The 72,089-nt window shown below is 40.6% G+C and overlaps 1 protein-coding gene across 1 annotated transcript; it reads left to right on the top strand.

Moving 5' to 3' along the window:
- The first annotated feature begins 10,078 nt into the window (after nucleotides 1–10,078).
- LOC132651015 (cytochrome P450 3A1-like) lies at nucleotides 10,079–42,290 on the top strand. The gene is made up of 13 exons (XM_060376336.1): nucleotides 10,079–10,218; nucleotides 11,144–11,230; nucleotides 14,814–14,873; nucleotides 21,077–21,176; nucleotides 24,700–24,813; nucleotides 24,899–24,987; nucleotides 25,342–25,488; nucleotides 27,742–27,871; nucleotides 28,718–28,787; nucleotides 31,281–31,441; nucleotides 32,719–32,945; nucleotides 34,350–34,512; nucleotides 37,344–42,290. The coding sequence occupies exons 1-13, from the start codon at nucleotides 10,148–10,150 to the stop codon at nucleotides 37,443–37,445; spliced, it is 1,521 nt and encodes a 506-aa protein (XP_060232319.1). The 5' UTR covers nucleotides 10,079–10,147; the 3' UTR covers nucleotides 37,446–42,290.
- The last annotated feature ends 29,799 nt before the right edge of the window (nucleotides 42,291–72,089 follow it).

Consider the following 72,089-nt stretch of genomic DNA (forward strand, 5'->3'; position numbering starts at 1 on the left):
TACTGACTGCTTACCCTACAGGTATGTTCGCTCATACACCTAGCCTAGAAATTTCAGTTCAGATAACATAGTCTGAAGAAGAAGCCCACTTTTTTGTCACATATCACCAAATAATATTGAAATATTGATGAGAAACAGCAATTGAAGCAGTTGAGGCAGGAACAAGCAGAATGCTGGAACATGCAAGATGCTGGAATAGATATGTTAAGGTCTCAGCATGCTGGAAAGAGGATTCTGTCAGGTTTGATCCAGAATCTCCAGTGCCCAGTCCTTTTGTTCTGAACACATATAATTTCTCACAAACATCATACAGTTCTAAAATTATGAATGTATGAAATGTGCAGGATGAAACTAGACTGTAAGCCAATTTTATTTACGCAAATTTAAATAATGGCATAATGAAATTTTTGAAGATATTATAGCCAAGGATTTATTGGCCATGTATGATTGATGTTTTGACTGGAGACATTATTTTTTATGTCTCAGTCAGGGTGAGAGTTGTTTCCACGTAAAGGGATCAGCAATATAAGTTACCATTATTATTGAACATACAATCATTATCACGTTGAAGTAAAAACAAGGTTGGATAAATCAAAGTATCTTTTTTGGAGTCTTGGGTAAGTGTTGCATTAGGCCAAGCTTCTACCTATCTCCTGAGAGGTCTCCCATTAGAGAGACAAGCTGGTTGCCTTGAGCAACAGAAAAGGCATGTTTTAGATAAACTTTATATAAACTCCTTTTTAGTTTAGAGTTTAAGCAGACCCTAGGCATCTTGTACCTGTTTGAAGGTTTAGGCCTAGATTTTTATATACATTGTAGCGATTTTTCCTGTCCCCCTTTTTTATATAGAATGGGGAGTTATGCCTTAATAGCCAAACTTTATTTAAACTCCCTCTTACCTTTAGCATTTAAGCATACCCTAGGCATCTCGTACTTTGCTTTTACATTGGTTGTGGCTATTTTTTGGCTTGCCTTTTTTTTTTTTTTAAAAGGGATGGGCCTTTGTATCCAAACTTTATATAAACTCCCTTTCACCTTTAGCATTTAAGGATATGCTAGGCATCTTGTACCTGGATTTTTGCATTTGTTTGGGCTACCTTTGGCCTGCCCCTTTTTGATAAGGAAGGAAGGAAGGAGGGAGGAAGGAAGGAAGGAAGGAAGGAAGGAGGGAGGGAGGGAGGGAAGGAAGGAAGGAAGGAGGGAGGGAAGGAAGGGAGGAGGGAGGGAATGAAGAAGGAGAGGAGTGAGGGAGGAAGGAAAGAAGAAGGAAGGGAAGGAAAGTGGGAATGAGGGAGGGAAAGAAGAAGGAAGGGAAAGGGAAGGGAGAGAAAGAAGTTGGGGAGGAAGGAGGGAGAGAAGGAAGGAAAGAAAGAGAGAAAGAATTCCCAGGCTGCCGCATTGCTTGTGAGTTATTTCGAGACAGGGTCTCTCCGTGTGGCCCGGCCAAGTCCCGGATTCGCTCTGTGAACCATCGTTCTGGCTTCCCAGAGCTCCAGAACGCTGCAGGAACCGAATCACCGCCCTCCTCTCCCTTCCCCTCTCCTCCCTCCCCTAGCCGGCAGCCCCCACCGGGTTTGGACTCACTTGGAGGTGTAGACGCATTCGAAGGCCAGCGTCCCGGTCCTCTGGAAGCTCCTGCCTTTGTGGGTCTTACTCTCGTGTTCCACCTTGTGGGTGAAGAACGCTGTGAGGGGGGCAGGGAGGTGAGGAGAGGGTCACAGTCAGACACTCCAGGGTGGAGGTGAGGACGGGGGCTCGGACCTTTCAACTGTCTCCCCAAGACTTTAAGATGCTTCCTGGATTCTGGAGGCCGAGGAGGAGGAGGAGGAGGAGAAAGAGAAGGAGGAGGAAGAAGGAGAATGAAGAGGAAGGAGGAGAAAGAGGAGGAGGAGGAGAAGGAAAAGGATGAATAGAAGGAGGAGAAGGATGAGAAGGAGGAAGAGGAGGAGAAAGAGGAGGAGGAGATGGAGAAGGAAAAGGAGGAAGAGAAGGAGGAGGGGGAGAAGGAGAAGGAGGAGGAGAAAGAGGAGAAGGAGGAGGAGAATGAAGGAGTGAATGAATGAATGAATGAATTAATGAATGAGTGCACAGAGGGCTGAAGGATTTGCACACAGGGTCAAGTCCATCGGTCATGTGGACGGAGCCCAGAGGGAAGGAGCTGATAACACATCATTATAACACATCATTATAACATACTAATAACATGTTTGCCATCCTCCCCGGCAGCGTCATGTGACCCAGGTCATAGGACAAGGACCCCCGTGTGACCCCTCAGGCAGGTTATCCAGAGGGATAGCACTTACCATCAGACCAACCTCCAGGAGGTGACATCTGAGGAGCTGGGAGGGACTGGCCTGGAAGGACATTCTTTGAGCTCCACAGCTCATTCCAGCACATCGGGTAATGTATTTAAATACATTCAAATTTATTTAAATATATGTGTATTTAAATATAATCAAACACATTCAAATATATTTAAATAAGCTTAAATGCTTGAGGTTCATGGACAATGAGAGACAGAGACAGAGAGACAGTGAGAGACAGAGACAAACAGAGAGAGACAGAGACACAGAGACAGAGACAGGGACAGAGACAGAGAGAGAGACTGACAGAGACCGAAACAGAGACACAGAGACACAGAGACAGAGACAGAGATAGAGAGAGACAGAGACAGACAGAGAGACAGACACACAGAGAGACAGAGACAGAGATAGAGACACAGAGAGTCAGAGACAGACACATACAGAGACAGAGATGGAGACATGCAGAAAGAGAGAGACAGAGATACACACAGAGACACAGATGGAGACAGACAGAGAAAGAGACACAGACACAGATACACAGAGAGAGAGAGACAGACACAGAGATACAGAGATAGAGAGACTGAGAGAGATAGAGAGACAGGGACAGAGAGAGACAGAGACAGGGACAGAGAGAGACACAGAGAGAGAAAGACAGAGAGACAGAGAGACAGAGACAGAGACATAGACACAGAGAGACAGAGACAGACATACAGAGAGACAGAGTCAGGGACAGACAGACACAGAGAGACAGAGACAGAGAGAGACAGAGACACACACAGAGACAGAGATGGAGATATACAGAGAGAGACAGAGACAGAGAGACAGAGATACAGAGAGAGACAGAGACAGAGAGAGAGACAGAGACAGAGACAGAGATACAGAGACAGAGATACAGAGAGAGGCAGAGAGACAGGGACAGAGGCAGAGAGACAGAGACAGAGACACAGAGAGACAGAGTCAGAGAGAAAGAGACAGAGAGACAGAGTCAGAGAGAAAGAGACAGAGATACAGAGAGAGGCAGAGAGGGAGACAGAGACAGAGACACAGAGAGACAGAGTCAGAGAGAAAGAGACAGAGAGACAGAGTCAGAGAGAAAGAGACAGAGATACAGAGAGAGGCAGAGAGGGAGACAGAGACAGAGAGACAGAGACATAGAGAGACACAGAGAGAGAGACAGAGACAGAGAGAGACACAGAGAGAGACACAGAGATACAGAGAGAGGCAGAGAGAGAGACAGAGACAGAGAGAGAGACAGAGACAAAGAGAGACACACAGAGAGAGAGAGCCAAAGAGACAGAGATACAGAGAGACAGAGAGACAGGGACAGAGAGAGAGACAGAGACAGAGAGATTGAGACAGAGAGAGACAGAGACAGAGAAAGAGACAGAAACAGAGACACAGAGAGAGAGATAGAGACAGAGAAACAGAGACAAGGACAGACAGACACAGAGAGACAGACACAGAGAGAGACAAAGACAGGGAGGCAGAGACAGAGATAGAGAGAGACAGAGACAGACAGACAGAAAGACAGATACACAGAGAGACAGAGACAGAGATAGAGACAGAGACAGAGACACAGAGAGACAGAGACACAGACAGAGAGACAGAGAAAGACACAGAGAGAGTCAGAGACAGACAGAGACACCGAGAGATAGAGACACACACAGAGACAGAGATGGAGACATTCAGAAAGACAGACAGAGACACACACAGAGACACAGATGGAGACAAAGAGACAGAGACACAGACATAGATACATAGAGAGAGAGAGAGAGACAGAGACAAAGACAGAGAGACAGAGACAGAGACTGAGAGAGATAGAGAGACAGGGACAGAGAGAGACAGAGACAGGGACAGAGACACAGAGAGACACAGAAACAGAAAGACAGAGAGACAGAGACAGAGACAGACAGAGACATAGAGAGACACAGAGAGACAGAGACAGACATACAGAGAGACAGAGACAGGGACAGAGACAGACACAGAGAGATAGAGATAGAGAGAGACAGAGACAGACACAGAGAGACAGAGATAGAGAGAGACAGAGAGAGACAGAGACACACACAGAGACAGAGATGGAGATATACAGAGAGACAGAGACACAGAGAGACAGAGACAGAGAAACAGAGAGAGAAAGAAAGAGACAGAGATACAGAGACAGAGATACAGAGAGAGGCAGAGACAGGGACAGAGACAGAGAAAGACAGAGACAGAGAGAGACAGGGACAGAGACATAGACAGAGATACTGAGAGACAGAGACAGAGACACAGAGAGACAGAGACAGACACATAGTCAGAGAGACAGAGTCAGAGAGAAAGAGACAGAGAGACAGACACAGAGAGAGACAGAGACAGAGAGGCATAGATAGAGATAGAGAGAGACAAAGACATTGACACAGAGAGACAGAGATAGAGACAGACTGAGACCGAAAGAGACAGAGAGATACAGAGACAAATACAGAGACAGGGATGGAGACCGACAGAGAGACAGAGACAGAGAGAGACACACACAGAGAGAGACAGAGACAGAGAGACAGAGACAGAGATACAGAGAGAGACAGAGACAGAGAGAGACACAGAGAGAGACAGACAGAGCCAAAGAGACAGATACAGAGAGAGACAGAGACAGGGACAGAGAGACAGAGACAGAGACAGAGAGACTGAGACAGAGCTATATAAAGACAGAGAAAGAGACAGAGACAGAGAGACACACAGAGAGAGATAGAGACAGAGAAACAGAGACAAGGACAGACAGACACAGAGAGACAGACACAGAGACAGATACAGAGAGAGACAGAGAGAGCATGGTTGGAGGTGTGAGCATGCAGGAAGGTGTGATCATGCAGGGAGGTGTGAGCGTGCTTGTAGGTGTGAGTGTGGTAGGAGGTGTGAGCCTGCAGGGAAGTGTGAGGAACATGCAGGGAACTGTGAGGAGCATGCAGGGAGGTGTGAGCGTGCAGGGAAGTGTGAGCATGGTAGGAGGTATGTGCATGTGCGTGGTAAGAGGTGTGATCCTGGTATGAGTTGTGAGCGTGCAGGTAGGTGTGAGTGTGGTAAAAGGTGAGTGTGGTAGGAGGTGTGGGCGTGCAGGGAGGTGTGAGTGTGCAAGGAGGTGTGAGTGTGCAGGTAGGTGTGAGCATGCAGGTAGGTGTGAACGGTCCAGGAGTTATCATTTACCTCACCCTAAGGAAAGAATCAGCTATTCCACCCGTAGCTATTGGACCCAATCCTGTCCTCACCCCTCCCGCACAGATAGAACCCAAGAAAAATGATTTTCCCGCACGGACAGAGCCTAAGGAAAATGTCCCCGCCTCCCTGACTCCTTCCTTTGCTGATAAGCCTCTTTCCTCCTTGATTGAAGATCATACCTTTTTAGCCCTGAATCATACACACCCTGAACTTACTGAGTCCTGTTGGCTTTGGTATGATTCTGCCCCACCCTTTTATGAAGGCATTGCTGTCACTGAGGAAATCTTCTACTCCTCTGACCATTCTAAATGCAGATGGTCACAACAGGCTGAGGCTAGATTGACGATGACTTATGTTTCTGGCCTTGGGTTATGCATAGGCAATAGTATTCTTCAGAAACACAGACATCTTTGTAATGTAACCATTACACCATCAAACCACTTTCCCAATTATATCCTCCCAGGCAACAACAGCTGGTAGATTTGCAGTAATGTATATATACCCTGCATATATACCCCTCACCTCAAAAGCAATTTTACTACCTTCTGTGTCCTTGTCCAATTAATTCTCCGCCTGATTTATTATTCTGGGGAAGATTTTGCCCGGTTTTGGGACCCCATTAATGACCATGCATTGCTTAGAACAAAAAGAGAGGCCATAACAGCTATTACACTAATTGTCCTCCTCGGCCTCGGAGCTGTGGGTGCTGGGACGGGTATAATCTCTCTCCTTCTCTCCAACAAGCATTACTCTGACCTTTGCTGGACAATTGGCAAGGATGTTGAGAGACTGGAGATTGGCATCACCAACTTGGAGAAATCCCTCGTCTCACTGTCTGAAGTTGTCCTACAAAATAGAAGAGGGCTAGACTTGCTTTTCCTTCAGCAAGGGGGACGCTGTGCTTCACTGAAGGAAGAGTGCTGCTTTTACGCAGATTATACTGGGATTGTAAGGGACAGCATGGATAAGGTTAGGGAAGACCTAGAAGAGAGAAAGAGACAGAGAGAACAAGAGGAGAGTTGGCTTTATAATTGGTTTTCAACCTTTCCCTGGCTCACCACCTTCCTTCCTTCAATTTTGGGACCCATGGTGAGTTTCCTTCTCCTCATATTTTTCGATCCATGGGTCATTAAAAGACTTACTAGCTTTGTAAAACAGCAAATTGACTCCTTGGCATCTAAACCTACACAAGTTCATTATCACCAACTTGATTTGGCTGACAGAGGCTTAGCTGAGCCCAAAGAAGACTGCTGACAGTCTATCATATGGGTCTTGACTACTTGCATTTGGCTCTTGTGAGAACAGCATAAAACTCAGATAAATGCTTGCCTGATGTAGCTTGGGTACCTGTAAGGGGTGCAAGACAAAGTACTGCAGGGGGAGGGCCCAATTGCCCACTTCTGAGCCCCCTGAGAAGCAAACCTGATTGCATAGAGGTTGGTGTCTGATTTCCCCTAACCACAACCTGCTGGGGATGCCCTCAGGTGTTGATGGGGTCTTCCTCTCCTCCCCAAAGAGACACCCGAAAAGGCTGCAAAATGCCTTGGGAGGATCAGGTCACTACTTCCCCCCTCTGGTTAATGCCCACCGTCTGCAAAAGACCTCATGTTCAAAATCTACCTGCTAGCCTCTTAAACTGTTTAAGAAGGCTAGAAGATGCCAGGAGCCAAAGCTATTTACTGAAGCCAAAGCCATTTAGTGGAACCAATGCCATTTAGTAGAAAAGTTAAGAATAGCTGCACTAGGACCCTAGGTCATGGGTTAGTACCTGCTCATTAGTCTTGGAGCATCCTTGAGATATATTAAGGAGACATTCTTGAGGTATCTTGCAGGAGGTATCTCAAACCATAAAGCACTCTTGCTATCTTCTGCAGCAGTAAATTAGCCTTCCCTCTTTCCTGCCTTCTCCCTACATAGTTGTGTAAAATTTTCAAATAAACGAGGCTTTGATCAGACAAACAGGCTTAGCCTAATTCTTTGTGTCTCTTTGTCTTACTTCATTCTTTCCAACCCCGCCCTCCCTTTAGGAACCTGTTGAAGTCCCACAGTTCAGGACACTAAAGAGAAAGATTATTATCATATGTAAACCAATCATCATCTTCATTGTTATATAATTGAAAAATTAAATTCTCATGCCCTTTAAAAATTCTTATTACAAATGATTTTAACCATTGTATTTCCAAACTTGAAGCAACCATATATCTATTATTAGTAAAATGGTTTTAAAACAAGCACCATAGTTGATACACATATACGTCCTTACACAAGTAACTCTTATGTCTGAACCTCAAATACTATGCAACAATATGAAATATTAAGCTAATCTTCAGTTATATTTATTAGAAAAAGTAAAATATGCTGAATATTCCATATATTCCTGAATATATATCTTAAAAACAAAATGAGCAAAGAAACCAAACAAGACAACAAAAAAAGGAGAATTGGAAAATACTATAGTGCCATTAAAAGTGCTCAAAATGGGGTGTCAGTTGGTGTTTCTGTTGAAGAATAATATAAAGGATCTTTATAGTAGTGGGAATGTTTTACTGTTCACTGTATAAAGAGTTATATCCTGGTTCTTTGGTTGGAAATGGCTGGTGCTCGTGAGATAATTTGCTGTAAGGTTAGTCTCAAGTATTGCAGTGATCATAGGTAGTGTCACTTTTTAAGAGACAAGGTCTATATTGAAGATATTCTGTCATTGGAAGCGCTGTCTCCTAGAGAGATTGATGTTTTACTGAAATTATTTGGAATGATTGCATCAAGAGGGTAAGAGAGTAAGGAAATGTCTTTTTCACTGTCTGGATTCTTCTCACATGTGCTTTCTCCTAAAAGTCATATCCATGAGGTCATTTGCTTGTTAGCATGTCCCCAAAAATAAATGGATAAGACTAGGCGATTTGTCCTTACAAAACAGTAAGCAGCATAATATTGTCGTTGGATGTCTGATTTTGATAGTACACTGAAGTTTGGAGGTGCACATTACTGCTGATTTTAATCAATATCTAAAAATCATATGTATCATATTATATAGCTATCATATATATGTAAATGCTATGTAAAAACGTAAATTTAATAAAACACCTTTAGTGCAAAAATTGTTCAAAAGAACTTGTTAAATTTAAAAGTGTTAAGGAAATGAAATACATGTATCACTTTGTCAGTTATGGCCTGAGCCTTGGAATGTTGACATCACAGTGGTTTCTCCCCTGACTACCTCAGGATGTTTACACTTCACTAGTTTGTCTACAAACTGATGAAGCCATTTTTGGTTAGTACCAGGAAAGAAAAGGATAATTTTGTGCCCAGTGAAAGTTCTCTATTCCAGGCTCAACTGTAAAGGTATTTAAAATGACTATTATGATTCCCATGGTAGACTAATGGTTTCAGGAAATGTTCTGTCTTTATTTCTCTAGAACATGTGAACTCATTCTTAATAGTTGCTTCATGAAAAGTTACTTCTGATAACAGTCAATACCATTGTCCCCAAGAAACAAAGTTATCATGTCAGAGAGGTATGCTCTGAACTGTTTAAGAGACTGATATGTGTGTATCTTCAAAACTATCTGCCCAGGTTATGAGAGATTAATTTCTGTTTCATCTAGTTGTTTTACCCACTATGCCAACAAAGATTTCCTGGAAACTGCTCAGATTTTAGGTCAAACCCCAAAAGCTTTCTGGTTTCAAACATATATTTCTCAATATGAAGCATTGATTCAGCTAAAGAAGGTACACAGTTGGTCACTTTCAGAACATTTCATCACTCAAAAAAAAAACAAAAAACAAAACACCTTCTCTACAATATATTAGCAACTGAACAGAATGGTTTATAAGCTTCATATTAGCTTTTTGTAAGTCTTCTGTTGTGACCCGTAGCTGTCAGGAGTCACTTGCAGCCTTGAATCTCATTTCTAACATCCATAAATCATGACCCACACTGAACTGTCCCCACTTACTCATCCATGAGACCTGACCCCACTTGACTAGTGTGTCTGAATGACTATGCTATTTCATAGTGGTGACCACATCCAGAGTAGTCTCACAGTCTGTCAAGGGGGATATACAAGAAGACCCTCACTGTGGTCTAGAGTGAAGGAGATGACCATGTGTGGGAGTTAATTTATTGTTAGGGGTCTAGGTCCAGGCAGACTCAGACAGACTGCCACATTTTCCTGAGTTAAGTTTTGATAAATGACAAAGTATCTGTCATGGGTAGACAAGGACATTCTGTAAAGATCTGTGGTTGACACTACTTTGGCTTTATTTCAGGTATTCTTGGATGAGGAGAGCCTTGGTGAAAAGGCATTTCATATCAATAAATTTGGTTGAATTTTTATGGAAAAGAAGAACTTTTGGGCTCACTTACGTGGCACAGTTGTTTATTGATTACTGCACAGAATATGAACTCAAAGGAGGTCAAAATAGGCTGTGAATAAACTTTTACAAACAGTCAAGTTGGAGAGGATACCAAAGTCCAGATGAAACAAAGCTGAGTCTCTACTGGTTGGAGCCCTGCCCCACCCGTCTTCCCATTATATAACATTGCAGGCTGGGCTCACTACAGCACAGTTGCACAGAAGGGAAGCCCTGCAAAGGGTAGCATGCACAGCAGGAGGGAGACCACATAGGAGTAATTTGCTGACAGACAAGCAAAGATGGATCTGATTTCAGCTTTCTTCCCAGAAACCTGGGTCCTCCTGGTAATCAGTCTCATGCTCCTCTACTGGTGAGTAATCTCCAAAGTTCCTCCCCAGACCATGTTCTAGTAATTGGGGTAATACTCAGACCTATTGTCTGGAAGGTCACAACTGGTTTTGGAAGCTGGGGCTGGAAAGACAATGACTCAGTGACTAAGAGTACTTGCTGCTGTTTTAGAGGACCCAGGTCTGAACATCAACAAGGAGCTGGCTGTCACCAGTAACTGTAGTTCCAGGGTATCCAACACCCTCCACAGGCACTAGAATAAAAATTTAAAAAGTAATAGCAAAAGTTGAAATGAACTCTTATATAAACATTATAAAATTTTGTGTTTTTATTCATTTTGGTTAGGGGCATCACTATTACTGTGTGTGTGTGTGTGTGTGTGTGTGTACGTGCGTAGTTCAGAGGACAACTTTGCAGAATCAGTTCCCTCGTATTGTGTGCGTCCTGGAGATCCAACTCAGATTATCAATACTGGCAGCCAGTGTCTCTCCCTGTGGTGTCATCTTGAAGGTCCCAAATGAAATGACAACGGAATTAATTTTGCATTTTAATTTTTTAGTGGTATGAGGAATCAAGCCAGAGCCTATATCTAGTAGGCAATACCTTTACTACTGAACAATAGCTCCAGTGATACTACATCTCAAAGTTCATACTGATGTTATGCAGATATTCTGGGTATCTCTACCCTTCTTCTATTCCCTCTTGGTGAGGTTTACTGATAAGGTTTACACCTGATACGGCCTGATTGACTTTTGTGTGAACCCTAGATCCACCAGAACTCAGTAGGCACAGAAATGAACAGTGTGATGCCATGCACACAGGTTCCTTCACCATTTCCTAAACTCTCTGGAAACTGGAGGGGCAGCCATGTTGATTTGTTTTATTGTTTTGGTTATGGTCATGTTTCTCTTGTGTGTGGTTACAAGACTCTCTCTTTCTCCTTATAGGTTTGGGACTCATACACATGGAGTTTTTAAGAAACAGGGAATTCCTGGGCCCACACCTCTGCCCTTTTTAGGAACTGTACTGAATTAATTACTACAAGGTGGGTATTGATTGAGCTTTTCATATGGTTTCTCTTGATTGCCAATTATGGCTCATTCTAATAAGTGCTCTTTGAGAGAAAACTTTGAGACTTCAGGCCTTCATACTGTGTGTTCTCATAGTTCTAGAGAATTTCTGTGTGTCTCCTAGGGCTCTATTGCCAAATTAACAATGTGAGTGTGTGTGTGTGTGTGTGTGTGTGTGTGTGAGAGAGAGAGAGAGAGAGAGAGAGAGAGAGAGAGAGAGAGAGAGATGGTTATTATACTGTGTGTGCAGGCATCTTAGTCCTAGGGACAGAACTCAGGTTATCAGGCTTGGTGTCAAGTACTTCTCATTTGGAGCCATCTCTCTGGCCCTATTTATTGAGACTCAAATTCACAGTAAGTGAAGTGTTTAGGCTTAGATTTTTCAACAAACCTACTTTATTTAAGGTTCTTCAACACTTCTGGCTCTCTTCCACCCACTGACCAGAGGTAGGAAAAGAAAAGAAGGTTATTAGTAATAAGGGGTTGTAGACATTTTAGAAGTATTTCCTTGGAACAAGTCCACTCTTCATTGACCTGAACCCAGCAGTCCAGTCCAAAGGCCAACACCAAACTACAACACAGATCAGCATGATTCAGAAGATCATAGCAAGTCAGTGAGAGCTGCAAGCCTCATTTGGATTTCCCCAGGAAGTTCTCTGGAATGTTTGTCTCTGGGAAGTCAAGTGTTGAAGACAGAAGACCAGCAAAGTGCTGTAGAGAATGTTATCTCACTGTCTGTGGGCTTTTATATATCTCCTCTCCTCAGAGTTCACACACAGGTGTTTTCAGGTGGACAGTCATGCCCCTTGCATGAGACAGTTTGTAGCAAGACATCACATGCCCTCTCACAAGACAGCCTGTAGCAAAACATCACATGACACATCTGAATTTTCAAAAAACCCTGAAACTTCTACATCAGAAATGCCAGGATCTCCAGCTCATTCAGTCTTGATATTCTGACTTTGTGAACAATCAAAGAAGAGTTTGTTTTTTACCCAGTGTAGATTCTGAGAAGGTACTATTGCACTTATTTGGAAAAAAATCTTGAAGGGGTTTTCAACTTCTAGGACACAGAAGTATGCACTAGATTTAAAATCTCCTCTTTGTACCAGGCTTATGTTCAACAATTTTTTTCTTTTGGTTGACTATTTCTGAAGCATCCACTTATAACAGGCCAATATACACACTTTTGGGGAATTTTTCATATACTGGAGTTTTCTGCATAGTCATTGAACCTCTGAACTTATTTCTATGGTTCTAGCCCCAGCATTTACTATTCATGGCATGCTTAGGATCTTCTTGAGAACCAAAGTAACTAGAATATTTTGCTTTACTATGGGTTCTGGGTAATGATAGCTTCATATAGTAAGAAGATTTCATTGTGTATCTGTGTTTGGCTGTGTGCAGGTTTGTGCATGTGAGTGTAGTACTTACAGGAGACAGAAAAGGGGGCGGTGTTCCCTGGAGCCAGAGTTAGAGCTGCATGTAAGAATCTGGAAATCAGTACTGGGAACACAGACCCTCTTTTAACTGCTGAGCCATATCTCCAGCTTCCAATGACAAAATTTTAGCTTCTGTTTTGTTTTTGCAGTCCTGAGATGATATCCAGGATTTTAAGTTTGCTAGGCAACATACTCTGCCTCTGAAATATAACTACAGCTGCTTCTCTTTCTTTTTTTTTTAATTTTTTTATTAATTACACTTTATTCATTTTTTATCCCCCCATAGGCCCCTACCTCCTCCCCTCCTGATCCCACCCTCCCTCCTCTTTCTGCATGCATGTCACTCCCCAAGTCCACTGATAGGTAAGGTTCTCCTCTCCTTTCTGATCTTAGTCTATCAGTTCACATCAAAAGTGGCTGCATTGTCCTCTACTGTGGCCTGGTAAGGCTGCTCACCCCTCAGGGGGAGGTGATCAAAAAGCATGCCAGTCATATTATGTCAGAGGCAGTCCCTCTTCCCATTACTATGTAACCCACTTGGACACTGAACTGCCATGGGCTACATCTGTGCAGGGGTTCTAGGTTATCTCCATGAATAATCCTTGGTTGGAGTATGAGTCTCTGGGAAGTTCCCTGTGTTCAAATTTTCTTGCTTCTCTTTCTTTAACAGCAGAATCCTATGCATGAGTCTGAGTTGCGAATATCTGAGACAGGATGATGGCTGTCAGTCACCTCAAATACTTAACTATAAAGTGAAATCTTTTTCTCCTATTCCTTTTAAAGATTCATTAAAGGCAAAACCACTAGAGAAAGAATGATTAAACAAAATTACTGGGAAATTAATGAAAATTCAATGTTCCATGCAGACTTTTATTAATTTTTAATTTATTTTTAATAATTGCAGTTTATTCACTTTATATCCCAGCTGTAGCCCCCTCTCCCATTTCCTCCCAATCCCACCCTCCCTCCCTCTTTTCTCCTATGCCCCTATCCCAGTCCAATAATAGGGGAGGTCCTCCTCTCTTTCCATCTGACCCTATTCTATCAGGTCTCATCAGGACTGGCTTCATTGTCTTCTTCTGTGGCCTCATAAGCTGCCTCCCCCTCAGGAGAAGGTGATCAAAGAGCCAGCCCATGAGTTCATGTCAGAGATACTCTATCTTCTTATTACTGGGGAACCCTCTAGGACACTGAACTGGCATGCGCTACATCTGCACAGGGGTTCTAGGTTATGTCCATGCATGGTCCTTGTTTGGAGTACCAGTCTCACAAAAGACCCCACATTTTTTGGTTCTGTTGCTCTCCTTGTGGAGCTCCTGGCCCCTCCATGTCTTTGTATCTCCCCCTTCTTTCCTAAGATTCCCTGAACTCTGCCCAAAATTTGGCTATGATTCTCAGCATATGCTTTGATATCCTGCTGGGTAGAGTATCTCAGAGGCCCTCTGTGGTAGACTCCTGTCATATTCCCTGTTTCCCCATCTTCTGATGTCTATCCTATTTGCCTTTCTGAATGAAAATTGAGCATCATATACAGGGTCGTCCTCCTTGATTAGCTTCCTTAGTTGTACAGACTTTAGTATGATTGTCCTACATTATATGTGTAATATGCACTTATAAGTGAGTATATACCATGTAGACTTTAATTCTAGGTGGATAATTTGTGACTTACCTGCTCCATGGTCATTGTCCCAGATAGATGTTCCTGAACTCACATCAAAAGGACATGTGGCAAAGCGTGTGTTGCTGTTGGCTCAGGTTTCTTCTTAAGGTTCTACGCTTATCTTGTACATTCTTTAAACAATTTCATTATCATTTTCATCATCATCACCATCAAATTTATGTCCATGTGTGTATTGTATGTATCTTGTGTCTGTGTAGGTAATTGTGTCTATGAGTGTGCATGCAGAGGCTGCAGAAAGATGTGCTGCTCTATCACTGTGTTTTCCCACTGAGACATCTTGCTGGTGATACTTCAATCATCTCTGAAGAAGAACTTTTCTCTGTCAGAGACAATAAACCTGATTTCATGGGATTTGAGGTTTTTGTGCTCTGGCTGCACAAGAGTCAGTGCATACAGGACAATAATGGATTTCATACTGTTTGTCTTTCCAGGGTATTTGGAAATATGATGCAGAATGCTATAAAAAGTATGGAAAAATATGGGGGTGAGTATTCTGGAAAGTTCCATCAAGTCAACTCTTTTTAGGAGAAGGTGCCCTACTTATGCAAGGACAATACCAGCCCAGAACTGTAGTAATGGGCATCTCTTTTGTGAAGGTACTTTCACATGTCAGTCATTAAATGTCACTGCTTATAGTTCTAATTAACTTGAGAACATTGCACACTGTTTTTTAATGGGTTTTGGTGTTTTATCCAGTGTCCTAACCTCTTCTGAAACTTCATTACATTTTCTGAATGTAATGAATTTTCATTACATGAAATACATTCAGTGCTCTGAAAATTTGTAATACTATCTCCTTGCCACATCCACTCACTTCTCTTTAGAAGCCCACACTTTCACTTTATTGTTGACTTTACATGTGCAGAAGTTTTATTTTTTAATGCTAGAGCATAAATCATTTGCCAAGGCCTTAGCTGTGTCATCCCATTATTGCTTTCAAAGACCATGTTAGAGACTTTGTTGTGATTGTTTATATTTTACTTCAAACCAAGGGGGACATATGCCATTGGGCACATATGTAGGTCAGATGACAATTGTGGAAGTAAGTTTTGTACCTTCAGGTGATTTAACTCAGTCCATCTGACTTGGTACAAGTTCTTTTTATCTGCTGAACAATCTCATCAGCACCAGCTAGGATTTTTATGACTGTGCATCATTGTGTCCTGTTGAATTAAACCGACTTTGGGGAGACAATGTATTTAAAAACCACAACTTTCTTCCTCGAATCTCTGGCATTAATGGTTCTTTCTATAAAGCAGCCAAGAGAGTAGCAGCAGTTGTTTTCTGTCATTGATGCTGGAAGTTTAGTGAGAGCCTTGGAGCAAATGTCATCATGCTGTGAGACACAAACATGTGGGAAGAGGCTCTGGCTCTACCTGCCTCTTCATCTCTTCTTATCCATTCTTAGGAACCACAGGTCTGAACAAAGGGCTCTACTAAGTTGATATAGCCCATAAAGACCATATCATTCAATGCAAACTGCAGGCTTTGCTGTCTGTCCAATGGCCCTGTATGAACTTCTCCTTGCAATATTATTGCTTGTTGGCAATTGATAGTGATTTTTCATTTTTCTCTGACCTAATAACTTCTCTCTCTCTCTCTCTCTCTCTCTCTCTCTCTCTCTCTCTCTCTCTCTCTCCAGTGTCTGTTGAGGACTAGTCATGTGTTATGTATTCAAATGCTATTTCAGTGCCTTGAGATCTGGTTACTGCCATGCTATGGATATTGTTATGATGTTTAACTATCTCCTGTAACCATGGGATGTGGAGGAATATTTTTCAATTATCTATTACTAGATGATTAGTATACCTATACCCAGGCAGGGCAGAAGGAGGTAGATGGGACTATCGTTCTTGGGCTTTGGGCACAGAAGAATGTTGGGTAGAAAGACAGGTACTGGAAGAGGTAGAGGAAGAAAGCAGAGAGCTATCACAGCTTAGCTTGAAAGAAGCATATGTTGGTATGGATGGAGGAAATTATACATATGAGAGAATATGCAAGTGTTTATGGAATTATGGGTGGAAGGCAGCCTGGGTTGGAAGTAAAGGTTGTTTAGAAGGTTACTATCTACTTTGCCCCAGGTGATATAAGGCTATTCTAAAATCTATCAGTTGTCTGTGTCTTTTATTGACTGTGATAGTGGGTTAATAAATATTTTTAGACTAACCACAACAAAGGTCTCTTCATGTAGCCCTGGCTATCCTGAAACTCACTATGTAGACTAGGCTTTCTTTGAGTTTGGAGACCAGTCAGAGTCTCCCTTCTAAGTGCTGAGATTAGAGACATGTGCCTATATTTGTATAGGGTGCCTAGTTATGCATGGTCTTTCATTGGTGCTTCAGTCTCCACAAGATGCTCTCGACTCTGTTTAGCTGGCTCTCTTGGTCTTCTTGTGGAGTTCCTGTCCACTCCAGATACTTCTATCTCTGCACACAAAGACCCCACTTTTCCACAAGACTCCCTATGCCTTACCCAGGGTTTGGCTGTGAGTCTCAGCATCTGTTTCTATCTGCTGCTGGATGGAGACTCTCAGAGACAGCTATGCTGGGCATTTATTTGTGATCACAGCAAAGTATCATTGATAGTGTCAGGCATTGGTTGTAGATTCCCTCAATCTCTGCTCTATCTTTATCCATGCACATCTTGTAGATAGAGTAAATTTGGAGTCAATGTTTTTGTGGGTTACTTGGTGTTCCCCTTTCAACAAGGGGTCCTATCTAGTAAGAGGATGTCCTCTTCAGTCTCCATAACCCCTGCTACTAGGTGTCTCAGCCAGATCATCCCCATATCCTCCCAGAAGCCTCTAGGTTGTCATAGGTCTCCTGCTTGTCAAAGAGATGTCCCCACTCTGTTTATTTTCTCTCTGTCTTCCTGCTTCTGCTCTCCCAAGGTCTGATCTCCGCTTTCATTTCTCTCTATGCTCCCTCTCCTACCTTGTTCCTTTTCTTTAACCACTTCTGATATCTCTTCTATTTCCTTCTGAGTGTGATTTAAGCACCCTTCTTTGGGTCCTCCCTGTTACTTATCTCCTTTGGGTCTGTGAATTGTGGTATGGTTATGCTGTACTATATGGTTAATATCCACTTATAATTGAGTACACACCATGAGTGTCTTTGTGCTTCTCAGTTACTTCACTCAGGGTGACCTTTTCTAGTTCTACATTTTGCCTGCAAATTCCATAATACTCTTGTTTTTAATAGCCAAACAGTATTCTATTGTGTAAATGTACCACAGTTTCTTTATCCATTCTTCACTTGAGAGATATCTGGGTTGTCTCCAGATTCTGGCTATTAAGAATAAATCTGCTATGATCATAGTTGAACAGATGTCCTGATTAAATGGTAGAGCATGTTTTGGGTATCTACCTAGGAGTGGTATACCTGGATCTTGAGATAGAGCTATTCATGATTTTTTGAGAAACCTCCAGATTACTTTAAAAAATGAATGTACAAGTTTACACTCCCACCAGCAATGGAGGAATATTAATATTAATATTAATATTAATATTATTTTACTATCAATATTTTATCAATTACTTATTAATAATTATCTTCATTAACAACATATTAATAAATAATTAATTATTAGTGTTATTTAGTCATTAATAATTATATTCATTGATATGTTATTAATGTGCAATAAAATAAATAATTATTTATTAATAAATATTGATAAAAGTTATTGATAAAATAAATAATTATTAATAAGAATGTTAATATGCATTAACATGATGCATATTTATATATATTTATATTATATGTTTATATATAAATATATGTTATGAATAAATAATAAAATAAATAATTAATTTTTAAAAATGTTGATAAGAGTTATTAGTAAAAATAAATACTTATTAATAAAAATGTTAATATGCATTAATATAAATATATATTTATATTATATATTTATATTATATATTTATATATATAATATAAATATATGTTATCCATTATTAATAAAATAAAAATTAATTATTAATAAGATTGCCAATGAAAATAATTATTAATAAAAATGAACGTTTATTTATTAATAATTATATTTCTTAATAATGCATGTCAATAAATAATTACTTATTTATTACAAATTTGTTGATGTTAATTTAATAGTAATTTTTTATTTTAAATTATTATTAATTAATATTTTATATTTATTTCTTTTTTTCTTTTTTATTTTTTTCATTGTTTTTATTTTATTATTATTTTTTTTATCAGTTACATTTTATTAACTCTGTATCCAGGCCGTGTCCCGATCTCTCATTCCCTCCCAGTCCCTCCCTCCCTCCCTCATCTCCACCGTGTCCCTTTTCAAGTCCACTGATAGGGGGGACCTCCTCCCCATTCATCTGATCCTGTTTTATCAGGCATCTTCAGGACTGGCTGCAAAGCCCTCCTCTGTGGCCTAAGAGGACTGCTCCTCCCTTCGGGGGTGGGGAGACCAATGAGCCAGTCATTGAGTTCCTGTTAGTAATAGTCCTTGTTCCCCTCACTTTAGGAAACCAATTGGTTACTGAGCTACCACAGGCTACATCTGAGCGGAGGTTCTAGGTTATATCCATACATGGTCCTTGGTTGAATGTCAGTCTCAGAAAAGACCCTGTGACCAGATATATTTGGTCCTTGTGGAACTCCTATCCTTTCCCCATCAGACTAACTCCCCTTCTTTCTTATGATTCCCTGTACTCTGCCAAAGGTTTGGTCATGAGTCTTTGCTTTGAAAACACTGCTAGTTAGAGTCTTTCAGATGCGCTCAGTAGACTCCTGTCACATGTTCAATGCACATCCCATCTGTCTTTCTAAACGAGGATTGATCATCTTACCCCATGTCCGCTCAATTGATTATCTTTTTTAGGTGTATAGATTTCATTATGTTTATCATATCTTATAGGTCTATATAAGTGAGTATATCCCATGTTTGTCTTTCTCCTTCTGGGATATTTCACTCAGAATGATCTTTTCTAGATCCCACCATTTGCCTGCAAATTTCATGATTTCCTCCTTTTTGATTGCTGAGTAGTATTCCATTGTATAAAAATACCACAATTTCTGTACCCATTCCTCCGTTGATGGACATCTGGGTTGTTTCCAGGTTCTGGCTATTACAAATAGAGCTGCTATAAACATGGTTGAGCAAGTATCCCTTTTGTGTACTTGAACAAACTTTGGGTATATACCTAGCAGTGGTATAGCTGGGTCTTGAGGAAGCACTATTCCTATTTGTCTTAGAAAGCGCCAGATAGCTTTCCAGAGTGGTTGTACCAGTTTACATTCCCACCAGCAGTGGAGGAGGGTTCCCCTTTCTCCACAACCTCTCCAGCATGTGTTATCACTTGAGTTTTTCATCTTGGCCATTCTGATGGGTGTAAGGTGATATCTCAGGGTCGTTTTGATTTGCATTTCCCTGATGGCTAATGAGGATGAGCATTTCTTTAAGTGTTTTTCTGCCATTCGATATTCCTCTGTCGAGAATTCTCTGTTTAGCTCTGTTCCCCATTTTTTAATTGGATTACTTGGTTTGCTGCTTTTCAGCTTCTTTAGTTCTTTGTATATACTGGATATTAGTCCTCTGTCAGATAAAGGGTTAGTGAAGATTCTTTCCCAATCTGTAGGCAGTCGTTTTGTTTTGATGACGGTATCCTTTGCTTTACAGAAACTTTTCAGTTTCATGAGGTCCCATTTATTGATTGTTGCTCTTAGAGCCTGTGCTGTTGGTGTTCTGTTCAGGAAGTTGTCTCCTGTGCCAATGAGTTCTAGGCTGTTCCCCACTTTTTTTCCAATTGATTTAGGGTATCTGGTTTTATGTTGAGGTCCTTGATCCACTTTGACTTTATTTTTGTGCAGGGTGATAAATATGGATCTATTTTCATTTTTCTGCATGTAGACATCCAGTTGGTCCAGCACCATTTGTTGAAGATGCTGTCTTTTTTCCATTGAATGGATTTGGCTTCTTTGTCAAATATTGAGTATTCATAGGTGTGTGGATTTATTTCTTGGTCTTCTATGCAGTTCCATTGATCCTCCTTTCTGTTTCTATGCCAATACCATGCAGTTTTTATTACTGTTGCCCTGTAGTACAGCTTGAGATCAGGAATGGAGATACCTCCAAATGATCTGTTGTTCTGGCTATATTAATTAATATTTTATATTTAAACATATCTTTTTATTACTATTAATTATACATGTGCATATGTGTCTCTGCACATGAGTGCAAATGAACTTGGAGGCCAGAAACACTGGATTTTCCTGGAGCTCTAGTTACAGGAGGTTGTGAGCTACCCAATATGAGTGTTAGGAACCAAATTAAGATCCTCTACAAGGGAAGTATGTGCTTTTAACTGTGGTACCTTCTCTCCAGCTCCTCACAGTATTTTATCTATTCAAAAATCACAGGAAATGGTATAGGCAACTCTCACACATGGACATTTATACTTATCAAATTCCCACCTCTTATTTCTAGTTATGTCTTTCAGAATTGTTTTGTCTTTAAGTTACTCACTGTGTCTTGAATGACATTACATTTTACAAAGACTTCATTGTGTCCCAGGTCAGAATCTGGGAATTGCCCTGAGAACTCCTGTGACAGTGTGTTGTATAACCAGAGTGAGGGTCATGCTCCATTAAAATCAAAGTCTGTGTGTAGCTCTCACTTCAGAGCCTGGCTTTGGATTAATCAGCTGTTTTCCTTGCATAGGCTGTTTGAAGGTCCAACACCTCTATTTGCCATCACAGACACAGAGATGATCCGGAATGTGCTAGTGAAAGAATGCTATTCTGCCTTCACAAACCGGCGGGTACATAACTTCTTTTTTTAATTAAAAAAATTAAATGATCATTTTTGTTATTTTATTTATGGTTATTTTGTTATTTTATTTATTTATGGGTATATGTTAATGTTAATTTATAAAGCTTTATTTGTTACTCTTAGTTTCTCTCTAAATATAGACATCACACAAATAATTCACTCTTTTATATTTGTTTAGTAATAAGCTTCACAATGCAATAGCTAAGAAGTTATTAATCTATTCCTAACCCACTAAGCTAATTTGGCTTCCTCCCAGTGTACATCACAGATGTACTTGCACTTAGCTTTTCTTGTTCCAGCTTCTTCTATTCATGTCTCTTCAACCTATTCTGTGACTGCATCCCCTACTTCCTTTCCTAAATCCTCCTTCCCTGGCTAGTAGAAGTCTTGCCCCGTTTTCTCCCATGCTCAGCAATGAGCTGTAAGCTTCTTTCTTGACATATCAGGGGACCATTGGGAGCAGTGTTTATATAGCACTGAGACAGGAGATTCTCAGAACAAGGATGGCAACCAGATATGGGGGAGTACAGAAATCAGCATTTGAATTACACAACAACCTCATGCCTAAAGTTACATAGGTATGGATATGTGAGCGAATGCCATGTGTGTAGGTTCCTGTGGAGGCCAGCAGAAGGTATGACATACCCTGGAGCTGGTGTTGCAGACAGTTGTGAGTTGCCTGACAGGGGTGCTGGGAACCAAATCTGTATCCTCCAGAAGAACAGGAAGCACCCTTAACTGTTGAGTCATCTCCACAACCTCCCCATTTCATAATTTAAACCTTTATATTTTACTTACTTAAAAATGAAATAAATATAGATTCAAGTGGCTTCCATAATAATGTACAAGCAGGGTCTAGTTATTAATATTGCTAATAGGAATGTGTTGAGTAAGTTTAAATATACTATGGCATTGTAATCTAGTTGTAGGTGGACACTTGTCATCTAGAGTAATTTACATTTCCCATTTACAAGTTCTTTTTTATGTCTGTATGGTATTGATTTTTGTGGTGTCAAACATTCAAAATACAGAGAACCTCCTTGACCACACAGCTCCCTCTAGCTAGCCCATTAGCTGTTGTGTACAGCCTGTCTTCTCTTTGCCTTTTTTTATCCATTTTCCTTCTCATGGATTGTGCTCTTAGGTGTCAAGTCTCATGACTGTTTACCTATCACATGCACATAGATTTGCTCTTGAGATTTGATCTCAAATCTATGGTTTTATTTATGTTAACTTTTCTATGCAGGATACTATTTACTTCAATGTCCCCACTTCTCTTTTTTAATATAATTTTATTTATATATTTATTCATTACAATTTATTCACTTTGTATCTCTGCTGTAGCCCCATCCCTCATCTCCTCCCAGTCCCTGCACCCCTTTTCTTCTCCCCCTATGCTCTTTCCCTAGTCCGCTGATAGGGGAGGACCTCCTTTCTTTCTCTCTGACCCTAGTCTAGCAGGTCACACCAAGGCTCACTGCATCATCTTCCTCCATGGATAGGTGATCAAGGAGCAGGCCACTGAGTTCACATCAGAGTAAGCCCCTGTACTCCTTTCCAAAGAACCCACTTGGAAACTGAAGCCCCAATGGGCTTCCTCTGAAGAGGGTATCTAGGCTCTTCCCATGCATGGCCTCTCTCTGAAACCATGGCTATCTAACTGTTTTATCTGGGGAAGCCTGTTGGTTCTCTCCTTCCACACTGTGGGTCCTGGGTATCGAATTCAGGTTGTTAGGCTTGGCAGCAATCACCTTTACCTTTTGAGATAGCTTATTGGACCTAATTTAGTCTTTGGTCATTTGGTGAAGTTTGCTGAAGGCCTTGTTTGCAGCTGCCCTTCATCATGTCAAGCTGTTTTCCTTTCTTCCTTTAGTGCTGAGTACTGTAGTTTAAGGGTGTGTTGAGGACTCCACATTAGCATAAAATATAACCTGCCACAGAGGGCCTCTGAAAGCCTCTGCCTTGCAGACTGTCAAAGCAGATGCTGAGCCTTATGGCCAACCGTCGGGCAATGTGAATGGAATTTTATGTAAGAAGTGGGAAATAGTAAGAGCTGGAGATACCAGGAACTCCACAAGGAGAGCAACAGAACAAGAAAATTTGAACACAGGGAACTTCCCAGAGACTCATACTCCAACCAAGGACTATTCATGGAGATAACCTAGAACCCTGACAATGCAGCCACTTCTGATGAGAACTGATAGACTAAGATCAGAAAGAAGGAGAGGAGGACCTCCCCTATCAGTGGACTTGGGGAGGGGCATGCATGCAGAAAGGGGGGGAGGGGGGCTAGGAAGGGAGGAGGGAGGGGCACATGGGGGTACAAAATGAATAAAGTGTAATTAATAAAAGTTAAATAAAAAATTAAAAAAATATCTATAAATATGAAAGATAGAAGAAAGGTCCTATTAGGGAAAAATTTCTTTTTGTCTCTTTATCACTGTATAAAGAATTAAGGAAAAAGGATTTCTATAGCATTATTTCTAAACAAAAACAAATGATCCATCAATCAAACCATCCAGAAGCTAGAGTGATGTTTTAGTTGTTGAAAGCTCTGAATGAGGATGGGAGCTTGGTTGTCTACATATCCAGCAGCTCACAACCAACTGTATTGCCAGCTTTACCAGATCCAAATCCTTCCTCTGTCCTTTGAGTACACTACACACATGTACATGCACTCACACACACACACTCACACACACATACATACATGCATGCATAAAATAGTAAAACAAATTGTTAAAAACTCATACATCAAATCTTTTAAGTGTTACTGGCACCATCAATGGGAACAGGGCCTGAGTTTGGATCCCCAGTATACACATAAAAGAAGGCAGAGCAGCATGCATGTGTGACTCCAGAGCTGTGCATAGGAACAGGTAGATCCTAAGGGCTTGCTTGCCAGCTTATTCCAACCAAACTAGAACCTTCAAGATTCAGTGACAGACCCTGCCTGAGAAAAGTGCTGTAGAGAATTATAGAGGAAGATCACAGACCTCTGGTCTTCACATGACCACACATGGGCAGGTGCACCAGCACTTACATGTGTACATACACAAACACACACACACACACACACACACACACACACTGTTTATGTTATAAAGACAGAACTGGAGAACCTCTGTGATGCAAAGTTCACTTTCTTTCTGTGTCCAAGCCATTTGCCATCTTCACAACTCTGGGGCACCTGCTCCTTATTGTTCCTATCTTTTCCCTAACATTGGACCTAATTTAAATTTATAGAGAGATTTGCATTTAAAAGAATCCTGGGATATAAAGGCTTAAAACCACAACAGGTTACCTGGTGAGCTCTGGATTTCTTATAGGCTGTGAGGAAGTGCTGAAATTTTAAACTTTTTTTTCTTTTGCATCCAACATTCAGTTCAGTCCATAGTAAACAGTATAACAGTAAACAGTGTAACAAATTGTAATATGGTGCTATCTGCTCAGTACTTTTGCAACCATGGTGAGTTCCATACTTACACAAAACCATTTTTTTTTGACTGTAGAATTTTGGCCCAGTGGGGATTATGAAAAAACCTGTCTTCTTCTCTGAGGATGACGAGTGGAAGAGAATCCGAGCCTTGCTGTCTCCCACCTTCACCAGTGGAAAACTCAAAGAGGTGACTGAAAGGACTTATGATTGAAATCTTTGTGTGACCTGACTCTCCAAACCTAACTATGGATGCTTTTGTGCTTTGTGCTCAGATGTTCCCCATTATTGAACAGTATGGAGATATTTTGGTAAAATACTTGAGAGGAGAGGCAGAGAAAGGCAAGCCTGTCCCTATTAAAGAGTAAGTGGTGGTGCATCCAAGGTGGTTCTGGGAGGTTATCTGGGAGGATAACTTCATCAGAGAGTCTTTTTCCTTGTGTATCTCACATGGCCTAGCTGCATATACTCTACCTTTAGATACTATACATAGATTACATGTATGTGTATATTATATGTATCTAATATATATATTAGATAAATACACAGTTTGAAAAGAATAATCATGATGGTCTGAAATCCACAAGGGTAGATCGTGGGCAGGATGGAAAGGCACTTGGTCAATACTGAGGTGGCTTTGTTTCTCTTGTCCCAAAACTATGAACCATTTCAGGCTTCATGCTGCTTGTCTTAAATTCCCATGTCTCTGCCTCCTCAGAGTGTTTGGGGCCTACAACATGGATGTGGTCACCAGCACATCATTTGGAGTGAACGTTGATTCCCTCAACAACCCAAATGATCCTTTTGTGGAGAAAGCCAAGAATCTCTTAAGATTTGATTTTTTTGATCCATTGTTCTTGTCAGTAGGTATGTAGAAAGTTCTGTCTTTTGCTCCATTAGTCTTGTCTGTGGCTGCATTTGTCACTTCTGCCTTTCTCTTTCACACTTCCCCAAAAACTAGCTTCTCTACTGGAATGTAATTTAGTTGCCATGTAATTAGTTTTCTTAAAGGCACAGTTCAACGTTTTTAGTGCATTCAAAGACATGTAGCCCATTATGTTTGTTTTATAACTTTATTTTATCTTGAGACAGGGTCTTACTGTGTATCTCTAGCTGGCCTGGAAATTGCTGTGTAGACCAGACTGGCTTTGAACTCATAGTGATCCTCCTGCTTCTACCTCCTGAGGACTAAAGTGTGCACCAGAATTCCTGGCTTTGTTTTAGAATCATTTTATTTATTATTTGACTGTGTCATATAGGAATACAACATATCCTGATTAGACCCACCCATAACTCTTCCCTCCCACTTTCCTCAGACACACCAACATGCTTTCCTCCTTATTTCATGTCCCTTTCTGTGTTTTGGTAACCCAGTGCACCCAGTCACTGCCTGCTAGGATGGGACAGTAGTATTGGCCTCATCTTATGCAGGTGTTCAGTCCATGAGTGGACCATGCCATGCCTGGGATATGGCACTGCAGATGCCCCATTGCTGGCTCTTTCTTTCCACACCTTCTTTCAGGATGTTCCTTGAGCTTTGAAGGGTGGGGTGTTGATACAGTTATTCCATTTAGGGATGAGCACTCAGCAGTCACTGATTCTCTGTACTTTGATCACTTGGAAATCTGCATTGACTGAAGGACCACACGGCTCCTTGCCAATGAGGACTGTATAGTACATTGTTCTAGCTGTGTTGGCTCTTTTGACCATCATTCTTCACCTTGACCTAAGCCACATCGACCTAAGCAACACCTGTTCACTTTCTGTATATTTACATATCCTTTGCACTTCACATCAATGGGATCATAGATTGTGGTCTCTGTGGCAGGCATGTTTTATATAGCACAATAGTAAATGAAACAAACATCATTACCTCCTGTGTCCATGAGCAAAAAAAAAAAATGCTCCGTACCTATTGATAGACATGAAGTTAGTTTCACATGTTTGCCATGAATTTTATTGCTATTAACATATGCATAGAAGGATATAGTTATTTTTTTATGTTTCATGGTATATATTAAGAATCATCATTGCTTAGATAAAAGGTAACCCTATTTTTAAAATTTTTGTGTGGAAATATTTTATTTTTAAAGTTTTATTTATGTATTCAATTTACATTTTTATTATAGCCCCCATCTCTCCTTGCTGTCTCTGTCTTTTCACATAATCCTTCTTCTCATTCACCCACCTCCTTCTCCTTAGAAAGTAGCCATGTGGAGGCTGGGAATGAAGCCTGGGTTCTCTTCAAAAGTAGGCTAACTGCTGGGGCATGTCTCCAGCCAATGTACAGTGGCTATATATATGTATATGTGTGTGTGTTTGTGTGTGTTTTGTGTGTGTGTTTATGTATATGTATCTTTATATACATATATATATATGTGTGTGTGTGTATGTATGTATATTCTGGGTCCATTTAACATGTTGCTTGATTTAGGGCTTTAATGCTTTTCCTTGTTAATTACATTTCCATATACAGCTCATGTGTCCTTTTGCCTACATTCTATCCTTCCTCTCCACTTACTATCATCCTCTTGGTCTCCTTTTAAGTATTATATGATATCCACACTTACACCTGTTCACATATTTACGTTTATTCATTATAGTATAGAACTGGGAAATGAGAAACATTACGTGATTTTCTTTCTTTCTGTGTTGTGGTCACCTGTTTTTGAGCTTGTCTTTTTTTTCTTGAGATAGGATTTCTCTGTGTATCATCAGCTGTCCTTGTGTGTGTGTGTTTGTGTGTGTCTATACATGTTCACCTTGCTTGTGGTTGTGTCCTTCCACAGTGTAGGATCTAGGGATCAAGCTGAGATTTTCACACTTGTCTGCAAGATCCTTTATCTGTTGAACCATCTCAAAAGCCCCCATCTTTTCTCTCTGGGTATACAAGGACTACAGGAACAGAGTTCAATACAAGAGTCAGAGTTGCAGTTCTGGCTGCTGCAAAGTGCAGAAGAAGCAGTGTGAAAGTGACACAAAGTGAGCACAGTCACAGTATGAGAGCAAGATTAGGGGGATAACAGCTTCTGGCTGAGACACTGACTTATTTGGATTGTGTTTTGATTTCTCTAGATGAACCTTGCATGTCCATTAAAACTTATTTTTTTTTCTTTCCCGTACTCTTTCCATTCCTCACCCCAATATATGAGATGTTAAATATCTCCATGTTCTCAAAGGATTCCTTAGCATTTTTCAAAAATTTTTTGTACAAAATGAAGGAAACCCGCCTGGATTCAAACAAGAAGGTAAAAAGTGGTGGTCTCATGAGAGGTCCACGGTTTGAAAACATGTTGGGCTGTGAACATGTGAGTTGTGTATTTCCCTTCATCTGTCAGTAAAGGTAGATAGAGGAGGCTCGAGTAGACAAAGACAGAGAATATTTATATTTTCTAGGGCAGGAGCAGTTCGAGTTTTAAATTTTTGATTGAGAATAAGCCAGGAATAGCAATTTGAATGAGAACTAGAGTGCCAGGCATAAGAATTGAAAAATTAAAAAAATAGTCACAGTGCAAGACCTGCACAAGATCAAGACCATAAAACTCTAACATATATCAGAGAGGAGCTCTCCTAGTTCTGCCCCTTGCTGAGTGACTATTGGCAGTTAATAGCTGTGGATGGAGGCTGTGGGCACTGGAAGGATTCCCATGTAGCAGTGGATGTCCACAGCCCTGCACATATGGGCAGCACTAGTTGAACTCAGTGGGTTATTAAGGAAGGGAGAAATGTTACATAGGATATAGAAGGAATTGGATGGAAAAAAAGAATGGTGCACATGTGTGAAGTTCTCTAATAACAAATAAAAATGATTATTTTCCTGTCATTCAAAAGCATTTGCAAAGAATAAAATCCACTGTTTAAAACTGCATCTATTTGTAATTTATTGTAAAAGTAGTTGATACGGTGGCTGGATTGCTTCCTGGTTTAGTCACTTGTGAGTTTGGTCTTTGATGACTCAAGTGACACTAACTATGCTTGTGAGTGTAAGGGAGTCACATACTCAGAAAGGAGAGAATAAAGCTTCTGCACTCCTGATCCATCTCTTACCTCATCAGTTGACCTTCTACATTTGTAAATACTCTTTCTGCTTCCAGAACCAAGTGGATTTTCTCCAGCTGATAATGAATGCTCACAAGAATTCCAAAGACACAGAGTCTCACAAAGGTAACCAAGGACTACCTGGTCTATGCACAGGGAAGCTCTCAGGAAGTGGGCATGCTGCTCAGAAAATATGCAAGGAGGCTTCTGTAGATAGAGGAATATTTCTGTCAAGTTGCTGAAAGGCAGACATGGCTACCATCTTCATGAAATTTTTTGAAAGCGCACCAGCATAACTGTTCCAAACGTGAAGGGTAGTCACAATGGAAGACCTCAGATGCCTTTGTGTTATCCAGGAGACTATAGGTGTTGTTTCTGTCTTTTCCCACACACTGACTTGAAACTCTGCCTAGACATCTGAGTCTAAACATCCAGACAGGAGGCATGTACCCAAACAGTGCTGATGCATTCTGGGAACCCCTAGTATGAATGTGTTCTATACCTTAATCTATGGTAGATATTGACTTTTCCTTTGCCTGATGAATAAGTAGCTTCCAAGGAAAGCCTCTTTGTACAAACACGCTGCTTCTCTCCATTCTTTGACACACTTAAAAACTACCTATATATTTTTTTATCTTTTTTGTGTGGTGTATGTATGTGTGTTCACGAGTAGGTGCACATGTGCAAAACCCAAGTAGTGTATGCAGAAAACAGAGAAGGCACCAAACATCTCTCCTAATCTCTCTTTGCTTTATTTCCTCTTATTAAACCTAGATCTAAGCTGGCAGCCAGCAGGTCCCAATGATACACAGCATTGGGGTGACAGTGGTGTACTGCCACACCTGGGTTTTCACATGGGGACAGAATATTCAAACTCATGTTCTCAAGCTTGTGTAACAAGTGCTCTTACCTACTGAGCGATCTCTGTAATTTTCCATCTATGTTTCTTTTCAAATTTAAAACTATCATTACTTTCATGGTGGCAAAATGACACTTGTTATATATATATATATATATACATATATATATACTTTTATATATATACATATATATACATACATATATATATATATATATATATATATATATATATATATACTTTTCAAAGTCACTGTTTCTTTTTTTGTATAAATTCTTTCCAGTTTGTCCACTTGAAACCCTTTCATGTGATCAGCTAATGTTAACTTCTTTTGTACTTCATCTTTTTTTAGAAACAGAGTTTTACATGGCCCTGTTTGAAGGAGAGGTTGACCTCAAGTTCATAATATGCCTGAGAATGCATGACCTTTAACCATGTTCTGGGGAATGACTCCACAGCAGTCCATCTACTGAGCTATATATCCTCAACCCTTCTGGTTCATTTTGATTTCTAAAATAGATATTCATTTAAAAAAAGAACAGGCTTATAGTCCCATTTCAATATAGAAGCAAGGGCTTATACTATTTGGGAAAAAGAATTTACCAACAACAGAATCAGAGAATTCATGTCAGTAGGTTTACAACTACCTGTAAATCTAACTCTATGGTCTCCAATGCCATCTTCTGGCCTACATGGACACTTGTACACATGTGTGTGCACACACATAAATATTAGTAAAAAAAAAATCTTAAGATCAAGAAGAGGACTGGAGATCAGTTTTCTGTTCCTACCTCTGACAGCGCACAACCTTCTATAACTCCTTCTCTAAGGGATCAGATGGCCTTTTCGCACTTCCATGGGCATACCCCTGACACCTATGTGGCATCCATCTTTCTACATAAACACACACAAAGATACACACAAATGAAATAAAATTAAATCGTAAAAATAAGAAATCCCTTTTTTAAATTAAATTTTTATTTTTTATATTAATTATAGTTTATTCACTATGTATCCCAGTTGTAACTCCTCCCTCATTCCCTCACAATTCTACCTTTCCCCCCTCATCTCCTCCCATGCCCCTCTCCAATTCTACTGATAGGGGAGGACCTCCTCTCCTTCCATCTGACCCTAGTCTATAAGGTCTCATCAGGACTGGCTACATTGTCCTCCTCTGTGGCCTGACAAGGAGGCTCCCACCTCAGGAGGGAGTGTTCAAAGAGTCTATCACTGAGTTCATGTTGGAGAATGTCCCTGTTCCCCTTACTAGAGTACCCACTTGGATACTGAGCTGCCATAGGCTACATCTGACCAGGGGTTCTAGGTTATATCCATGAATGGTTCTTGATTGGATTATAAGTCTCAGAAATGACCCGTGTGCCCTGATATTTTGGTTCTATGGTTCTCCTGGTTGAAATCCTGTCCTCTCCAGGTCTTACCATCTCCCCCTTCTTTCATACGATTCCCTGCTCTCTGCCCAAAGTTTGGTTATGAGTCTCAGAAATCCCATATCTCGAAGTTGCCCAATGGTGACCATGAGTAACATAGCACACACCTTGGGACAACCTGGCTGAAGTGATCTCCCTCATCTCTGGATGTGTCACTCGGATGTCATAATGATAACAGGTTCAGGGTGACCAAACAGCTTCTCCATATTTCTCTCTAAGAAAACCAAAGCCTCATTAGGTTTTCCTCATTCCATCTGTGATAGTCCATATTGACATGACTTACATGAGATATCTTTTTTTTTTTACCTCTAGCCCTGTCTGACATGGAGATCATGGCACAGTCAATTATCTTTATTTTTGCTGGCTATGATACCACCAGCACTACACTTTCCTTCATCTTGCATTCACTGGCCACTCACCCTGATATACAGAAGAAACTGCAGGAGGAGATCGACAGCGTTCTGCCCAACAAGGTGACTGGTTGGTGCTTGGAGTAGGAAGGGAAAGAGGAAAGATCATCAAAAACAGCTTCTCATCACATTCAATTCTGTGTGTGTGTGTGTGTGTGTGTGTGTGTGTGTGTGTATTTGTCTAAATTATTCTCCAACATATATTTTTGAGACAGGCTCGCTCACTAAACCTGCAGTTTGTTGATTGGCTGGGGTATCTGGACAATGAACACCAATGATCCTCTGTCCCCCAACTGCTAATACTGTAGATATCTGCCACTGCATCTGTCTTTATGAATGATGTGTGTCTGAACCCAGGTCCCCAGGCTTGTGTAGCCGACATTTCACTACTTGAGACATCCTCCCAGCCTCACGTGATAGTTATACAAACTGCTGTGTAAGGGGCTGGGGAGGTGGCACAATGGTTAAGAGCACTGGCTGCTCTTACAGAGGTTCTATCCATATTTGAGTCCCAGTGCCCACATGGCAGCTGTCAACTCTGTTGAAGCTTATTCATGGGGCATCTGATGCCCTGTTTTGCTTCTGTGGGCAATTATCCCACATGAGGTACAACACATATGTAGCAAAACATGTACACACACCTCTGAAAGGCTCTATCTTGCAAGGTATTGAGACAGATGTTGAGACTCATAGCCAATGTTTGGGCAGAGTGCAGGGAATCTTATGATAGAAGTGGGGGAGGACAGGAGCTCCACAAGGACAGTGACAGATCCTAAAAGTCTGGGCACAGAGGTCTTTTCTGAAACTGATACTCCAGCCAAGGACCACTCATGGATATGGCCTGGAACGCCTGCACAGAGGTGGCTTATGGCAGTTCAGTATCCAAGTGGTCTCCATAGTAATGGGGACATGGACTGTCTCTGACATGAACTGATTGGCCTGCTCTTTGATGACCTCTTCCCTGAGGGGGGAACAGCCTTAGCAGGCCATGGACTTACAGGCCTGATGAGACCTGATAGACTAGGATCAAAGGGAAGGGAAGGAGGACCTCCCTTTTCAGAAGACTGGGAGAGGGACATGGGCAGGGAAGAGGGAGGGTGGGATTGGGAAGGGAGGAAGGAGGGAGGTACAAGGGGAATACAAAGTGAATAAACTGTAATTAATAAAAATGATTAAAACATACAAACAAACAAAACAAGTTTTAAAACCATTTAAAATGTGTCGTGCTAATGAAGATGCTCCAAGATGCTGTGCTTCACTACAGAGAACTCACCAGTACAAAGCAGATGGAGTTGAAAGTTTTCGAAAATCTTAGCACAAATCTTTTTCTTTCTTCTCAGGCATCTCCCAGCTATGATAGTGTGATGGAGATGGAGTACCTGGACATGGTGTTGAATGAAACCCTCAGATTATACCCAATTGCTAATAGACTTGAGAGGGTCTGTAAAAAAGATGTTGAAATCGATGGTGTGTTTATTCCCAAAGGGTCGATAGTGATGATACCATCTTATGCTCTTCAACATGACCCACAGCACTGGCCAGAGCCTGAGAAATTCTACCCTGAAAGGTACCAAAATCCCAAGAGCGAAAACCAAACCTGAATTATGTTGGTCTGTTCATGCTATGGTGTCTCTTGTAGAAAGATGGTCTAATTATGATTTTTGTATCCATCTTCATTCTGTTACGAGAGTGGCAGAGAAAGGGAAGAAAGAGAGGAGAGGGGGCATGAGTTGGGAAGACAATATGACAACTTAAATACAGAATGTTTTTTCTTCATTCTTTAAGTAGTAAATGAGCAACTTAAGTGTGAGGCAGGAACCCACTTTATTTTCAGTCTAAATGTTATGTGCTTTTCAGACTTGGAACATGCCATTATATTGAATGAATTTTTATTCTTTAGAGGAGTATTTCCCTTTTTAAATTTTCTCTCTCTTTCATATTTTTTGAGAATTGTGTGAATGTATAATGTATTTTGCTCATTTTCACATCACATTATCTTGCCACTTCTCTCTCCGACTCATGTTGAATCCCTGTTTGTCCTCAACAATTCTCCTGCTTTTATGTCTTTTAGTTTTTTTTGTGACTATAAGTTTAATTAGGGTTTCTTGAATAAATATAAGTATAGCCGTTGTTTACTGGAGAATGGGCTACTCACCAGTGGCTACACTATTGAAGATACGCTTCTTCCTCCTCTAGCATCTATTAATTGGCAGTAGCTTCTTAGGGAGGTGGAGTCTCATGAACCCCCTTTCTCATGTGGAGTGTTGAGAGTCTTGTGTAGTTACATGTTTGTTCATGCGTGCAATGCCATGCCATGTTCAGAAGATAGTATTTCACAACATCCATTTCATATCATGGCTCTCAAGTTCTTGCTGCCCCATTTCTGTGATGTTTCCTGAGGCTTGGAGGAGGTTGAGCACCCTACCATCACTTATTCTCAGCACTTTGACCAGTCATGAAATTCTAGGTTAACTGACTCCCACTGCAAACTGACCAAGGCTGAGATAAACCCTATTTTTTTGTCTAAACATAAATATTTAGAAGGCAGTCTGATACCATATATGCTTAGCAAAGCAATAGTAGTAAGCTCTCCTATAGTACGTGTGACCCCACTAGCCAGATTTACAATACCAGACATTAATTTCCTCTTGAAAATGGATTGCCACTATAATCAGAAAATGGTTCTTACATCTAGCCATATCACCATGATTACACTAGTGAAACATAATGATTCATTTATTTCAAATAGCATTTGTCTCATCTCAATCATATGGGGACCCTGACAAGGCAAGGGGAATGGAAAAGACCTTTAGTGTACAATCCTCTAGGCCAAATACCTATAAGAAGAACTTCAACGAATCTAACCCAAACTATCTGTATGCTGCTGGATAGATGTTGAAAGGCAATTTCACATAGGTAGTCCTTATGATTTTATTCTTCATTAACTTGTCACCTACTGCTGTGTCTCCAGGTTTAGCAAGGAGAACAAGGGCAGCATTGATTCTTATCTATACCTGCCCTTTGGATATGGACCCAGAAACTGCATTGGCATAAGGTTTGCACTCATGAATATGAAACTTGCTCTCACTAAAGTCCTTCAGAACTTTTCCTTCCAGCCTTGTAAGGAAACACAGGTGAGAGAGAAAATTATCTGTATAAATGAAGTTTTACAGGAGACATTTTTCGAACTGAGGTTTTATGTATAAAAATGAATATTTTTGTTTGGGGTTTAAAATTTTTTTCTGGCCAAATGAGCTATTTCTCTTCAAGAATTAGTTAAGAGGCCTTTTATTCTATACCTGTATATAATGCAGCTGTAGCATTATGAAGACTCAGTGCAGACAAATGTAACCAAATTATATGCATTTTATTGAACTTCTAATCATGTCCATTTGAAATCGGGTATGTTATGTGTCACCAGGAGTTGCAATGGTCACATTTTCAGTGTTTGTTGAGTGGTTAACTCTTTTTCTAGATCTCACAGAAGTCCTATTCTCACAGTCCTCTCAACCACTGACTGATCATAAGAATCAATGAGGATATTTAAAACTCATATATGGATTCTATAGATGTTCCTCAGTTGGCAGAACTACAAGAACTAGAAGTGGTATTGTTTACCTCTAATCTCTGAACTAGAGGCTAGAGGATCAGAAATTCAAAGAATCCTAGACCACTTAGTTAATATGAAGCCAGCATGGGCCATGTGACACGCAGTCTAAAAAATTAAAACAGAAACTCATGATGCCTGGTCATACAACATTTCACCCAGAGTGTGGCTTTAAAAGCTCATCTCTGATTTCCCATGTTATGCCAAGTTGAGAATCAATATGTCAAAATACAATTTCTGGGGCTAATGAGATGGCTCAGTGGTAAAGAGCATTTGCTATTCTTGCAAAGAACCTGAGGTCAGTTTCCAGCACCCATGTGGTAGCTAAAAACTAATTGTCACCCCAGTTCCTAGGGTTCTGATGCCCTACTCTGGCATCATTTGAAAGTGCACATGTGTGTTAGTTATACATGCAAATGTGCAGGTAAACACTCATACACACAAAATATTAACCTATAAAAAGTTGCTGGTTATGATGATTCCATCCTAACTAGATGATTTTGCATCATTTCCTAGGAGCTCTGCTCCAGAAGACAGGTATTTCCAGAAATAATTTATTTTTTCTCTTTATTCTTCTCTCATACTTCAAATTCTTAGTCACTTCCCAAATTAATCTTCTGTTCCATTTCCAAACCTCATTTAATTTATGCTCTACCTTTGTATTCTACACGCTGTTATCATCACCTATGGTATTATTTTGTCATTAAAAAGTCCATTTTAGTTAATTTTATTTTCTCTCTATTGAAGGATCTCCCCTCTCATTTATATATCACCTCATATTATTCCTTCCACAAACTCCAAGTTGTTCTTTGAAGAGAGTTTGCACATTGAACCCTTTTGTTAATGTTTTAAAGCATGGTTTACAGTTATAACATTTTTCATAAAAGCAATAATTTAAATTAAAAGGTATCTTTTGTATGTTTCCATGGAAGACTCATGTATAGTATTTAAAGTTTTACTAGTATAAGATAAGACATTTAGATAAAGTATTTATATTTTCCTGAGCAACTTGCTCTTTGTTTCATGTGAATGGATGGCTAAAATTTACAGGACTTGTTTATCTGGTGTGGCTCTCTTTCACAGTTAGTTTTACTTCTGGGCAAATGAAGGGATGGAAGTATTTATTCTTTGATTTGTGGCTTAAGGAAGTTATATAGCTTTATCTACATACAACTTCACTAATTTTATTACTTTGTCAATAAAGCATTTAAATCATATGCCAGAATTTAGATAAATCAAGGGTCTAGCTTTGAGAGCCTATGGCACAATTGGCAAGGGGAAGATTCTCTGGCAAGCACCAGTAATCTTAAACTTGACATTTCTCTATCTCCATGACAACTTTGTTTACCTTACATTTCCTGCAACTGAGACTTTCTCCACCATACATTCATTCTGTATTTTGAAACAAAAAAAAAAAAAAACAGATGTTAGCAAAGACAATAAAGTGAGTTTCCCCTGAATATATGCTTTTAGTGGCTCAACTGTAGTACTGACACATGATCTAGGACCTGAGGATAATTCATTGATTTGAAGTGCATCCTCTCAGGATTAAAATGTAAGTTTCAACAAACCAAAAATAGCTTTTCAATACTTAAAACAATAGTATGACATATTAACTAAAAATTAGGATGAAAAATAGTAAGCTTACCTGTTTTACTCTAAATGAGCAGAGAACAAAAATAATACAAACCAACATGACTTGTCTCAGGGCCTGAATTAAGTAGATTATCAATCAATTTACCCAATGCATGTTTGGTTGCATCCTCTCACCATCCAATTGACACAGTTTGGGGAAGAGGAAGTAAAAATATGATGATAAATGTAAGTATTAAGTTTCTGCAAAGCATTCTTTTTTTTTTCTTCTCAATGCAGTTTATTCAGGAACCTTGAACAATCTTCTGACCCTGGGGAAAGCCAGCGCACACCTTAAATAGCCTCTGGGTAGCCAACCCCAGCGTGCCACGTGGGCAATGCAGATAGGTCCACATACACGGAAGCAAGCCAGATCCTCAGCCTTAGCCAAATATGGAATTCTTTGTGACAGAGAGCACTCACCATCGGGAAGGTGGAAGGCAGAAACCAGCTCCATCTTTAAGGCGCGGCATTACGCAGCTCTCTACAGTTCCCCCTTTTTGTTTTAGATGCATCAGGCAAGAGTAGAGGTCTGATCTCTGATATTAGAAATACATTGGGACTTTGTACCGATGTTCATTTAGGTGTCATCCACCCAAAGAGCATCAGACCTGTCCGATACCTTTTTCTCAGAGGCATTCTTATACTGAATGTTTGTTTTACTTTTCTTCTGGAGTTGTTTCGGCTCATTCATTGCCTCTCAATATTTTTCTTCCACTGTTGCAGATACCTCTGAAATTAAGCAGACAAGCACTTCTTCAACTTCAACCAGAAAAAAACATTTTTCTAAAGGTTGTGTCAAGGAATGCAATCATAACTGGAGCATGACTTTCTCTCAAGGAGTTCTGCTGTGCTTTTCAGAAAGGTGGTGTCTAAGAACATTGAACTCTTTAATTTTCATCATGAATAAAACCAAGATGGAGATAGGGATTAATCAACTGGCCCTGATTCAGTACACCCACTAAGGTTTCTCTGTCTATACAGAGGTCCATATCATTTAAAGAAGACTAAGTCAGTGACAGAACAGGAAATTCATCTTGTCTGGTTCTCATGGGACCTTCTCCATCCACATATGATTGACTCCATCTATTTCTTTTGAGCTATTTTGAGATTAACCAGATAACTGTATTTTATCAATATTTTTTGATGAAAACATGAACTATAGTGACAACTCAAATTGTAAAATGTGTGTAAGATGTTTTAATTGCAATATTCTGCAATAAAAGTTACACTGAAAATATAAATACACACCTCTTTCAAAAAACCTGGTTCTAAAAGTGTCTTATATTTATTGAGAGCATCATTCAATGTATTTTGATCATATTAGTTCTTTTCCTCCATCTCCTCCTATATTCTTCTCACCTCTGCTCCCAACTACCTTTACATTCTCTCCAAATGTTTCACAATGAAACAAAGCAAAACAAAACCAAAACTAAGGAGTCCAGTTCATGTTAGATAACTACCCCTGTGTGTGAGGCCTGCTCTGGAGAGTAGTTGATATACCGCATGCCACCCCATCAAAGAAAATGGACTTATCCTCTCTCAGGAGCTTTCAGTTGACAATATCTCCTTGGCAAGGGGTAGGACTTTGAGAACCTTCTCACTAGGATTTTGCTTCGTTTGATCTTGTGCAGATCTTTTGAATTTTGTCATAGTCTCTTGGAGTTTTTATGTGCATATGCCGTGTTGTAGCTTGAAAATTTTGTTTCCTTGAAGCCATCTACTACCTCTGGTTCTTCCAAACTTTCTGCCTTCTATTCCATACAGATCTCTGGGTCTTGAGGGGAGAGGTATGACATAAACATCCTAAGTGAGAGCTGAGAATTCCAAAGTATCTAACATTCACTTTGACAGGTCATAAGTTTCCTTGTTAATTACTCTATACTGCAGGATGAAGCTTCTCTGATAAGGACTGAGTGATCCACTATTTTTACAGATATAGCTGTGTGTCGTTAGGAATCTTTTTATTCTTACATTAATGTAGTAGGTTAATAGTAGTATGTTTTCTTTTAGGGCTTATGATTTATCTGCTCTCTGTTTTGTGGCTTCATTGACAATATCAGCCATGGATTCAATCTTATGGAGTGGGCATGAAGTCCAATTTTAAAAGTGGTTGTTTACTTCCATAACATTTGTGCCACAATTGCACCAGTGGTCATAAATTTCAGGCTGGTCATTATAGTTCACATCTGGGTGAGACTGAATATTGCTTTTCTCATCCAGCAATTTCATCTGTAAAAGTAGCTTTTATTCTCCTGTTTTTGTTGTCATCTGAGAAGTTTATTCCCCCTTCTGCTATCTAGGCTTAGTCTTGAAAGCTGATAGCCTCCATACAATCTAACCCAGGCCTAGAATGTTTTCAGTATCTGAGCCTCACTGCTGAATGAGCTCACCCTTTCTTGTTCTTTCTGATTTCTGGACTGGCTGGTTCAGCTCAGCTGTTCTGGCTCAAACTCCTCTCTCAGCTGACTCATTCAATCTGGCATTTCTCTTGGCCTCTGTGTGGCTCTGCTTGGCCTCAACCTAACTCCAGCAATCTGCTGTGATCTCTCTAACTAAGGAGGACACAGAAACAAATGTATTCCGTGGCAATTCACTCCTTGGAATCATGTACTGATATTTTTGTAAGATTTTGTTGGAATAAATAAACACTTGGATGAGTGTACACAGATAAAGGATGTGTGTGAGTATTAATAATACATTTACAGTCTGAGATTTAAATAACACTATAGGGTTAAAACTCACTAGGGTCTTCTGCATTTTGATGTAGCAATCATGAAAGTGGTTGGAGAAAGATGGGGATAACAAGGTAGAGAGAGACAGTTTAAAATTGGATCCTAGAAATTTCCATTTCCCTTAAGGTTTGCTGAAAACCCAGGCTCCATGTTAAAACCCCTTCCTTCACACTGTTACCATCTAACTACCACAATGTGTATGCTGATAACCAGGTCAAAGCAGTCTCTAAAATTAAAATGGGCTTCTCAAAAAAATAGTACAGGAAGTACAGACTGAACAAACCCCTGAAGCTGCATTTAACTTTCCATTTCCCAAGAAATCCCTATACAAAACCAAAAACTTCCTAGGTCATTTTCAGGAACCCGTTTGGTCAAAAGCTCCAGATAATTTTCACAAATTATTGACTCTTAGAAGTGTCTATGAATGTCCTGCCTCTTTCTAGGACAATTTGATAAATCTAAAACCCAGAGAACGAAAGTACCGGGTTGATGAAATTGATAAATTTACCTTATTTCTGTACTCTTAATCTGTCTGTGGGCTAACATAACTAAGACCTCAGACAGGTCATATTATTGTGGCTCTTAGTCTTTTTGTGACTGCAATATACACTGAACACTGACTGGTATTGAAAGCCTAAATTCTAAACTTTCAATTTTAAAACTAGATAGGAGAAAACTAGATAGGAGAGAAAAAACAAGAAAGGAGAGAAAGGAGATGGAAGAGATCCCTGAAAACAATTGCTTTTAGTTCTTGCATTTTTTATGAGCACAACTCCTAATAACCTGGAAACACCCCTGATAGCCAACAACCAACAACCGTGCCTCTTGGGGCCTTAGCATTTGTATACCTTCTGAAATGTTTCCAGAATTACTAATGTTACACAACCACAGAAACTATCTGCCAAAACCACTCCTCTGCTGGATTATAGAGCAAATCATAGTCAGCTTCTGTGGTCAGTCCTAAGCACCCCCACATCCCTATACATGGGTTTGAAATAAAAGCATTTTTTTTGTATTTTTTAAAGAAATCAGTGTTCAAAACCTGTCATTACATCACCCACATCTTAATCCTTTTCACCTTTGGCACTCATTACTGTCTGCCGTTGTGTCCAAATCCTGAATTTAGGAAATGATATTAAAGAATAATTTGATGCAATGGAACTAAAACAAAATTTCTAGTGATGCATTTCAGCTTTTGAAAGAAATAAAAATCATAACAGATAAAAAGTGTTCCAGTTAATATTAAAAGTAAAAGTGATCAGGAAAGAGCAGAACTAACAGTGGGAATAAAAGAAAATCTGGGTTGGAATACAAATACATATTATAAATAAAATATATATTATAAACAAAATAAAAAAATTGGGAACTCTGGGGAGTCATGGAATTTGTCTATTATTGATGCCTTGAGGAGCATGTGCCATAGTATTTTCCATTTATAGTCAGGAGCTCCTTGGACACTGTGTCCATTTCAGTCCCTGAGACCTGAAACCCTCCCTCAGACTTTGGAGCATTAAGGACACCTGTGTAGCTCTGCATTCCCTAGAACTCAGAAAAGCATAAAGAAGCTTTAAAGAACATTTAATCTTAGACATTAATCCTTTATACTCTGTATAACTTGCAAATATCATAACATCCCAGCAACTACAATTGTATTCTTCAGGGGAGCAGCATTTACATTCTGTTTCTGATAAGTCTGTAAAAAGTCTGATTGCATGCAATGAACTTGTCATTTCCTCCATATTAATTTGGCCCCTCTAACCTGTGCTGAATAGATGATATTCCCTCTGATCTAACCAAATAACCATGGAATGGCATGTAAGTGCAATAAGTAATAGAACATTTGATTGTACTAAGGTTTGCTGAAATCTGATTCTATGTTCAAACTCCAGCTTTTTATTGTAGAATGTACACTTTCACTATAGAATTCCAGCTCTGCCTTATTTTGTTTTTTCAAACAAAATTTATTTTATTTTTCTTTTTTAATTTTAATTTTATTAATTACAATATATTAATTTTGTATCCCATCTGTAGCCCTCTCCTTCATCCCCCCAATCCCAACCACCCTTCTTCTTTTTCTCCCTTGCCACTCACTCCCTCAGCCCAATGACAGATGAGGTCCTCCTCCCTTTCTATCTGACCCTAGCACATCAGGTCTTATCAGGACTGGCTGCATTGTCTTCCTCTGTTGTCTGGCAAGGCTACACCACCCCTCATGGGGAGGTGATCAAAAAGCAGGCCACTGAGTTCATGTCAGAGAAGACCCCTGTTCTCCTTACTTGGGACCCACTTGGAGACTGAGCTGCCATGGGCTATATATGTGCAGGAGTTCTAGGTTATCTCCAAGAATGGTCCTTGGCTAGAGTATCAGTCTCAGAAAAGACTCCTGTGCCCAGAAATTTTGTTTCTGCTGCTCACCTTGTCCCCTTTAGATCTTCCATCTTCCCCCTTCTTTCATAAGATTCCCTGCACTCTGCCCAGTTTCGCTATGATTCTCATCATGTACTTTAATGCACTGCTGTGTAGAGTCTTTCAGAGGCCCTCTGTGGTATGCTCCTATTCCCTGTTTTCTCCATCTTCTAAGGTCTATCCCTTTTGCCTTTCAATGAGGATTGATCATCTTACCCAGGGTACTCCTTCTTGCATAGCTTCTTTACATGTGCAGATTTTATAATGTTTATGTTATATTATATGTCCAATATCCACTTATAAGTGAGTATATACCATGTGTATCTTTCTACTTCTGGGATACCTCACTTTGGATGATATTTTCTGGTTCCCACCATTTGCCTGCAAATTTCATGATTTCCTTGTTTTTAATTGTTGAGTAGTATTCCAATGTACCACAATTATTGTATCCATTCCTCATCTGAGGGACATATGGGTTTCTTCCAGATTCTGGTTCTTACAAATAAAGTTGCTATAAACTTGGATGAGCAAATGTCCTTGTTGTATACTTGACCATATTGTGTATATATGCTTATGAGTGGTATAGATGGATATTCTCTGAGAAAGCACCAGACTGATTTCAAAGGTGGTTGTACAAGTTTACATTTCAACCAGAAATGGAGGAGAAGTATTTCTAGGTAGTCAAAAAATAAGTTTAGAATACTCTGTTTCTAACATTTGTGACTTTTATCTTGAATTTAAAAACACATACACTGTCGTTTGTAATGAAATATTTCTATTACATTTAACCTTTGTGTATTTCTAAAAACTATCATTTCATCAAATAATTTTGTTTTACATTTTGAACTAAACATTTACCAAGTTTATTGTCAGAACAATCAAATCTCAATTTTGGTATACTTTTTCTTTAGTGATCATGAACAATAATAAATTTTTCTCAAGAAGATAATTTCACACTCACTTTGCTGCTATTATGAGTGCTTTGTTGTTGCTTTTCCATTATCAAATGTATGCTTTAACTATTGGATTCCAGATCTGACTTATGATATGTGTTTTATTAACTAATTTATATACAGATAATACTTCTTTTTAAATATCTATTCTAAAAATAGGATTTTATTGTGCTACAATAATGAATCCTTGGTAGTTTCAAATTTTAATTTTTATCATATATGTGTTTCCTCTGCTTTGAGTATATTTCACAATCTAGTCACTATGACAAAATTGTGCATGCTATTGTATTCAGGACTGAAGTGTTCCTACTCTGTGTATATTGGATATATATATATATATATATATATATATATATATATATATGCACCTACCATATACATAAAATACAGTAGAAAGATATTTATCAAGGAATATTTCATATCTGGTACTATGGACCCACAAGAAATATTAGGAGGTGGGAAACCATATCACATGAGAAATAACTTGAGGTTCCCATTATCTTAATGTACTTATTGTCAAACAATCTTCTAAATATTTGTGTATGTGTACAAGGAAAAGTAATACTCTCATTCTTACTCAAAGATGCCTCTCTGTACAGTGATTTGTGATGAAGTTCTTGGCAGCCATCTGTCTCCTATGCTCCTTTCTCCAATGGATTCCACAGATCTTACCATTAGATCCTTCCTGTCTCCACTCGTTGCTTTGTCTCAGGCACCAATTTTAGCATGCACTCCCTGCTAACCCAAGGGATGTTCCTCCCAGGGCAAAAAGCAGGTTAATACAGACCCATAGCACTCCTATTGCTCCTGAGATACAATCCCCTAGAACTTTTCCAACTTTCTAGCAAGAAATGTTTTGTCCATTTCCTCTCTGATACCATTTTCTACCGGTCACAAGGACTTCTCCTCCAATTTTCTTTCCTTCAACTCATTCGACTATTCCAGCTCCAACAGGAGGAGGCATTCCCTGTGAACACAGCAGCTGAGCAAGCAAATAAAACAAGTAACACCCATTCACTATACTCTACAAAAATCCAGAAAGAAAACAGAAGCTTGGAAACAAGACACCCACCCAACAAAGACTAACACCCAGGAATCAGTTCCTAGATATCTAATCATGATAAACCTGGTGCCTAGGTGATGGTAAAAAAAAAAAAAAGCAGAATCAGTAACAACCAAGTCAATATGTCTACAGAAGAACCCAGCTGTCCCATGACAGCAGGCTCTGAATATTCCAATTTAGCTCAAGCACAAGTAAAATACCTTAAAATAAACTAGGTAAAGATGTTAGAGATTCTCAAAGATAAAATTAATCAGTTCCATAAAGAAATCCAGAAAAACATGAACAAAAGTTGGAGGAAATAAATATATCTCTTAAAAAACATAAAACAAACAAATGAAACCCCACAGTCCCTTGAAGGAAAAAAAAAGTCATCAAGACCTGAAAACAGAAATACAGTCAATAAAGAAAACACATGGTTGAGGGAATTCTGGAAATTACTTAGGAAGTAAAAAAAAATACAGACTCAGTGAGTATCAATAGAATGCAAAACATGGAAAAGAGAATCTAGTCATTGGACATATGTCAGAGAAAATGAGTCCATCAGTCAAAGAAAATGTTAAATTCAAATACTCCTGAAACAAACAAACAGAAAATCTGGGTCACATTGAAAAGACCATTCCTAAAAATAAAAGGTATAGAAGAAGGAGAAAAAACCCATCCTAAGGGGCTATAATAGGTTTTAAACATAATTAGAGAATAAAATTTTCCTGAGCTAAAGAAGAAGCCTATAAAGGTACATGAAACATAAAAAAACCAAGTGTATAGAACTAAAGAAGATCCTTCATCCCATAATAATAAAAACACTAAACATAAGAACAAAGAAAGAATATTAAAAGCTGCAAGAGAAAATTATAAAATATAATACAAAGACAGACATATTATAAATTCACCTGACATCTCAGTAGAGACTCTCAGTCCAGAAGGGCCTGCCTGTCTATAAGACATCACATAGACGGCAGCACTTACTACTATATCCAGCAATTTAGTCAGCAAAACAAGTTGGAAAAATAAAATATTCATAATAAAGTCTAGTTTAGACCACATCAATCTTAAACCTAGGTCTATAAAATGAAAGAGTAGGGAAACTCCAATCTAAGGAGTTAACTACACTGATGAGAACACAGAAAACAAAAATCTCACAAGAAAAGTAAAAGTAAGGATAAACCACAGACACGCACACACACCTTCACCACTAGATGCAACAGCAGCAGCATACACAAAATAAAAGTAATCAACAGTCATTGGTCACAGATATCTTTCAGGATCAGTGGTCCCAATTTCCCAATAGAAAGAAACAAAATAACAGAGTGGATGTGAAAAGACTTTCTATCCTTCTGTTGGGTCCAGGAAAAACACCTCAAAATAGGACATTACCTCAGGGGAAAGGTTTGGAGAAACATTCCAAGGAAATGATCTTAAGAAACAAGCTTGTGTAGACATTTTACTATCTAAAAAATAGGCTTCATAGCAAATGTAATCAAAAGAGATGAGTAAAAATACTACATATACTACATACTAATCAAAGTAAAATTCCATCAAGATGACATTTCAATATTTAACATCACTGCTCGAGACAAGTTGACAAATGTTTGTAAAAGAAACAATACCAAGGTCCTCCTTTTTCTTTAGCATCTTTAGGACTATAGATTTTAGTATGTTTATTCTATATTAAATGGCTAATATCCACTTATAAGTGAGTATATACCATGTGGGTCTTTCTGTGTCTGGGTTACCTTAGTCAGTCTCATCTTTTCTAGTTCATTCCATTTGCCTACAAATTTTATAACTTCCTTGTTTTTAATTGCTGAGTATTATTCCATTGTGTAAATGTACCACACTTTCTGTTTCTAAAGCAGAAATAAATTAGAAACTGAAAAACAGATGAGGAGGCTACAGCTGATGAGTCCACTGAAAATGCATGTCCTTTCTCTGCAAATAGTTCATAATAATTATCTGATTTTGTGTGCTTATGCTATTTTAAAAAGGAAAGATTTTTCACAGCTTAAATACCATATTGACCTTCCAGCCCTGATAGTGGGGATCTCAGTACTCCAGTCTCACTAATGGTCAGGTCATTCAGACAAAACTAACAGAGAAATACTGGAGCTAACAGGTGCTTTAAACCAAAAGGACCTAATCAAGTTATAGATCATTTCACTCAAAAATGAAAGAATATGCATTCCTTCTAGCACCTTATGAACTTTATCCAAAATTGACAACATACTCAGACAAAAACCAAGTCAAAGCAAAAACAATAAAAATGAAATAACTCCCTGAATCTTAGAAGACTACCACTGATTTAAGCTGGACTTCAACAAAAACAGATACAAAAAAAAAATTGACAAACTCATAGAAACTGAAGAACTATCACAACTATCTAACTGAATGAGAAAACAAAACAAAACAACAACAACAACAAAACAGCCCTCCAAATTTGGAATACAATGAATGTGGTATAAAGAGAAAAGTCCACAGCTCTTGGCGCCTACTTTAAAAAGCAAAGATAGTAATGGGAACACGGACTGTCTCTGACATGAACTGATTGGCCTGCTCTTTGATCACCTCCCCTTGAAGGGTGAGCAGCCTTACAAGGCCACAAAGAAGACAATGCAGGAACTCCTGATGAGAAATAATAGACTAGAATCAGAAGGAAGGAAAAGACCTCCCCTACCAGTGGACTTGGGGAGGGGCATGAATGTAGAAGGGGGAAGAAGTTAAGGACTGGGAGGAGATCTCGACTTTGGAGGAGGGGCAAGATGGCGGCACCAGGAGGACTCTCATTCTGAGCAGCAGCACAGCAGGATCAGCACAGTGAACAGCAATCAGAACTCTCGGCCATAAAACACAGTCATTGTGTTTCCCAGGTGAGAGGATACCCCACGGTGGGGGACTCAATCAGCTTTTAACTCACCCGGCTAAACCGCGGAAGAGATCCCGGTTCCGCCAGACGCTTGGCTGCCGGCCGCCAGCCCCAGCCCCAGCCCAGAGCCACAAGCCAGTGTCTCTGGTCACGGTCCCAGACTGAACCTTGGGCACCACACTATCAGAGACTGGAATTTTCAGTCGAGAGATAACCCCAGGGTACAGGAAACGATTGGGACCGGCCTTAGGTCACCAAGACATCCCCTGGAAAAGACTCGGGCGGGTTCCACGGGCACCCCAGGAGCCAGCCCGGAGCCAGAGCCGGGGACCCAGGTTCCGGCACAGAGGCCTGCCTGCCTGCGCACCTGATTCGCCGCCAGAGATAGAAACGGCGGGTCTGATCTCAGAGCACTCAGCTCACCCCCAACCTGAAAAGGTCCCCGGAAAATTACCCAGCTTAGGGAGCCACTCAGACTCCCAAAAGCCACAAAGGCAGACACAGGCAGTTTCTGCGCACCAGACAGCTGGCAGAGACTGAGCTGCCATCACACAGCTGTGCTCCAGGCACAGGCAAATTTCTGTGGCCAGCCAGCTGGCGGACACTGAGCAGTGTGCACCAGGGCAAAAAAAGACACTAGGAGTCCTTGTCTCCAGAGAATCCACGGGGAAGGAAGGAAACTGTACTGATCTAAATCACCCAATCCTTCCCTAGAAAAAGTCTAGTAGTCTAGTGGGGCCGAGGCGCCAGCACTCAGCTGTGCTCCAGACACAAGCACAAACAGTTGAGGCGCACCTGATGTCCAACTGGGTCACAGCAGCTGATCATTAAATTTGCAACAAGAAACCCAGAAACAGGGCAGCTGCCCTCAGGACTTCCCTGGGTGATAGGAGAACCCTCTCGACTAACAAAGACCACAGTTACCACTCAGGTCTATATCCCTGAGGTGAGCAACTCCTGAAAAAACACCAGCCATCCAGGGACTATACCCAAAAAGCTGAGAAGACATCATTCAGGAAAATCCAGCTTTCTGCAAAGGGGATTCTCTCCACCACAGGATCCCCAGGAACCACCAGAAAATAACCCCTAACCCCAAACTCCTAAGATAACACAATGGGTAGAGGCCAGCGTAAAAGCTCAAGCAACAAAAGACAGAGCAATATGGCATCTCCAGAACCCAGTTACCCAGGGGCAAGTAGCCCTGGACACCCCACCATAACTGAAATCCAAGAAGATGACCTAACAAGTATGCTCATGAAGATGATAACAGAGGAAACAAATAAGATTCGTAAAGACATAGAGGAAGATAAACTCAAACAGAATATTGCCATCTGTAAAGAAATAGAGGAAGCTGCAGCCAAACAGTTTATGGCCTTTAGAAAGGAAATGCTTAAAACACTGAATGAAATGAAAGAAACAGAGTTGAAGGAACTAAAAGAAAAACAGGAAAGTACAATCAGACAGGTGAAGGAAGTAAACAAAACAACTCAAGACCTGAAGATAGAATTGGAAAAATTAAAGAAAACACAAATGGAAGAAATAATGGAAAGGAAGAATCTAGGGAAGAAAACAGGAACTACAGAGGTAAGCATAACCAACAGACTACAAGAGATGGAAGAAAGAATCTCAGGTGTAGAAGATACAATGGAAGAAATCGATGTATCTGTCAAAGAAAATGTTAAATCTGAAAAATTCCTGACACAGACCGTCCAAGAAATGCAAGACAATATGAAAAGACAAAACCTAAGAATAATAGGTATAGAGGAAAAAGACTCCCTTCTCCAAGGCCCAGAAAATATTTTCAACAAAATCATTGAAGAAAATTTCCCCAAGCTAAAGGAGAGGCCAATTAGAATACATGAGGCCTACAGAACACCCAGCAAATTTGACCAGAAAAGAAAATCCTCCCGCCACATAATAATCAAAACAGTAAGTATACAGAACAAAGAAAAAATACTAAAAGCTGCAAGGGAAAAAGGCCAAGTAACATATAATGGCAAACCCATTAGAATCACACCTGACTTTTCAACAGAGACTATGAAAGCCAGAAGGGCCTGGACAGATATCATGCAGACCCTAAGAGAACACAGATGTCAGCCCAGGCTACTATACCCAGCAAAACTCTCAGTCCTCATAGATGGAGAAAACAAGATATTCAGTGACAAAAACAAATTTCAACAATACCTACAAACAAATCCAGCATTACAGAAGACACTGGAAGGGAAAATACAACCCAAGAAAGCTAGCTACATTCAAGAAAACACAGGAAATAAATAACCTCACTTCAGTAAAACAAAAAGCAACCAAGCACACAACCTGATGACCACAGCCAACATCAAAATCAAGAGATCTAACAGCCACTGGTCATTAATCTCTCTCAACATCAATGGACTCAACTCTCCAATAAAAAGACACAGATTAACAGAATGGATACGTAAACAAAACCCAGCAATCTGTTGCATACAAGAAACACACCTAAGACACAAAGATAGACATTACCTGAGGGTAAAGGGTTGGAAGACGACTTTCCAAGCAAACGGACCCAAGAAGCAAGCAGGAGTAGCCATTCTAATATCTGATAAAATAGACTTTCAACCAAAATTAATCAAAAGAGATGGGGAAGGACACTTCATACTCATCAAGGGAAAATTCCACCAGGAAGACATCACAATCCTGAACATATATGCCCCAAATACAAGGGCACCCACATTTGTGAAAGAAACATTGATAAAATTTAAAGCACATATAGATCCACACACATTAATAGTGGGAGACTTCAACACCCCACTCTCAACAAAGGACAGGTCAACCAAACAGAAATTAAACAAAGAAACAATGTCTCTGACAGAGCTCATGAATCAAATGGACCTAACAGACATTTACAGAACTTTACACCCAAACACAAAAGAATTTACCTTCTTCTCAGCACCTCATGGAACCTTCTCCAAAATAGACCACATAGTGGGTCACAAAGCAAGCCTCAACAAATACAAGAAGATTGAAATAATCCCATGTATCTTGTCTGATCACCATGGAATAAAGCTGGACCTCAACAATAACAGAAATAACAAAAAGCCTACACACACATGGAAACTGAACAACCTGTTACTAAATGACAGCTGGGTCAGGGAAGAAATAAAGAAAGAAATTAAAGTCTTTCTAGAAATCAATGAAAATGAAGACACAACATACCCGAACATGTGGGACACAATGAAAGCAGTGCTAAGAGGAAAGTTCATAGCACTAAGTGCCTTCAAAAAGAAATTCGAGACAGCTCATTCAAGCACCCTAATGGCTCACTTAAAAACCCTAGAAAAAGAAGAAGCAGACACACCAAGAAGGAGTAGACGGCTGGAAATAATCAAACTCAGGGCTGAAATCAATCAATTGGAAACAAATAAAACAATTCAAAGAATCAATGAAACCAAGAGCTGGTTCTTTGAGAAAATCAACAAGATCGACAAACCCTTAGCCAGGCTAACTAAAAGGCAGAGAGACACCACCCAAATCAACAAAATCAGAAATGAGAAGGGGGATATAACTACAGACACTGAGGAAATCCAAACAATCATTAGGACTTACTTCAAAAGTCTATATGCCACAAAATTTGAAAATCTAAATGAAATGGACAATTTTCTTGATCGATTTGACTTACCAAAGCTGAACCAGGACCAGGTAAATCAACTAAATAGACCTATATCCCCCAAAGAAATAGAAGCGGTCATCAAAAGTCTCCCATCCAAAAAAAGCCCAGGACCAGATGGCTTCAGCGCAGAATTCTACCAGACCTTCAAAGAAGAGCTAACACCAATTCTCTTCAAACTATTCCACAAAATAGAAACAGAAGGAATATTACCAAATTCATTCTATGAAGCCACAGTCACCTTGGTACCTAAACCTCACAAAGACTCAACAAAGAAAGAGAATTTCCAGCCAATCTCCCTTATGAACATTGATGCAAAAATACTTAATAAAATACTTGCAAACCGAATCCAAGAACACATCAAAGATATTATCCACTATGACCAAGTAGGCTTCATCCCAGGTATGCAGGGGTGGTTCAATATACGGAAATCCATCAATGTGATCCACCATATTAACAAACTGAAAGAAAAAAACCACATGATAATCTCCCTAGATGCTGAAAAAGCCTTTGACAAAATCCAACATCCATTCATGTTCAAAGTATTGGAGAGATCAGGGATACAAGGCACATATCTAAACATAGTAAAGGCGATATACAGCAAGCCTATAGCCAACATCAAACTGAATGGAGAGAAACTTAAAGCAATCCCACTGAAATCAGGGACAAGACAAGGCTGCCCACTCTCTCCATATCTCTTCAACATAGTGTTGGAAGTCCTTGCTAGAGCAATAAGACAGTTGAAGGAGATCAAGGGGATACAAATTGGAAAGGAAGAAGTCAAATTATCACTATTTGCAGATGATATGATAGTATACGTGAGTGACCCCAAAAACTCTACCAGGGAACTCCTACAGCTGATAAACACCTTCAGCAAAGTGGCAGGATACAAAATTAACTCAAAAAAATCAGTAGCCCTCCTGTATACAAAAGACAAAAGGGCTGAGAAAGAAATTAAGGAAACAACACCCTTCACAATAGCCACAAATGACATAAGGTACCTCGGAGTAACCCTAACCAAGGAAGTCAAAGACTTGTATGAAAAAAATTTCAAATCTCTGAAGAAAGAATTAGAAGAAGATATGAGAAGATGGAAAGATCTCCCATTCTCATGGCTTGGTAGGATTAACATAGTAAAAATGGCCATCTTACCAAAAGCAATCTACAGATTCAATGCAATGCCCATCAAATTACCAACACAATTCTTTACAGACCTGGAAAGGAAAATTCTCAACTTCATATGGAATAACAAGAAACCCAGAATTGCTAAAACAATCCTCTACAATAAAAGATCTTCTGGAGGTATCTCCATCCCTGATCTTAAGTTGTACTATAGAGCAACAGTTTTAAAAACTGCATGGTACTGGCATAGAAACAGAATGGTGGATCAATGGAACCGAACAGAGGACCCAGAAATAAACCCACACACTTATGGACACCTGATCTTTGACAAAGACGCCAAAACCATACAATGGAAAAAAGATAGCATCTTCAACAAATGGTGCTGGTCTAACTGGATGTCTACATGTAGAAAAATGAAAATAGATCCATACTTGTCACCCTGCACAAAACTGAAGTCCAAGTGGATCAAAGACCTCAACATAAAACCAGACACATTAAATCGGCTTGAAAAAAAAGTGGGAAATACCCTAGAACTCATTGGTACAGGGGGAAACTTCCTGAACAGAACACCAACAGCACAGGCTCTAAGAGCAACAACCAATAAATGGGACCTCATGAAACTGAAAAGCTTCTGTAAAGCAAAGGACACCATCATCAAAACAAAGCGACCACCTACAGATTGGGAAAGAATCTTCACCAACCCTTTATCTGACAGAGGACTCATATCCAGTATATATAAAGAACTAAAGAAGCTGAAAAGCAGCAAACCAAGTAATCCACTTAAAAAATGGGGAACAGAGCTAAACAGAGAATTCTCTGTAGAGGAATACCGAATGGCAGAGAAGCACTTAAAGAAATGCTCAACCTCACTAGCCATTAGGGAAATGCAAATCAAAACAACCCTGAGATTTCACCTTACACCCATGAGAATGGCCAAGATCAAAAACTCAAGTGACAACACATGCTGGAGAGGTTGTGGAGAAAGGGGAACCCTTCTCCACTGCTGGTGGGAATGTAAACTTGTACAACCACTCTGGAAATCAATCTGGCGCTTTCTCAGACAACTAGGAATAGCGATTCCTCAAGATCCAGCCATACCACTATTGGGCATATATCCAAAAGAGGCTCAAGTACACAAAAAGGACATTTGCTCAACCATGTTTGTAGCAGCTTTATTTGTAATAGCCAGAAGCTGGAAACAACCCAGATGCCCCTCAACTGAAGAATGGATGCAGAAATTGTGGTACATCTACACAATGGAATATTACTCAGCAATGAAAAATAAGGAAATCATGAAATTTGCAGGTAAATGGTGGGATCTGGAAAGGATCATCCTGAGTGAGTTGTCTCAGAAGCAAAAAGACACACATGGTATATACTCACTCATATAGACATACAACATAGGACAAACCCACTAAAACCTGTGCATCTAAAGAAACTAAGCAAGAGAGAGGACCCTAACTAAAACGTCCAAACCCCATCCAGAAAGGCAAAGAGGATGGACATCAGAAGAAGAAGAAAACAGGAAACAACCTAGGAACCTACCACAGAGGGCCTCTGAAAGCCTCTGCCCTTCAGACTATCAAAGCAGATGCTGAGCCTGATGGGCAACTCTTGGGCAGAGTGAACGGAATTTTAGGTAAGAACTGGGAAATAGTAAGAGCTGGAGAGGACAGGGTCTCCACAAGGAGAGCAAAAGAACAAGAAAATTTGAACATAGGGAACTTCCCAGAGACTCATACTCCAACCAAGGACTATTCATGGAGATAACCTAGAACCCCTGCACAGATGTAGCCCAGGGCAGTTCAGAGTCCAATTGGGTTACATAGTAATGTGAAGAGGGACTGCCTCTGACATAATCTGATTGGCCTGCTCTTTGATCACCTCCCTCTGGGGGGGGGGGAGCAGCCTTACCAGGCCACAGTAGAGGACAATACAGCCACTTTTGATGTGAACTGACAGACTAAGATCAGAAAGGAGAGGAGAACCTCCCCTATTAGTGGACTTGGGGAGTGGCATGCAAGCAGAGGGAGGAGGGAGGGTGGGATTGGGATGGGAGGAGGGAGGGGCTTATGGGGGGATGCAGAATGAATAAAGTGTAATTGATGAAAAATTTAAGAAAAAAGGGAAAAAAGTAATTTAAGAACCTTAAATGACTTTCAAAATTGGAGGAAAACATGGAGTTAGTCAATTGGCATGGAGCACGTCTCGCTCCTGGGGGCAATGGTCTCCTGAACCTACTCAGACCTCGGACACCCCCACTGCTAGTTCTAGAACTGACGCAGGATGTTCCAACGAGGGGTTAAGGCTTCTCATAATATTTCCTATAAGCCCACACCTGTTTGTCTATATCCCCCATTTTTATTCATTATTAGCCAGATAGAGCCAAGTAATTGTGGTAATGATACTTGCTTTTTTGCCCAATGCTGGAATGCTAGTAAAGTTAGGTATGCCCTGGTTACTCGCATGCCTCACTGGGTGCCTATGCCCATTGATGCCCCTCACGCTATGACTCTCTTCAGACAGCAAAGGGATCTTGGAACTACAGCCACCATTGTTACTACCATCTCATTGACGGCTGTTGGAGCTACCACCAGGGCATTAGCCATGAGTCATACTGGGCAGACTGCTCAGACCCTGAATAATCATTTAGCCAATGTAGCTCATGCCTTAGTTGTACATAAAGGAATTAATGCTCAACTAAAAGGAAGCTTGATGGTTTTCAATCAGAGGATTGACCTCTTGCAGGAGCAAATTGATACCCTATGGGAAATCGCTCAACCTGGCTGTCAATGAAAGTATGCTGGACTTTGTGTCACTAGCATACAACATGAGAATTTTTCCTGCGCTGCAAATCTGTCTAAACAATTGTCGAGCTATATTTTAGGTAATTGGGACTGGAGAATTCAATACTACGATGGAGCAGCTGAGAGTGGCCATTGTCACAGTAAATTCTACCGGAGTGGACGCAGGACTAGCCACAGGATTATCAACATGGATTGCTGCAGCCATGAATCATCTGAAGGAATGGGCGGGCATGGGAGCGTTAGCAGGCCTTCTGGTGTTGGTCTCCTTGGTTTGCCTGTGGTATATATGCAAGATTAGAGTCTCACAACAGTGTGATGCAGCCATGATCATTCAGGCCTTTACAGCCATTGAAGCAGGACATTCTCCCCAAGCATGGTTGGATACCATAAAAAGCTAAAATGATATGCTCAGGATGCGAGGCTAAGCACTGCACTAAGGGTCAGCCGCTTTGGACCCAGAGAAGAGCATGTCTCATTGCATGCGGGTTGATGCCCCAGGTCCCGCCTCTGAGAAAAAGGTATCGGACGGTCTGATGCTCTTTGGGTGGACGACACCTAAATGAACATCTGTACAAAGTCCCAATTTATTTCTAATATCAGAGATCAGACCTCTACTCTTGCCTGATGCGTCTAAAACAAAAAGGGGGAACTGTAGAGAGCTGCGGAATGCTATGCCTTAAAGATGGAGCTGGTTTCCGCCTTCCACCTTCCCGATGGTGAGTGCTCTCTGTCACGAACAACTCCACATTTGGCTAAGGCCGAGGATCTGGCTTGCTTCCATGTATGTGGACCTATCTGCATTGCCCCCGTGGCATGCCTGGGTTGGCTACCCAGAGGCTATTTAAGCTGTGGGCTGGCTTTCCCCGGGGTCCGAGGATTGTTCAATGTTCCTGAATAAACTGCATTGAAAAAAATAAAATAAAATAAAATAAAAAAAGGACTGGGAGGAGAGAAGGGAGGGAGCTACAGGGGGGACACAATGTGAATAAAGTGTAATTAATAAAAAAGTAAAGATATCTTATTCTAAGAACTTAACAGCACACATGAAAGCTCTAGGACAAAAAGTAATCACACCCAAAATGAGTAGATGGCAAAAATAATAAAACTAAGGATGCAAAACAACAAACTAGAAATAAAGAGAACTATACAGAGAATCAATAGGACAAAGAGTTGGTTCTTTGAGAAAATAATAAGATTGACAAATCCTTATCTAAATTTCCTTAAGGTGAATGGAGATCAAAAAAAATTTAACAGAATCAGAAACAAAAAGTGAGACATATTATAGACACTGAGAAAATCCAGACAATAATAGGAGATAATTTTTTAAAATGCATGTCATAAAATTGGAAAATCTAAAAGTAATGACTAATTTTGTCATTAGGCACTATATAACAAAGTTAAAGCAAGATCAGGTAAATAAATTTAAATAGACCTTTAACCAATAGCAAAATAGAAGCAGTCAGTAAAATCTCCCAAACAGGAACAGCCCAGGGAAAGATGGTTTTAGTGCAGGAATCTCCATGATTTTCAAAGAAGATTTAACGCCAATTCTCTTACAATTTTTAATAAGGAGAAACAGGAGGAACACTTCCCAATTCATTTTGTGAGGCCACAGTTAGGCATCATTCTAGAGAATTCAGGATGGTTCAATATACAAAAAAAAAATAGTAAATGCAACACAGCATTTAAACAAAGTGAAAGAAAATAATGAATGATGATATCATTAAATAGAGAAAAGAACTTTGACAAAATCCAACACACCTTCATGATAAAGTAATGAAGATATTAGGGAAACAATAAAGACAATTTCTCACATAGGCTATAGCCTATAGGCTATAGGCAACATCAAATCAAATGGAAAGGAACTCAAATAAATTTACTAACCTCAGGAACAAGACTAGTTTGTCTACTCTCTATATGTCTATTCAGTATAGTACTAGACAATTTAGGTAGAATAAGACAACTTAAGGAATTAAAGGGGATAAATTTTGAAAAAAGAAGTCAAAGTATTGTTATTTGCAAATAATATGAAAGCATTTATAACTGATACTGAAACTTCCATGAGAGGACTCCTTTAGCTGATCAATACTTTCAGCAATGTGGGTGGATACAAGATTAACTAAAAAAAATCAGTAGCCAATGGAATAAGAACAATGTCTTCAGGGATTTGAATAAAAATGCCCCTCTGACACACACACACATAGGGTCATAGATTTGAATGCTTAGTCATCAGGGAATGGCACTACTTGAAAGGATTAGGGGGTGTGGACTTGTTGGAGTAGGCAGGACCTTGTTGGAGGAAGTGTGTCACTGGGGGTGGGCTCAGTTTTCAAAAACCCAAACCCAGTGTTTCCTCTCTCTCTGCCTGCTTCCTGTCGCTCCAGATGGAGAAGTCTCAGCTGTCTCACCAGCACCATGTCTGCCTGCATGCCACCATGATACCCACCATCAGGATAATGGACTGAACCTCTGAACCTGTAAGCAAGCCACAGTCAAATGCTTTTAAAAAAATAGGAGTTGCCATGGTCATGGTGTCTCTTCACAGCTATGGAACACTAAGGCAATAGCTTCAGGCTGACTGAAGAGATATGAAGACCTTTTCCCCTTGGCCAGAGTCTTGGCCTGCTTTGGGGTACTTTTCTCCTTCCCCAGAGGAAAAAAGGAAAGGATTCTCTCCAAATCCTATTTCCTGACCCAAACCCCCTAGTTTGAGCTGAGATTCAGAAGAGGTGCCTCCTCACTGCCGGCCCCAGCTTTGCCAATAAGATTAAGGTTGCATCCCCACCATGCATACTGTGCCCTGTGAGAGACCACCCCACCAGGGCCTATGAAATATGCTTTCTGATTGTTTCCCCAAGGGTCACACTGGCCACACCTCAGAGTTTGGCTCGCAGTTCACTCTAAGTTCTGCCAGCAAAATTATCTTTAATCAATGCTGCTCAGTCTTCGGCTATTCCTGGGGAAACAGTGCTAGGCAGTCTGTTTCACAATCACTTCACATCAGGACCAGAGGAACAGGGTGTAGTGGAAGTTGCACCAGGCTGGGAGATAGGAGCCCTGGACCAGCCTAAAAAGGTGGCCTTGGTTTCCCTACCTTTCCTCTTTCAAAGAGTACAGTCAGGTGAGGGTAACAATGTCTGCAATTGTGTTTTACTGAGAAGCTTGATGCATCAGGGTGAGCTCCTCTTAACCACTTTTATAGATGTGATTCTATAGCTGATGTCATCAAGAGTGACTCTGTCTACACCTCAAATAGGGCTAGTGATCACATTTTCCCCTAAGTTCTTTGGGATAGAAAAAAAATAAGAGAGAGAGAGAGAGATCAGAAGCTGGGGTAATCATTTTCTCAACTGAGCCATCCAGAGAGTGGAAAGGATTTGCAAGGAATGGGGGAGGGGGCCAGCAGAAAGGAGGGGCAGAGAGCCTGGGTGCTCTTAGTTCTGCAATTCAAGCCTCCTTGAAACCTGGGACCTTCTAAGTTAAAGCTTGTTTTCAAGCTGAGGTGTGTGTGTGTGTGTGTGTGTGTGTGTGTGTGTGTGTGTGTGTGTATGCACACACACACAGAGGCTGTAGGACAATCTAGGCTGCCATTCCTTAGGTACTGTCTTGCTTCTTTTCAAGACAGGATGTCTCATCAGTCTAGAGCCCCCTAGTTCATCCAGACTGGAGTGCTAGTAGGTCCCTATCTTTGCCCCACCCCAGTCCTGGCACATAAGCATACACCATAATATCTGGGTTTTTATGTGGGTGCTGGTGATTGATTCAGGTCCTTATGCTTCAGAGTAGTAACTTTACAAACTGAGCCACCTGACCCCTTCGAGCTGGCTTTTAAATATAGACTTGAAGGCTCTGATCAGTCTGCTCCAGATCAAGAGAGCAAATATTAACAGGCCTATGTCCTGCTGGTCTCTACAACTTTCTGGTCCTGCTCCACAAGTCCAGACAGGTTCTGGTCCTCATCTGTGTCTCACGCCATTTTAGACCTCAGTGCAGTGCTTTGGCTACAGTAAGTGTTCCATCAACTCATGTCAGGTTGAAACAGAGGAAAGCCAAAGCCAGCATTTTTCTGTGAGGTGTGTTCCTGGCCAACTGCTTCTCCTTCCCTGAGTAAGGTTGTCCACAACAGATCCGTGACCCCACATAAGGCCGGGAATCAACCCCTGATGCAGCCATCCCACAGCTTCCCACCTTTTATTTTTATTAATCCAACTGGAAAATTGGACTGCACTCCAGGCTGTGCTGCAAAACAGATGCTGGATCTGGGCTCTGGTTTCCTGTATAAACACATTGTGATAATATGCATCTACCAGTGAAATGCTCACTGTGGCAGCACTTGGCAGCTCTCCAGAAGAAAGAAAAACAGTGCCAATGCTACCTTTGAGGCTCCTCACTCCCCTTCCTGGCCAGCAGCAGGCTGATTCCCTCCCTTCTGGGTCCCTTTGTCTTCTCCTTCCTCTGGCCAGGAATTTAACTGCTTTTATAAAGAACACTGGGCTTTACCCTCTTCTCATGTCTTGATCAAGTGCCTTCCTCTGCTCTCCCAACATCCCCTTTGCCAACTCCATCCCAGCACAAGGAGATGCTATGTACTTCAGTTTGTGAAGTGTGTCTGCCTCTTCCAGACCTGACAGGAGGTGGTATACAATGGTCTACAGAATGGCAGAAGAGTTACAGACATCCTCCAGGTTGGCACCTCTGAGAACATACAGTGACCCACAGGAGCACAGAGAGGAGGGGCAAATATTTGAGAGAAGCAAAAATATCACTGAGACATGTGCACCAGCCATAGGGTCAGGTCCTGTCACTGTCTCCTTGCTCATGTTCTGAGTCTCTCTGAACCTCAGCTGCCCATAGTGGGGAGTGAAATTCTTGTCACACTGTGCTCAGGGGAAAAGCTTAAGTGTGAACACAGGATTCAAGTAGCTGCCAGGAAAATTACAACCCCACCTGCTACTGTTTCCGGAAAGGTCTCCCTTTCACCAGCACAATTCAGAATGTGGTGTCTGTGTTCTGAGGCTTCAGAGACATCAGTCACATCACAGAGAGGCATGTAAACACTGTCCCTCACCCAACAGCCTTTGACCTTAAATATATGCCATTAGGTAGTGAGACAGAGCCCACATGTCATTCAGGGAGAATGGGGATGCAGAGCAGGCTCTTCAGTAAAAACAATTGAAGACCAGAAGAGGCTTTAGCCAATAAAGTGGCATCTGTGAATATGCAGCTTATCTTGTGACCTTTTTTTATGTGGACAAAAAAATGAGTATTTTTAAAATGAAAAAAATCTAGGCTTTTAGTTTAAATTAAACGTAAAAGACAGAAAGTTGACACAACTATGGCAGCTCTGAATGTCAACCTTGGTCCCCAAATATAAACAGAAAATTCTAGAAAAAAAAAACAATTTAAAAATTCTAAACATTTTTACAGAATATTGTTCTAATTATTTTACTTTATTGCTGCTATTGTCAGCCCACTGTGCCTTTATAATTTAGACTTTGTTGTAGGTGTGTGTCTGTGTATGTATAGAGAGGAGGATGACCAATACTATTCCCCATTTACAGCATCAACAGAATGTCTTGAAATGTAACCTTCTGACTAAGGGAATAATGAATGATGTCTACTAAGTTTTGTTCTACAATTTTTACTTTATTCTTTAGTGTTGTTTCCATAGTCCACTTGAATATTTGTTTTTCTATATGTGTGGCCAAGTAAGCACCTATAATAACATCAAATATTGGATAACATGCCCCTCATTCTCCACCAATTTGGCCTCTCCTTTGAAATGCCCATCATATGCCCATCATAGACAAGAATCCGCTTCTGTTCTCTCTGCTGTGTTCAAAGTACACATCTCTCTATTCCCATGCCAACCCTATAGTGGTTTAAGTGTTGTATCTCTATTGTGGATTTTGATATCAAATAGAGCAAACCCTTCTTTTTCATAATGTTCTTGGCTGAGCTTGTCCACTTTCTATTCCACATGAACTCTAGAAAACAGCGGTCACAAAAAGTTCAGAACACATCAAATACCTTGTTTCTGAATGTTCCTCTTTTTCCAGTTACTAGTTGGATCCTTTTCCTTCCCACTTCCATTTCTTTGAGCAGCACAACTGGGTATCAGCAAGTTCCTCACTCCACATTGATAACTGAATGCTGACAACTTTCTTTTGATAAAATTAGAACCATGCAATAAAGCTATTCTCAGAGTCATGAGCAGGAAGCACAAAGCACTACAATCTGGTTAGATTTAATCATTTTTTAAAATATTTACTTTACTGTTAATTGTGTGTATGGTTGTGGATATTTGCACATGTGTGCTGCTGCCTGCAGGGAGCAGAGGTATTGGATGTCCCCCACCACCCTGGTGCTGCAGTTTTAGGCAGCTGTGGATTGCCTGGCATGGATCCTGGGAACTGAACTGGGTCTTCAGCACAGTCTGAACCATCTCTCCAACACCAATCAACTTTCTTCTTATAGAAAAAGAGAGTAGCCTAGCATGGTGGTATCTGTCTTTTATGGGCACTCCAGAGGCAGAGGCAGAGGCAGGCAGATCTCTGTCAGTTCAAAGCTGGTCTATATTGAGAGTTGCAGGTCAGGTAGGGCTATATACTGAGGCACTGTCTTAAAGAAAAAGAATATTGACTAGATGTAACCAATGCCTCAGTCCTCAAGCACTTCTGCCTCTCATTACTAGTGAATTATCTGGCTCATAGTCAACACAGCAGGCACCTGTGAGTTTGGATGAGGCCATTTCAAGCACTGAAAAAAAATGTGTTTCTGAGCCCTCCAGGCTAAGACCCAGGCTCCAGCCAAAGATACTTCCGAAGGCAAAGACTGTTTTGTGAGGCATCTGCTAAAAGTTAATGAGCCTCTTCTGGAAGCAGCTGGTCTGGTCACATGCTTTCTTACAGGATTGTGTGCCAGTGTTACTCTTTTATTAAGAGAAACAATGTGCGGCTTCATGGGTTTCCGAATGTTTAGTTTTGTCAGTAAGGAGTTTTCTGAGCATCCTCACCATGCAGGTGCCAGAGTCCAGGGCAGGCCTGTTTTCTTTTACCTGAGTCATGCTAAACTTCTAGTTTGCTGTGGATGTGCTCATATTCATTCTGGATTTTTCTAAGACAGCCCAGATTTCAAATATTGTTTCCCTCTCTTTTATGCTTTTTTTTTTACTTGCATAAAATATTGTATGCTTATTATAAGGAATTTGAACAATATTAAAGAACACAGAGAGAAAAATCTTGAATCTTCAGTATAACACCACCCCAAAATAACCATAGCTGTCATGAGAAAACATTATTGTAGATGTCTTTCTTTATGTGCACAAACAAGTAGGTAGGTGACTAATAAAGAAAAAGTGGATTATGGATGGATGGCTAGACGATGCATTGGTGGATAGATGAATAAATGAATGAATGGATGAATGAATGAATGGAAGAAATAATAAATGGATCATAATTTAATGCAATGGTGCTCACCCTTCCTCATGCTGTGACTCTTTAATAGCATTCCTCATGTTGTGGTGACCCCCAAATATAAAATCATTTTGTTGTTACTTTATAACTGTATTTGCTACTTTTATGATTCATAGTATAAATATCTGATATACAGGATATCTGACATGTGACCTCTGAAAGGTTGTTCAATTCCCCAAAGGGGTCTCGACCCACAAGTTGTGTCACTACTTTAATGTGTGCATATATATGGTAAAAATCAATTAATCTTTGATTTAACAGATGAAAAACATCGAGGTAATGGAATTTCTTGACTTTATTTCTTTTCCATAATAAAAGTGTTTATTAGCCAGATATGGTAGTGTGATCCAAACACTCAGGAGAATGAAGCAGGATTGTAAGTTTGAAACCAGCCTGGGCTATGTGGTGAGAACTTGTCTCAAATCAAAACAAGAAGAAAATACATTTAAAATACTACTTAGAGAATAAAGCTCTTGTTATCTTATTGTAATCCAGTTTTAGGCAATATCAATCAGAAAATTAACACTTCCATAATGTGTCCCATCTCCTCTCTCCCATTTCCCAAATGTCATGTCTAATGCATTTGTTTTTTTCTATTTTTGTCTCATAATGTGAGTCACTGCCAGGGCATGCAGTTGGGATTAAATGGTGCCTATAACATGGATGTGCTGTAAACACCAAAGAATACCAACTGAAAGAAAAGGCCATCTTAAAATGTCTCTTGGTTACACAGCATAATAATAAACTCGACTATTTAAACAGATCACTGGCCTAGTTGCCTTATTAACACAAATCACAGGGATAATTGCATAGGATTGTCTTCAAGTATCAAGGGTTTTTTTTTAACGAAATTAAGTGTGCAGGTAACCTGGGCAATCTCAAAAGGTCATACAGTATGATGACATTTGAAATCCATCTCCCCAGAGATCTCCTGGGAGAATTCCCACTGGAGGTGAGGGCAGACTGACTGAACACTGTGCCAATCATACAGAGAACCCACTCCTCATCAAACTCCTCATGGATGAGAACCTTACATATAGTGAGCATTTAGTCACCCAGGATTCTTATGAAAAACTCACTAGATTCCCAGGTTTAAACACAAGGGGAAAGAGAGTTGGCAAGGAATGATCTGGCTCTCATAGCTAGTGAGGTCTCAACTTCAAAACTTTATAGTAAGAAACAGAGGCAATGATGACTGTGTGGTTTGATGGTGTAGGAGGGCTGTTTGATGTGGGGGAGACATGTGTATTTATGAGGGAGCATGTGTCTGTTGATGTATGCACACTTGTGGACATGGATGGAACTGACATTGGGTGGTTTGTTTTGTTAATTGGAAGCAGTATTTCTTAGTAAATATTAGATTAACAAAGTCTGTGAGCCTTCCTCAAGGATCCACCTCTCCCTGCCTCCCCAGTTTTGGAATCACAAGACATAGGCCAATGCACCCAGCTTTAAAAAAATCATGGCTTCTGGGGAGTTAAACTCAGGACTCCATGCTTGTGTGGCAAGCACTTTAGCACCTTTCTTGGCTGCGACGATAATTTACTGTCTGTGTAGCCTTGAGGTAAGCACTCAAACTGTCTGGGTCGTAGTATTCACAGTAAACGAGACTAATAAGAGCTTCCTTTGTAAATGGCATCATTGTCTTCTGACCTCCATAACACTCAAGGCATAGCCAGAGGTCTTGATTGGAACTCAGTCAGGAATCAGCCTCAACTGATGAGTAAAACACCATCTGAAAACAGTAAAGTAAAGTAAAACAGCTTCCTTGACAAAAGACAGAAGGGGAGGACAGCAATTCTGATCATCGTGAACCTTCACCAAGTTCAGGTTTGGAGTGACCAGATACTATTTGTTTGCACAATTCACTCTCAATCTATTATTTGACAGTAGAAGTCACTTCCTCCCGGCACTATCAAGAGGGCCACTGGCTAATATCCACACTGCTTTTCTCAAGCTTTCTTCTGCAGCCTGGAGCAAAGTTGAGAGACTAAGTTGCCTCTGTGGACACACCACCTAAAAGGTCAAGGCCAAAGACTTGTTCCTTAGAAGGCTAAAAATAGAGACAGAAGGCCAGTACTAAAAAAGCAGAAATCCCTGAAGGCAGAAGAGTTTGTTTCTGGCACCAACTCACTATGAATCCCCTGTCCTCTAGGCAGAAAGGCTTGTTTTCCCATCTCTAACACAAGGCTTCCTGGATGCTCTCCCAAGACTTTAACACTGCCTCATGCTATTCTGGGAGAGGTGCAGAGTTGACATTATAGGTGTGATTTATCTGGGAGTGTTTCCAAAAACAGAAATCCAGCGAGAACCTTAGAGACCACAGACTACGACAAACTGGAATATAAGAAATCTTGGCCAAAGGGCAAAGTGACAGAACTAGGGTAAAGGGAAGGAGGTATTTCTAGGATTCACATGCAAGATGCACCAAGAACTAAAGGGAAGAGAAGTTGTGTGAACCCAAGATCAGCAGCTGGTGTCTTCCCTTATGTAGAAACTACAGTCTAGGATCAAATTATGGTCTAGGAAAAAAATGTCTGTTGTCTCTAAGCAAAGGAAGGGATGGGGGAATGAATAAGTCAATAAAAGGAGCTACTTTATCAATGTATCTATCTATCCATCGCCTAGACATCTATCTATATCTATCCTGTGAGTGTGTGTGGGTTTACATATATACAAGCAAACATGGAGGCTGGTAGTCAATACTGTCTTCCTCAATCTTTCAATTCTGTCCTACCTTATTTTTGAGACAGGATGTATTACTTATTTTTCTGTTGCTGTAATAAAATACCATGATCAAAAGAAACTTAGAAGAGAAATGGGTCAATTTTAGCTCTCAGCTACACAAACACAGACTCTCATAGCAAAAAGGCATGCAAAAGTATCAGGAAGCCACCTGGTCACATTTTCACCTACACAAAAGGAAGCTAGGAAGGACAATAAACTATCAAGCCTGCCCTCAGGGACATACTTCCTTCAACAGGTATGTCCTCATAGAGGTTCCATAATCTCCTAATCCACACCACCAACCTGGGACCAGAGTTCAAATAAATGAGACTCTATGGGACATTTCTCATTCAAACCACCACACAGGTCATCTCACTGAACCTGGAGCTCACTGATTTAGCTTCTCTGGCTAGCCAGCAAGTCCTGACTCTGCCTTTTCTGTGCTGGCATTACAGATGAATACTACATTGCAGGGTTTTTCACATGGGTGGTGGGATCCAAACTCAGGTCCTCATGCTTGCACAGCAAACACTTTACCGAGGGAAGCATATCCCTAACTTAGGGGCTCACTTCTATTCCTGGGCTGAGGTAGCATGGCAAAAGGCATATAGGTGGTGGCATCCTCAGGACTTGTCTAGGGATTTGAAAAAAGCAGAAGAGGGACAACTAAATACATCTTAGAGCTTTGGAAAGGCACAAGAGTTCCCAAAGTTCTAGAAATCACGTTTCTCAAGGTTTACAACTCTAAGATGAGGCCTGGTTCTTTAAAGAACTTTCTCTTGTCAAGGACCATATATCACTTTCCCAAATGCCCAGCTCAATAGCCAAATTATCCCACCTTTCTGGAGTGGTCAAGACTCCCAACTCCTTTCCATACTTTTTTTTAGAGGGGCTGCCTCTGAGAGCCTGAGAACCTACATGAGAGGCCTGCCAGAGGAGAAAAGAGGCCTCATGTTTTAATTTTTCAGATCTCAGGCTGATTTCCCATACTTGCTTCCTGTGGTTTGCTACAGTTCTTTTTTTTAATATTAGTTACAGTTTATTAATTTGTATCCCAGCTGTAGCCTGCTCCCCCATTCCCTCCCAATGCCACTCTCTCTGCCTCATCTCCTCCCTGCCACTTTCCAAGTCCACAGACAGGGGAGGTCTCTTCCCCTTCCATCTGACCCTAGCTTATCAGATTTCTTCATAACTGGCTGCAATGTCCACCTCTAGCAAGGCTGCTCCTCCCTCAGTAGGGAGAGGGGAAGGTCAAAGAGCCAGCCATTGAATTCATATCAGAAATAGTCCCTGTTCCCCTTAATAGGAAACCCACTTGGATACTGAGCTACCATGGGCTACATCTGAGCAGGGGTTGAGACAGACAGACAGACAGACAGACAGAGAGGAGATAGTTCATTTGGGATTTCTCCTTGACCAAGAAATGAGACCCATATGCCATTGGGTCTACTTATTGCCAGAATTGTTGGGATCAGACCATAGTCTAGCAGCCCTAACAAGCTAAGTACAGCTAATGACCCATCATCAATAGGACAATCATACAGACAAATACCAGTGAAATGCAGAGAAAGGCAATGCATTTGATAACACTCACAGTTGGAAAGATGGGAAGTAAAGTGGTTCAGTGATCATGCCAGTCTGTCTTAAGTTACTAGCATGTGGTTTATGTTTTAATAAACAGCTATGGCTATGTATAACTAAGCAATCCTGGCCGAGGTGTAGTCTATCATTGTATCAGCTCCATCCAGGCTGTCCTGTGAGGTGGTCTGATAAGATGTCATCCCTGTGTGAAATCTCTTCGTGGCAGGCAAGTTCCTCTTCTGGCTGGCACCAGGATTCAGCCTCTCCTTTCTTCAGCATGAGATTTCTGGGGAAATTCCAATTCCTTAGGGTCCACTGTTACAATCCTGTGATAATCAAAGCAAGGAGCACACACCTGTAATTGAAGGACTTTTGGAGATAGAGGAAGGAGACTCCAAAAGGTCAAGGTTATTCTCAGCTACAGAGCAAGTTTGAGGCCAGTTTGGGCCAGATGAGACAACATAACACAGTAAATATGAGCTGGTTTACCTCACTCCCTCCCAATCCCACCCTTCTTCCTTCATCTCCTCCCTGGCCCTTTCCTATTCCACTGATTGGGGAGGACCTCCTCCCCTTTCATGTGACTCTGTTTTATCATGTATCTTCAGGACTGGCTGCAAAGTCATCCTCTGTGGCAAAAAGAGGGATTTTTAAGGGGTGTGTCCTAAAATTACTGTTTCTGTTCTCTCCTGAGAACAGTGTCATCCCTCAATTATTCACAGGGGCATATGGAAAACATGGCCTTTGGTACTACCAGCCATGTCAAGGTGGCTAAGTCTAACCCCAAACAAGAGATATACCTGGGCTAAACAGAGACTTTTCATCATTTTCCTCTCACACGTTGATGTCCCAAACATAATCTCCTAACCACATTCCCAGTATTAGCTGTTTATTGCTACATAAAGATTTCCTCTAAACCCAGTTGCCTAAAAGAACACACTATTATTTGGAGTCAGAAATTCAGGAGAGGCTCAGTGGGCTGGTCTAGCCTAAAGACTCTCCTGAGATTGTCATCAAAGTTTAGACAAGGTTAGAATCATCAGACATTTGTCTGGGTCTGGAGCACCTATCTCAAGATCATTCTTATGACAGGCTTCCCACAATGCAAATCATCCAAGGCAGAAAGAATGAACAAGACCAAAATAGATGTCATTTATTACCACATAATCTTGGAAGCCACATATCACCACTGCTGTCATATTCTAGCCACCAGTCCCACCCTACCAGATGAGAAGCAGTATGCACAGGGAGTGGATAGAAAGTGCAGATGACAGGAACCATCTTGGACATTGGCCACCATGCACTGTCTACCCTCTCTCCATTTCCAGCCTCCTACCTAGCTTGGGAGGAACCCACCTTTCTCCATGGTCAAAGAAGAAGGATCTTTAAAGGTCTCAAGTATGGAATTAACAGCAACAGTGTAGCCCAAGAATCAAGGGATGTCCATTTCAAGGATGATAACCAGAAAAGGAAAGCTGGGGTTGGGGTAACAGAGCTAGTGAAGATAGCTCAGTGTATAAAACATTTGCTATACATGATGCTAAACATGATGACCAGAGTGTGGCTCCCCAATGCCCACATAAAGCCAGGCAGGTGTCGGTATTACCTATAATCCCAGCACTCAAGAGGCAGAGACAGGATCCCTCGGGGAAAGCTAACTAACTAGTAGGTAGAACTATGAGCTCCTGGCTTGGTGAGATACTCTGCCTCAATAAATAAGATGGAGATCGAATGAGGTAGAAACTTTAGTTTGGGTCTTCCATGCACACTGACATACATACATGCAAAAGAAAAAAAATAAGTAGGGAGGGAGAGAAGGAGGGCACATATCTTTTAAGAAAGAAAATCAGCATGGTTGTGGGGTAGACAGGAGATCTGTAGTGGCACAATGTGGATAGTAACAGGAGTCTTATGGCAGCAGAGGGTTATTTCCCTCATGCTCCCTCTCCACACTAGGGGTCTGTTCCACATTTCATTGAGAGGGCAGCTGCCATCTTGAGCCTAACCTTTAACAGCTGAGCTGTTTCTCCAGCCCATCCACCATCTTGAACACTGCCCACACCATTGGCAGGAAGAGAGTCCTGGAAGGCTCCTGCACTAGCGATGAAATGCTCTAGCACAGAGATGACGTATGTCCCTCCCATACACAACCCACTGGCCGTAAATTGTCACACCAACTCTGGCCAGCCACAGGGATCTAAGAAAAACAATTCTATCATGTGCCTGGAAGAGGAGCAATCAAGAAATACTTGGCAAGGAGGACTCATGACTCTTGAGCCTATGAGAACAAACTGCAGAAAGGTGAAGGAGGGACCAGTGCAGAAGTCTGGGATTTAAGAGACTTCTACAAGGATGTGCTAATATACACACACGTGTGTATGTGTGTGTGTGTGTGTGTTTGTGCTTGTGTGTGTGTGTGCCAGTTACTCCCTTCCCAGCCATTCTCCACTGCCTCCTCACATCCCACCCCAAAAATAAATCAAAATCCCTTGAGTACTCTGCCTCAAGTTTGGGGCCCTCCTTCACCTCCTCTCTCTGCCTACACTTCACTTCACACTCACGTCTGCACAGGGAAGAAACTATGGACTTGAGGTCATGTGGCCATTCACTTTCATCTTCCAGAGTATTACCCAATCCCCTGGAATCCTTAGAGGCAGCCCCCAACCTTCTTTACAGAAATGGGCAAACCTCCAACTCTAACCTGACCACTGACCATGGTTCTTTTTTTAATAAAATAAATTTTATTTTATTTAATATTTTGTATTTATTAATTAATATTTTGTATCCCCCCATAAGCCCCTCCCTCCTCCCCTGACGATCCCACCCTCCCTCCCCTTTCTGCATGCATGTCCCTCCCCAAGTGCACTGATAGGGGAGGTCCTCCTCTCCTTCTTTCTGATCTTAGTCTATCAGTTCTCATCAGAAGTGGCTGCATTGTCATCTTCTGTGGCCTGGTAAGGCTGCTCCCCCCTCAGGGGGAGGTGATCAAAGAGCAGGCCAATCAGATTATGTCAGAGGCAGTTCCTCTTCCCATTACTATGTAACCTACTTGGACAATTGTTTTACTATCCCTTTACCATACACATAAGTTCTTTTTTAATTAAATTTTTATTTTTTTAATATTAGTTAGAGTTTATTAACTTTGTATCCCAGCTGTATCCTGCTCCCTCATTCCCTCTCAATCCCACCCTCCCTTCCTCAACTTCTCCCTACCCCTTTCCAAGTCCACTGATACAGGAGGAACCCCCCCTTTCATCTGACCCTAGATTATCAGGTATCTTCAGGCCTGGCTGCAAAGTCCTCCTTTGTGGTCTAGCAGAGCTGCTGCTCCCTGAGTTGGGAGAGGGGAGGTCAAAGAGCCAGCCATTCAGTTCATGTCAGAAATAATCCCTGTTCCTCTAACTAGAGAACACCCTTGGATACAGAGCTACCATGGGCTACATCTGAGCAGGGGTTCTAAGTTATATCTATACATGGTCCTTGGTTGGAGATATAGTCTCATAAAAGACCCCTCTGTCCAGATATATTTGGTCCTTGTTGAGCTCCTGTCCTCTCCAGGTCATGCTAACTCCCCCTTCTTTTATTTGATTCCCTGTACTCTGCCAAAGGTTTGGTTATGAATCTAAGTATCTGCTTTGATACACTGCTACATAGAGACTTTCAGAGGTCCTCAGTGGTAGACTCCTGTCCTGTTACTTGTTTTCTCCTACAACCAAAGTCCATCCCATTTGTCTTTCTAAGTGAGGGTTGATCATCTTACCCAGGGCATTCTTTCTTGTTTATCTTCTTTAGGTGTACAGATTTCAGTATGTTTATCCTATCTTATAGGTCTAGTACCCACTTGTAAGTGAGTATATACCCTGTGTGTCTTCCTCCTTCTGGGATACCTTACTCAGAATGATCTTTTCTAGATCCCACCATTTGCCTGCAAATTTCATGATTTCTTTGTTTTTAATTGCTGAGTACTATTCCATTGTGTAAAAGTACCACAATATCTGTATCCATTCCTCCATTGAGGGATATCTTGGTTGTTTCTAGGTTCTGACTATTACAAAGAAAGCTGCTAGAAACATGTTGAGCAAATGTCCTTGTTGTATACTTGAACATCTTTTGGGTATATATGCTTAGGAGTGGTATAGCTGGATATTGAGGAAGCGCTATTCCTGATTGTCTGAGAAAGTACCAGATTGATTTCCAGAGTGGTTGTACAAGTTTACATTCCCACCAGCAGTGGAATGGGTTCCTTTTTATCCACATCCTCTCCACTATGTGTTGTCACTTGAGTTTTTGATCTTAGCCATTCTGATGGGTGCAAGGTGAAACCTCAGGGTTGTTTTGATTTGCATCTCTCTGATGGCTAAGGACGTTAAGCATCTCTTTAAGTGTTTCTCTGCCATTCTATATTCCTCTACAGAGAATTCTCTATTTATCTCAGTATCACATTTTTTAATTGGATTGCTTAATTTATTTTTAACTTCTTTAGTGCTTTATATATTTTGGGTACCAGCCCTCTGTCAGATATAGGGTTGGTGAAAATCCTTTCCAAGTCTGTAGGCTGTCATTTTGTTGACCATAGTTTTTAGTAGACCAAATTGGGCCAAGCTCACATCAACCTGTGGACTGGCTGACCCCAGTTCTCTCCTTTTTTGATCGAAGCTCATCTCCTAGGAATCTAAGGGCTCACACATACTACTTGACCAAGCTTTTTTCATTCAGGCCACAGCTTCCATCTCCACATAAGGCCTTCCACAGAGAGACCTGGAGGTGGCTGTAACATGGTGCATCATAACCCTCTATCTTGCCTGGCTGTAGACTCCATAGGACCATACACCTTTATTCAAGTTCTAATGTGGACTAACTCCTTTTGTTAGAGAATGTTTTGTTATTGCCCAGGCCTAAGGACTCAGTTTGATCACTCATAGACCAATAAATTTTCACTGTCTATTAAGGGAGCCATCATCATCTAACCTTCATCTCTCAATTTCCAGCCTCCAAGCCAGTGTGACCAAAGTCATACAGCAAGTAAGTGACCTGTGCAGGATTCAAACCCCCAATCTGTCAGATTCTAGACGCTGTGGCCTTGGTTTCATATGATACCAGGGGAGATACTGGAATGCATAGCTCAGGCCTCAGTATCTGGTTTTGCTCACTGAGAGGTGGACAAAAAGGCTGGACATACAAGTTGTTTCATTGGGCTTCAAAGGCTTGCATAGCTACACAGCCAGACTGCACCAGACCCTCATACTCTGTGGGTGTACATTCAATTCTTGCTTCGCTTGTAGGTAAATTCCAGCTTTGAGTCTGCCCTGTGATCTTTCTCCTTTAGAAGCAGCCAGAACAAGCCCATTGCCTCCTTGCAACAACAACCCCTTCAATCCAATGGAAACAGTATGTCATTACTTTAAAATAAAACATATGTATATTTAAATCTATTAATTTCTCTTTTCGAGACTAAATTATATAATGAAAGTATGTAACATGCACTATATGTATGTTATATACATTTAATGTATATATTATACACTATAATGTATAAGATATTCTTAAATCTATGCTTTAAAAGTATTTATACAATATTATTTCTATTTGTTGTTTCTCCATTTAAAAAAAGTATAAATGATCTAAACAACCATTAGTAACCAGTCTCCATTGGATGGTACACTATGCATCTGTAAAGAAGGATAAGGAGGAAAGCTTCATATATTAAAAGGGAATGAGCACCAATAATATAAATTTAAGTGAAAAATGCAACACACTTAGAAGATTGTGCACCTAGGTGTAGTGGCAAAACTCCTGTGTTTCTAAGTTTTTGGGAAGCTGAAGCAAAAGACTCAGTTTAAATGCAGAGGTGAAAGATCAGCCTGTGCAACAAAAAATATCTATGGGCAAATACAAAAGAAATTAGTAAAGTATCTGGGATACTGTAATCTATTATTTGAGACTACAGCCAAGTGAATATGTTACCTATTAATAAACGCAATTGATTTTAAGAAACAAGACCTATAACAATGCTTTTCTGTTGTGTTTTTCAAGACAGATTTCTCTGTGTAGCCCTGGCTGTCCTGGAATTCACTCTATAGACCAGGCTGGTCCAGAACTC

The sequence above is a fragment of the Meriones unguiculatus genome (assembly GCF_030254825.1).
Source record: "Meriones unguiculatus strain TT.TT164.6M chromosome 13 unlocalized genomic scaffold, Bangor_MerUng_6.1 Chr13_unordered_Scaffold_37, whole genome shotgun sequence".
Lineage (NCBI taxonomy): Eukaryota > Metazoa > Chordata > Mammalia > Rodentia > Muridae > Meriones > Meriones unguiculatus.

Coding starts and splice junctions, on each gene's coding strand:
- LOC132651015 (XM_060376336.1), top strand. CDS start 10,148: ATGGATCTGATTTCAGCTTTCTTCCCAGAAACCTGGGTCCTCCTGGTA. Junction 24,988..25,341: donor AAGCCTGTCCCTATTAAAGA/GTAAGTGGTGGT, acceptor CTGCCTCCTCAG/AGTGTTTGGGGCCTACAACA. Junction 28,788..31,280: donor AGACACAGAGTCTCACAAAG/GTAACCAAGGAC, acceptor TTTTACCTCTAG/CCCTGTCTGACATGGAGATC.